This window comes from Archocentrus centrarchus, chromosome 1 (genome assembly GCF_007364275.1).
Source record: "Archocentrus centrarchus isolate MPI-CPG fArcCen1 chromosome 1, fArcCen1, whole genome shotgun sequence".
In the NCBI taxonomy this organism is placed as follows: Eukaryota; Metazoa; Chordata; class Actinopteri; order Cichliformes; family Cichlidae; genus Archocentrus; species Archocentrus centrarchus.
In genome coordinates, this window is record NC_044346.1 from 26,172,538 (window position 1) to 26,233,485 (window position 60,948).

The 60,948-nt window shown below is 40.6% G+C and overlaps 3 protein-coding genes and 1 non-coding gene across 8 annotated transcripts; 3 read left to right on the plus strand and 1 right to left on the minus strand.

The window, feature by feature from the left end:
* Positions 1-1,426: 1,426 nt before the first annotated feature.
* On the plus strand, positions 1,427-12,292 carry LOC115778742 (mitochondrial glycine transporter B-like). 3 transcript variants are annotated; one of them, XM_030727035.1, is made up of 8 exons: positions 1,427-1,815; positions 2,105-2,211; positions 7,879-8,003; positions 8,873-8,957; positions 9,404-9,583; positions 9,961-10,129; positions 11,417-11,580; positions 11,676-12,292. In XM_030727035.1, the coding sequence occupies exons 2-8, from the start codon at positions 2,197-2,199 to the stop codon at positions 11,796-11,798; spliced, it is 861 nt and encodes a 286-aa protein (XP_030582895.1). In that variant the 5' UTR covers positions 1,427-1,815; positions 2,105-2,196; the 3' UTR covers positions 11,799-12,292. The 3 variants fall into 3 exon arrangements, with proteins under 3 accessions (XP_030582895.1, XP_030582907.1, XP_030582885.1); XM_030727047.1 differs by lacking the exon at positions 1,427-1,815 and having other exon boundaries at positions 1,999-2,211; XM_030727025.1 differs by lacking the exons at positions 1,427-1,815; positions 2,105-2,211 and adding an exon at positions 6,837-7,008.
* A 6,068-nt stretch (positions 12,293-18,360) lies between these two features.
* trnar-ccu (transfer RNA arginine (anticodon CCU)) lies at positions 18,361-18,433 on the minus strand. The gene has a single exon. It is a non-coding gene; the product is annotated as a tRNA-Arg (tRNA).
* Positions 18,434-18,703: 270 nt separating this feature from the next.
* On the plus strand, positions 18,704-34,933 carry ift56 (intraflagellar transport 56). 2 transcript variants are annotated; one of them, XM_030726857.1, is made up of 18 exons: positions 18,704-19,225; positions 19,314-19,510; positions 21,016-21,108; positions 21,235-21,349; positions 22,102-22,151; positions 23,606-23,751; positions 25,684-25,855; positions 26,260-26,334; positions 26,431-26,533; positions 28,249-28,304; positions 28,795-28,848; positions 28,937-29,000; positions 29,086-29,174; positions 29,476-29,559; positions 29,647-29,716; positions 32,314-32,420; positions 34,184-34,317; positions 34,463-34,933. In XM_030726857.1, exons 2-18 carry the CDS (start codon positions 19,409-19,411, stop codon positions 34,575-34,577), a joined length of 1,629 nt encoding a protein of 542 aa, XP_030582717.1. In that variant the 5' UTR covers positions 18,704-19,225; positions 19,314-19,408; the 3' UTR covers positions 34,578-34,933. The 2 variants fall into 2 exon arrangements, with proteins under 2 accessions (XP_030582717.1, XP_030582707.1); XM_030726847.1 differs by having other exon boundaries at positions 19,367-19,510.
* Positions 34,934-37,657: 2,724 nt separating this feature from the next.
* On the plus strand, positions 37,658-59,990 carry ubn2a (ubinuclein 2a). Of its 2 annotated transcripts, XM_030726685.1 has the most exons (17): positions 37,658-38,267; positions 39,136-39,252; positions 40,677-40,778; positions 41,621-41,731; positions 44,014-44,117; positions 45,693-46,245; positions 47,785-47,855; positions 48,143-48,272; positions 49,317-49,423; positions 50,193-50,303; positions 50,899-51,042; positions 51,449-51,499; positions 51,595-51,637; positions 52,793-54,283; positions 54,358-54,565; positions 56,742-56,810; positions 59,827-59,990. In XM_030726685.1, the coding sequence occupies exons 1-17, from the start codon at positions 37,965-37,967 to the stop codon at positions 59,871-59,873; spliced, it is 3,762 nt and encodes a 1,253-aa protein (XP_030582545.1). In that variant the 5' UTR covers positions 37,658-37,964; the 3' UTR covers positions 59,874-59,990. The 2 variants fall into 2 exon arrangements, with proteins under 2 accessions (XP_030582545.1, XP_030582555.1); XM_030726695.1 differs by lacking the exon at positions 56,742-56,810.
* The last annotated feature ends 958 nt before the right edge of the window (positions 59,991-60,948 follow it).

The following is a 60,948-nucleotide window of genomic DNA, read 5'->3' on the forward strand; positions in this document are numbered from 1 at the left end:
AGTCACGGTTTTAAAAGTGATTCTACTCCAGAGCGCAGAGTGCAGACACTTTTTGTGTGGTTGCTTCAAACATGTCCAAGAAATGATAGCTGAAATTAAATGTCCTGAAGTCTTTTATCCCATTAATGATTGATGCCTTCCAAGCTTATCATAGTTAACTCAAGTGGGTACTCATGGAAATGAGACTTAGGGGAACAAAAACTGTATAAAACAATTAATAAAATCATCTTTCAGCTGCTCCCTTTAGGAGGTGCCACAGTGGATCATCTGCCTCCATCTCACCCCATCCTTAGCGTCCTATCACACCAACCCTCTGCATGTCCTCCTTCACTACATCCATGAATCTTCTCTGTGGGCTTCCTGCTCCCTGGCAGCTCCATATTCAGCATCCTTTGTCCAATATATCTGCTATCTCTCCTCTGCACATGTCCAACATCTCAGCCTTGCTTCTCTAAATTTGTATCCAAACTGCTCAACCTGAGCTGTCCCTCTGATAATTGTAATCCATCCTGATCACTCCCTATAAAAATCTTTATAGCACCTTCAACTCTCCCCCTTCCAGTTCCACTTTCTTTTTGTCACTGCTACCATCTCCAAACCACACATCATAGCAGGTCTCACTACCATCTACCTACTACCAAATCTTCACTTGCACTCATGCTGCTATCCTTCTGTCATAAATCACCCCTGGCAGTCATCTCCACCCTGCCTCCATTCTCTTCTTCACCTTACATCTAAAAAAACATCTGTATAAAGTAAAGGTTTTAGGTTCTAGTCTACCAGTTTGGTTAAATTTGTCAACACAACCAGCATAAGCAGGCTTTGAGGCACAAATTAATTCAGTACAGTTGTTTACATGAGTGTGAATCAAATACTTTTACAAAGTTTTGTGCTATAATGTTAAATTTTATCAGCTTCTTAAAACTAGTCTTAACTCTACAAAAACAAAACAAAAAGGAACACAAAGTGGTGACTAATGTAAACCTATAATGACTGATGAACACATCCAGTAAACCTTCAAGTTACAAGGTTCATATTCTGTGGGACAACAGCGCTACCTTGAGGCCATTGTCGGAAATGCAGGGACTTACACTGCGTGCATGCGTGTCATGGTTTGTGCTCTTAAAAATTAGCAGGAGAAATTCTCATTATTTATGCGTAAAGTTGGGAAACTCCTGTGTTACAGCAGTCAAATGGGTAAACACCACCTATATCCAAACAGCGTAAATCAGATGTAGGTCAAAGAAACAGAATATGACAAAAACATATGAATATGGTATTATGGTAAAAATTTACTGAAAGGAAATGTGCTCAGTTAAGGAAGAAAAAAGTAAAATAAAGGAGCTCAATAAGTATAAAAAAAAAAAGATGTAGATTTGCCACACTGACTTTATTACCAGTTTGACCACAGAAACCAGTGCGCTGGTTTTGTGCTCCTGTGTGCGTTTTGCCCTGGAGGTGAACTTTATCATCCGCTCACTAACAGCCGCAGCAGGTACAGATGATGATCCGCCTTACGTGAGCGCGAATTTAATGAGAAATTCAGATCTCTGAACTCTGAAGACACTCCGGGTTTATCTGTGGCAGCGTTTATGTTTTATTTCGGGTAACTCACGAAGTTAACCGGCTAACGCTGATGCTGTCTAACTAGCCTTGCCAGAAAGTTCCGTCCACCCGGCAGCTGAAGTGTTAAAAGTAACTGTGGGCTGTGAAGAAATGTTCTTAGACCGTCACAGTAAATATAAAACATGGACTTTCTTAAGCTAACAGCAGTGACAGTCACCTCCATCGATCCCTGACATACTTCAACATCAGGTAAGAGGAGCTAGCATGTTACGCTAGCTGGCTAGCAAGTCGCGTGATGTGTTTGAGTGACTTTTACTGAATTTCTGAAAAAAATCAGCCTATCAGAGCTCACAGCTTTGCTCGCTTTAAAGTAGTTATATGACTTAGAAACGGCTGGCTTGTGAGTGCTGGCAGATGTCCTGATAACTTCACCTTATCGCACCGTGACAGCTAGCTAGCCGGCTAACCTAGCTTACCGCTACCCGGCAACCTTAATGTTTTGAAATTTGACTCATGGCTCCCATCTGATTTCCCCCAGTTTTAATTAATCCATTGTGGCTGAACCTAACCGGCTTTAAAACGGCAGCGGGGGAGAAACTGGACTCGTCCGGCTCAGCATCTGGCTCAAAGATGGAGTTGGCGGCGGTGAGTGCTAACCATGTTTGTCATTGACAGCGTGCAGCCAGTTACTCTGATGTGACACTATCCCTTCGTGTAAATAAAAGAGGTGAGCTTTTTAGAGCAGGTAACCATTAAAATGTTTCATTACTGTGAATATAAGTGTATTCGTGCGGGAAGTCAATTAAAATCACCTTCCCAGATAAAGTAAGCTCACGTGAAGCTTTCATTATTTAAGTTCTCAATGATGAGGCCCTATCATATCTTAAAGACCTTTATAATGTCATATTATCCCAGTAGAGCACTTCTGCTCTCAGGTTTGTGGTTCCTAGAGTTTCTAAAAGTAAAATGGGAGACAGTGTCTTCAGCTTTCAGGCTCCTCTCCAGCTCCCAGTTTGGATCCAGGAGACAGATACTCTCTCTACTTTTAAGATTACGTAAGCTGAAAACTTTACTCTGGTAAAGCTTATAGTTGGGGTTGGGTTAGTTTGTGTTTTGTTCGTCTTTTTGTTTTGTTTTTCTCTTTCTTTTTCTTTCCTGCACACACCCAGCCAGTTTGGGTAGATGGCTGCCCCTCCTTGAGCCTGGAGGTTTCTCTGTAAGAAAGGAGTTCCTTCTCTCCACCATCACCAAATGCTTGCTCACAGGGGATATTCTGATTGTTGGAGTTATCTCTCTGATATTCTAGGGTCTTTACAGGACATCTAGAGGGTTGGTGTGACAGAAGAGGATGCTAGAGATAGGGTGAGATGGAGGCAGATGATCTGCTGTGGCAACCCATAAAGGGAGTGTCCAAAAGAAGATGATGATTTTAGGGTCTTTACCTTTATAATATAAAATGTCTTGAGGTGATTGATGTTGTGCTATATAAATAAAAAGTAAATTAAATTCAGTTACAGTGAATTAAATCAAGAAACTTCTGTCATTCTAAATTCCAGTACATATCAGGCAGTTTGCAATGATTTTGCTTTTGGGGACAAGTTTTTGATTCCTGCCCTTACCCAGACAATTTAAAGTAGTATTTTTTATGTAAAGTAAGTACCATTTCAACAGTATATCACAGTTTTTTCCAGTGGAAATGTACATATTGTATCACAGTATAAACTCACTGGCAACTTCATTAAGTACACCTTTCTAGGACTAAGTTAGCTGCCCTTTTTGCCTTCAGAACCACTTTAATTCTTCATGGCACAGATTCAACAAGGTTCTGGAAACTTTCTTCAGAGTTTGGCCCATATTGACACGATATCTATAGAATTGAGCCCTGGTGACTGGAGGCCATGTGAGTACAGTGGACTCACTGTCATGTTCAAGAAACTAATTTGAGCTTTGTGGCATGGTGCGTTATCCTGCTGGAAGCAGCCTTCGGAAGATGGGTACACTGTAGTCATAAAGGGATGGACATGGTCAGTAACAATACTCCGATAGGCTGTGGTATTTAAACAATGTTCAGTTGATACTAAAGGGCCCAAGGTATGAAAATATCCCCCACACCACTAGACCACCACCAGCCTGAATCATTGAAACAAGGTGTGCTTTCATGTCAATTTTGGACCCTACCATCCAAATTAGGCAGCAGAAATTGAGAATCTTCTTTTGTCCAGGGTTGGTACAAATTGATGCCTGTGCGAACTGTAGCCTCAGTTTCCTGTTTTTAATCTCACAGGAGTGGCACCTGGTGTGGTCTTCTGCTTCTGTAGCTCATCTGCTTCAGGGTTTGTGTTGTGTGTTCAGAGATGCTCTTCTGCATAGGTAGTGTTACCTTAGTACAAGCTCAAAGCAATCTGGCCATTCTCCTCTAACCTCTGGCACCAAGATGGCATTTATGCTGCCGCACACTGGATTAGTTGTTTTTTTTTTTTTTCTTTCTCTTTTTTTGGACCACTCTCTGTGGTTGCACAGGAAAATCCCAGCAGATTAAGAGATTAAGATAGTGTTTATTTGTCACATGCACAGTTATACACAGTACAATGCACAGTGAAATGTATTTTGTACCTGCAACCATATATACACACACATATAAATAAGAAGAATAAAAATAAAAAAAAGTAATTCACACTATACACTATACTCTATATACTATACACTATACACACTTTTATAAATTATAATATTTACATTGTGCAATAATGGTCCAGTTAGGGCTCAGAGTTGAGCAGACAGATGGCTTGTGGGTAAAAACTCTTCTTCAAACTTTCAGTCTTAGTCCTCAGGCAGCGGTAACGCCGGCCTGATGGGAGCAGGGAGAAGAGAGAGTGTCCGGGGTAGCTGGGCTGTTTTAGGATCTTCATGGCCCTCAGCCTGCACTGCTTGGTGTAAATGTCCTGCAGGTTGGGGAGGGTGGTTCTGATGGTCCGTTCAGCTGAACGAACCACCCTTTTTAGGGCCATGAAGTCCTGCTTGGTGCAGATTACCAAGATGGCGCCGGTGAGGTCAGCAGCCGTCGTACCTGCTCCTACGCTTTGTTTGTATATATTAGGTTTAGCTCTAATTCTGGACTTTATAATTCCGCCTGCTCTGTGTCATATCACGTATGACAGACAGACTCTTTTTAATATCAGAATACAGCACTCTGGCTGTATTCTGACACCTTTTTCTCCCGACCCGACTTGGCCCCAGGAGATACTGCGTTTCCAGTGGGCCAGCTCAAACAAAGGACGGCGCGGAGCCCCCAGGTCACGGACAAGGCCCCGAGGGAAAAGAGCCGGCGTAAGAGAGAGGCTGAGGCGCAGAGCGCACCAAACGCCACTGCCGAGCATCCTGTTGGCTAATGTCCAGTCACTGGATAACAAGCTGGACGAACTCAGGATAAAGTTTCAGAGGGACATAAGGCTCTGCAACATCATCTGTCTCACGGAGACATGGCTGACCCCCCTCATACCGGACCACGCCGTACAGCCGTCGGAGTTCTTCAGTGTTCATCGCACGGACAGAACGAGTGAGTCTGGAAAATCAAGAGGAGGAGGTGTGTGCCTAATGATTAATAACAACTGGTGTGACAGTAGGAATGTTGTCCCTCTGAAACAATCATGTTCACCTAACCTGGAGCTCCTAACCCTGAAATGCCGCCCCCACTACCTGCCCCGCCAGTTCACTTCGGTCATCTTCAGCGCGTCTATATTCCACCTCAGGCGGACACAAACACTGCACTATCCGAGCTACATGAGGCTATTTCCACCTATCATGCTAACCAGCGTGATGCGGCTCTCATCGTAGCCGGGGACTTTAACAGTGCAAACTTGAAAAAGTTGATACCGGAATTGATTCAACACATCGACTGCCCCACCAGAGGAGAGAGGACCCTAGACCACTGCTACTCTGCATTCAAAGAAGGCTACAAAGCAAAGCCTCTTCCGCCTTGTGGGAAGTCTGACCACACCGCTGTCCTTCTCATGCCGAAATACAAACAACGGCTCAGGCAGGAACCCCCTGCTGTGAGAGAAGTGACACGGTGGTCTGATCAAACAGAGGCCGCTCTGCAGGGTGCGTTGGATTCAACCGACTGGGACATGTTTCGCAGCAGCGCGGGCGGAGACATCGAGGAGTTTACGGAAACTGTTGTGGGATTTATTGGGAAAGTTGTTGAAGACGCTTCACTTAGGAGGACCATCAGGACTTTTCCCAACCAGAAGCCGTGGGTGGATAAATCTGTCCGCGACGCCCTGAGGTCCCGCACAGTTGCCTACAACTCCGGCCTCGCCTCTGGGAACATGGAGGACTACAAGGTTGCATCATACAACGTCCGCAGAGCGGTGAAAGAGGCTAAACATCGCTACGGCCGCAGACTGGAACAGAAACTACAACAGTCTGACTCCAGGGGACTGTGGCAGGGACTACGCACCATCACGGACTACAAAGCACCACACACACACCCGGTGAGTGCCGACGCTTGGGTTCACAGCTGTGTGAACCCACAGCTTCCTTGGGTTCCTTAGCGGTGTCTGAAATATTCACACCAACCTGTCTGACACCAACAACCATGCCACATTCAAAGTCATTTAAATCACCTTTCTTCCCCAGTCTGACGCGGGTTATCTTGACCATGTCTGCATCCCTAAATGCATTGGGTTGCTGCAATATGATTGACTGATTAGATATTTGCATGAACAAGCACTTGAAAAGATATACCTAATAATGTGGCTGGTGAGTTTATAGCTTCATATTTTCTCTAGTTAAAACTAAAAATTAGCATCCTTTTAATTTACTTGAATAACATTTGGTTTAGGCTTGGTTGTCTGTAGTAGTCAAATGTCCCTTAAGTACACAATGTTTGGATTTCAAAGACTGCCTATCAGGTCTGTGATCAGGAGGAAGTAAAATATGTGGATAAATGTTTTATTTCCATCTTGGAGGCCCACATGTTTCCAAGCTGATTTGCAGAGAGCTGCTTATTAACTTTTGCAAATAGACGTCTATTACATTCATTTTCTGTGACCTGTATATAAAGTCCACGTGCAGCACTCCATGACTCATGCCATTTGAAAAAGATGCAGTTTAGCACTGAGCTATACAGAGGAGGGGGGGCACCAAATACAGATGTGTGAGTATGTCTCTGAAAGATAAAGATAGAAGCCCATAGAAAAACACGGGTTGGATTAAGCTTCTGCTTTGGCTGCGAAATGGGGGGGAGGGAGGACGAGAAGCGGGAGAGAGAGCCATTGTAGGTTGGCAGGAGAGAGAGAGAGGGAAGGTTTGTGAGAGATGGAGGTTTATTTTATAATATGCTTTTTGTAACAGCAGCATCACAGATAGAGGGAGGTGAAAGAGGGCAAAATGCAGGAAAAACAGGATTCTCAGAGCCGAGCCCCGGGCAGCCTGGGGAAGGTAGGAGAGCGTCTTTGTGCTTAATGTGTGCTTTAAAGTGTCACGTGTGTGTGGAAAGGCAATGTATAGTACTGTTGAATTGTTGTTTATAGCAGCCTGATTATGTGTAGTTTGTTATTGGTGCAGAAAAATGTTTTTTGAACCATACATTGAACATTTTTCCCAATTGATATAATTTCTGGATAACAGTTTACCTTCAAGTGCAGCTAATTTTAGGATCTGTCTGCGTGTCATGTTCTGGCTGCCTATTTGTCTACAAGGCATGTACCCACAGATAATGTTGAGTCTCACTTTAATTCTCTGTGTGTGTGTGTGTGTGTGTGTGTGTGTGTGTGTGTGTGTGTGTGTGTGTGTGTGTGTGTGTGTGTGTGTGTGTGTGTGTGTGTGAACTGTCTCTGCACATCTCCATCATCTCCACTGTGTAGGAACCTGGCCTCTGCTCTGTCCTGCAGGGTGTTTTGTTGCACTGGAAATGTCACACAAACATATTTAGAATATTTTAAATCCTAATCTAAGTCCAGTTTATATATATTTGCTTTTTTTGCTTTGGCAAGATGTTTTTATGCATAGATGTTTGAAAATGTGTATATATATATATGGATTTTCCTGGCATTCAACAAGAAGTGACCAGTTTTTCACGTTATCCTCTTGACACTGTGACTAATCCTGTACATTTCTTTCTGCTTTATCTCTTTTCTTTTCTGTTTTCTGTCTCCGTCCTCTCTTTGTGCCTGCCATTTCTTTCCCCTGTCACTTCTCTCACTTGTCCCCTTCTTTTACTGTTCTCCAACCCTTTCTTTTCCTCATTCATCGGTCTGTCTCCATCATCCCTCTTTGTGTCTGTCTGTGTCTGTCTTTTGCTGTCCTCAGGCTCACCCAGCTCTCAAAGCCTTTATGTGTGGCTCCCTCAGCGGTACCTGCTCTACACTGCTCTTCCAGCCCTTGGATCTGGTCAAGACACGGCTGCAGACCCTGCAGAACAATGCCAAACCCGGGTGTGTGTGTGTGTGTGTATTCACACAGAGAAACACAGTGAGAATATTTCACCTGCATGTACATCAGACACGTGTACATCAGCATGCCTGTGGTATTATCTGTCTTTAGCGCTTCTTTTTTTTTTTTTTTCCCCTCCCCCTCTCTCTTTCTGACTTTTAACACACACACACACACACACACACACACACACACACACACACACACACACATACATACACACACACACACACACACACACACACACACAGAGGATAGGAGGACAAAATTTGCTGGCAGTGCCAGCCTGAATCTGTTGGTATGACCCATATGGGGCAATTAGTCACACCAGCAGCATGTAATCATACTGTCAGGCTGCTAGGTTGCAGTTACTTCCACTGAGAACAGGAAATGTAAACATCTAAAAGTGGATTTTTATTTATTTCACATTGGAGGCCTTGCTTTAGCACAGTGCTCCAGAAGGATAATTTCTGTGGTAATTAATTGTTCACAACAGTGATTCACCACAGTTATAATCATTTAGCTTCAGCCTGTCTTTGGGGGTTTACAGTACTGTGCAAAAGTCTTGAGCCACCTCTCATTTATTTATATTTTGCTAGGTAAATGGGGAAAATCAATTTTTTGAAATGTATAAAAATAAATTAAATATAGTAGATAAGCCAAAAACAGTTTGTCCAAAACCTCAGAAAACCTGGAAAACTATTGCTCAAGACCATCTTAAAAAAGGACTAGAAAGTCTGACTCCTTGGAAGCAATATATACACAAGGGGTGACTTAAGACTTTTGCACAGTACTGTGTGTGTGTGTGTGTGTGTTTTAATTTTTGCACGTTTTAATTTGTTTGTATCCATTCCTAAATTTTGTCTTGCAGTGCACCTAAGGTAGGGATGTTTGCTGTTTTCATCAATGTTATTAGGACAGAGAAGTTCTTCAGTCTGTGGAAAGGTGTTTCACCGGTGAGTAACTGACCTTACTGTTTTCACCATTTACAACAAATCCTGTTTGTTGCATGTTTATATGTACACAGTAATACATTAGTCAGTGAGAACATTTGTTCTTCTGCTCCAAACCCCGGACACTCAGTTTTACAGCTCATATTAGCATTTCCTCTCCAAGAAACCGGCAGACTCTTGGCCTGTTGATGCTTGCCTTTTATTTTAAATATCTATTCTCAAACATCAGCAACAAAAAATAAACTGTCTTGCTGCTGGCAGTTACAAAATCACAAAATACTAAGCACTAAAATTAAAAACAGATGATGCTCTAACATATTTCCTTACTGTTTCAGTAAAAATGTTTACAGACTATCATACACTTCGTCCTGTGCTTGCCTTTCTTTTAACCAAGACCACATTAAAAAAAAATGTTTTAACAACAAAAACTGTTAATTCTCCCTCTGCAGTCATTTGTGCGCTGCATTCCCGGGGTCGGTATCTACTTCAGCACCTTCTATTCCCTGAAGCAGCACTTCTTCCTGGACCGAGCACCCAACGCTGGCGAGGCTGTTCTGCTGGGAGCGGGCGCCAGAGCTGTGGCTGGAGTCTGCATGTTACCATTCACGGTTATTAAGACGCGCTTCGAGGTAAATATCTACCAGCTAACAGACCTCAGTCAGAGCCTATCTTATCCCAGATGGTCAGAGGAATGAACACATCTTCTAATCTTCTCATATCTGTTTTTAAGTGAACCTGTTGCTTTTTAAAATTTACAGCCAAAAACAGTTGATGTGGAACTGCTTTTTATGGGAAGTTGTTCAGTATTTTATCATGAGGTACTTTTGTCTGATGAGATATCATCCTAAAATGATAAGCCTTTAGGTTACACAGTTTAAATATATCCAAAATATATTTAAATCTCACCATGCTTCCTGTCTGCATCTACGCTATCATTTATGCCCATTTCCATAAAATCAGCTGCGTGAATAAAGATGTTTCACACAGATTTTTCTGTGTTTTTCAGAGTGGCTGTTACAACTATGCGAGCGTGCCTGGAGCTCTGAGGAGTATGTATGAGATGGAGGGAATCAGGGCTCTGTTTTCTGGGCTGACTGCCACGCTGCTTCGAGACGCTCCTTTCTCCGGCATCTACGTCATGTTTTACAGCCAGGCCAAGAGAGCGCTGCCTCAAGGTGAGAGTCGCGCTGAATCAGCCGATCAAAATGGAGCTTAACTAAAATGTGAAGAGCTACGTTTTATACACAGAAATTTGCATTAGTGTTTTAAACTTTTGGATAGAAACTCAATCAGGTGCATAGTGAATTGTTTTTAGTGCTTGTACAGTACTTTTTTTTTTTTTTTTTGATTTATAAAAGACAGAAGCCACTGTTTTCATACAGTGGCTTGATTGGCTTTCTCGCAGTGGCACTGCAGGTAGTGTGTCCTCAAAAGTAACTATCACATCCCTAGCTACCTTCACCACAGAAGGTAGCTAGGCTTTATGTGAAGCAGGTACGTATTAGAGAAAGTCTTTTATTTAGATTATTTATGTAGTTTGACAAGTATAAACAAGAAGCCTCAACTTGATACATTCCTGTTTTCCCATTTTACATTAACACAAGATGAACACTTACTGTTGTGCACGAAACCCTTTATTTTTATTTTTGTTGGAAAAAAGGCTTTTATTGCAAAACATTTTCAGCAACGTGGAAAACTCACTTTGTGAGCATTGATTTCTTGGTAGTGCTTTATTATAGAGCCCTGACTTAATATCCCAACATTTACCATGTAAACTAATTGGAAATGTTTCAAAAGAGAGAGATTTTCCCTTCTTACATTATAATTAGACAATAATATCAGTTCAGGTTGTATTGTTGCGTTTACTAACCTTCCTGTCTTGTGTGGTAATTACACAGTATTATACAGGGAAGAGGGAGGGTTTGTAATTCCAATCTAAAAATCTTTACATTGAAATTGCAAGTTACCATCAGGAGTGCAGGCAAGTAAATTGTGACATAAATGAGGCATTTGAAAATGCAGATCTTTGATTTTGTTTGTTTGTTTGTTTGGTTTTTTTTTTTGTTTCTCACTGACTGATTCTTTTGACCCTATAACCTCGAAGGCGTCTGCCGTGACACAACATACTTCAAAAGTGCCGCCGTTCGCAGACTTCCAGCAACAAATACCATAATACCCCTTTATGGCTGTGAAGTGCAATTTCTGAGCTTTCAGGAACTGTTAGAATTTTTCCGATAGGACAAACAGTCACGTAGTTACAGTAAAAAGCCAGCTGATTAAAGTTCCTTTGATCAGCCAACTCAGACTACTTTTTAACCAGCTGTTTGCGGCTTGTAAGGGCGGGAAATCGGTGTTTCAGCGGCGATCACCCGGAGTTAAAGGGTTAATTAAGTCATCTCAGTGTCCTCTTATTCTGAATTTGTTAGTGGTGCCTAACTGATACTTTTGTTCTCTTCTCTCAGAGGTGACATCAGCACCCTATGCCCCGCTGGTGAACTTCGGCTGTGGGGTGGTAGCGGGTGTGATGGCATCACTGGCAACGCAGCCCGCAGATGTGGTGAAGACTCACATTCAAGTCAGACCATCCCACTGTAGCACAGCATGTGCTGTTCGCCACATCTACATGGTGTGTACTCACGTTCATGTTGTTTCCCAGTAAGAAGCAGCGCTTTCACTAATGTAACATGTGACTGAGCTTTCTTGCGCTGTCCTTACCTGCAGGAACACGGCATGGCTGGGTTTTTTCGTGGTGCTGTGCCCAGGTCTCTTCGACGCACTCTCATGGCTGCCATGGCTTGGACTGTCTATGAACAGCTGATGGCTCGAATGGGCCTCAAATCCTGAAGAGCAAGAGCGTAGTGCAGCAAAGAAGGAGAAGAAATATAAGGAGATAATGCTGTATTTTTTTTTTTTTTTTTTTTTTTACTGAAAGCCTCATGCAAGAAGAAAAGGGAGCTGAGGAGCTTACAGGGTCAATGAGCCAGCAGTACCAAGATATTAAGCAGAGGAAGCACGTGGATAAATGTCTGAAAATGGAGAGTATGAATGTTGTGTATGTGTGTTTGCTGTGTGTGAAACTGTGTTTGAGATTGTGATGTTACACCTGACGCACTCATATGTCAGTCTTGGACTGTAGTGACACTCCCTGCTGTGAAGTGAACTCATCCCTCTTAATATTTATGTTCCTGAGGTATGGCTAGCACTCCGAAAACAGGGCCAGTAGGTCTTCTGGGTAACAGAGCTGCCTTTAACGAGGTGTTTGAAAATGCCGTCAAGACAAACAGGACACTCAGCAAGCTGGCGTACTGTACATCGGATAAGGTAGCTAAAAAAAAAAACAGAACAGTGCACTCCAGGTTTTGCCATATTTGTGAAACTTTGAGCAATGTTTCCTACTTGTGGACTTTTTTTTTTTTTTAAAGCAGAGAAGTTCGTTTCAGGCTCAGACAATCACAAGTACTCACACAGCTGCATTATGGGAAAATCAAGGCCAACTCTAATAACCATATTAAAGGCTCTGTTGCTGTATTGTTTAAAACTATGCTAGTTACATTTGTATAAAACTGTGGTGCATTTTGGAGTTAGCCTAATGAAACCAGATGTGCATTTCTAAGAAGTCACTATAGCCACATCTGTAGCTAAACCAATGAAGAGCTGTGATGGCATCTCAAAAAAAAAATCTGGATTTTGTGGATTTTTATGAATTTTATAATTGAAATGTTTGATTATTTGGAGGATTTTCATTGAAGTAACCTGTGGAGCTTAACACTGTCGATTTAATGTTTGGATCCTAGTTTTTTGTTTTTTTTAAAAAACACAGGCACACACAGGAGTAACATGCTACACTACACTAATATATATATATATATATATATATATACACATATATATATATACATACAAAATTTGAATTTATTTTATGAGGGATTTGATGATTTTGTAGGAAACACTGAATGTAAACACCAATTTGTGTGTTTAAAAGAAAACACCTTTAACAGCACTCCACTTTGCCCTTTTCCCTGCATTTAAAATGAGCACTTTCATAAGTTTGAATTATTTTCTTAGTATATATTTAAATTACTAGACGAAGTTTAAATCTTTCAAGTATTTCAGGTTTTGCTGAAGCCAGGTACCGCCTATAATCAAACAGTATTTCCAGAATTTTAAGCTTGCAAGTGAAGCATTGCTTAATCATTGAGCTAATATGTTTATAGAGGTTGTACAGAGTCCATACCAGTGATGGAAATATGTGACTTAACAGAGTTTTTGATTTAACAAAAGAGAGGCCACATTTACTGATTCCTGTAGAGTGTTTGCATAGAAGTTATTTATTATTAATATAAAAGACGAGGGGATATAATGAAAAAATGTCTTTGTGTCTGTACATAAAATGCAAACTGGAAACAAACTGAAAGAGTTCTTGGTGTGATCTGTGATAGAACAGCGAATATTGGCACCAAAAAAAAAGATAACTCGTCTGCGTGTTTTAATCTGTGTTTTTATGTTGCCTTCCTGTAAGTCAGCAGATAAGCTTGGCTTAATGACGGTGAGGCATTGCACGTCTCTTCAGACCAAGGAGATGTGAGGCTGAGCAGTAAACAGACCATGTTGTTTAAAGGAAAGATGAAAGTTAGTGGAGTGTGAGTTCATTTAAAAGCCTGTTTGCCGTCTTAACTTAAGCTGTGCCATAATTCACACCTCCAAGTTGCACCTCGTTGATTATCTTTGTTGTCGTGACTGCTCTGCGTTTGGTCATTGTTGGTATTTGGTCTGTGCTTGTGTTTGCTCAGACAGATGCTGTGCCTGCCTGATTTTTAAGTTGAATAAATTTTCCTGTTTTTCCAAAAATGAATTCGAGAGGAGTTCAACGTTCATTTCATTCATTTTACTGACTTATGTTTTGTCTTCAGAACAACTCTTCTAAACCATACCAACTACAATATGAACCATGTTACCGACAGAACACACATTGATATAAGTATGACTCACTGGCCAGTGGTGGCCCTTGGTAACATTTGGTCTGGCCCATGAGATCAACAAGGAATGATGAAGCATCTGCAGTTCATCTTGTGTTGTCATATACAGTGTTTCCCACAAATATACTTGTAACAAGTATATTGTACAATTTATTCTCATTTTAAAATGGTCCAAGACAAGATTATTATTCATTATTGTATGATCCCAAACTCTTATTTTGAAAATTCTGTTACTGCTAACCTCCCGTCTAGTGTTTCCCTTCAGTCAGCCAGGCTGTGACACTCTTCAGCATCAATTAGTACCTCAAGTCTTTCCTCCAATATCAGACTCCAGTCCTCTGCAGCTGGACTGCAGCTGGCATCGGAAGCCATTTTTCTGCTCTGAAGAGCTCCTGTGACCTGGACGAATATAAACCAATTCAGATTATATTAAAGCTTTGAGGTGAGAGGTACACACTTTGTTTTACTGTGCTCATCAGCTGTAATGGACACTAACCTCCATACCTCCATGTTTCACATGAAGTTTAATTGTTGCCATCAACAAAGACCAAATTAAATATCAGAAAATGTTTTTTGCCTTCACAGTTGACCATTTACATGCAGGTAGATTTAGCTGAAACTCATTCTCACTCTGACGACATAAGACAGATATGCTGGTGACGTAATTTTAAGTGTATTGTTAACCCAACTTCAGATGACAGAGGTAAGGTAGCAATGGGTTAATCTAGTCAGGCTTGACAGCCAAAAGTAAAATAGAGTGAGGCACTGGATTCATTTTGTTTGCAAAACATTTATTGAAGTCACTGAAGCCTGCGCACGTTTTCCTGAACAATTCTGTTTAGTAAATTTATTTCCATTTGACACAGAAGCAAAATGGGGAAGTTCTGTTTGAGCTCATGCATCTTTCCCTGCCTTTTCACTGTGAACACCTGATTTAACTCAAATGCTTATGTTTTCTGTCACAAAACCGAATCTTTAGTGTGCATCACAATCTGCCAGCAGTCACCATCTGTATAATTATTAGTTCACCTGTCTCTGAAAAGCGCAGCATCAATAAAAATGGCTTACTTTCTTGCTTGTGATTGACAAGCAGCTTTATGAGCATGAAGTTTCTCACTCAGATCCAGAGTTCAGAAAAAGGGACGTCACCATCCACTGGGAGATGTTATGGTGGCTACATGCGTCTTTTATGGGGTTGTTGACGTTATGTGCATATTTTGGTGTCCAAGTTCATCATTTCTGTTTAAAATCATTTAATCAATCTGTGACTTGTAGGAGTTAATGCTATAAAAACTTTATTAGTTTGAATGCATTTTCAATCTATTCAAGCAGGTAGAAAGGTCCCTTTAAATGAACTGATTGAAAAGATAGTTAAACAAATTTTGAAATATTAATAAATTTATAATTAAACACTTTTTTAAATTATTGAAATTGTTCAAATAAATCACAATTTATAAATACCAACAGTTTTAAAGCTGTTGAAAGAACTTAAACTATTTTGTCCAGCAGTTTGTATGTTCTGAGATGTCAGGTTGGTGCAACCATAGACATGAGACCTTTATTAAGGTTATTATATTATGATCATTATGGAGCTGAAGGTGCCATGGAAGGACTGCTTGGGGGAGGCCCACGAAAGGAAGAAGACAAAGTATGAACAGCTGGTGGCAGACTGTCGAGAGCAGGGCTGGAAGGCGAGGTGCATACCCACTGAAGTAAGCTGCCACTCACTCCACAGAGCACTCGGTGTGCTGGGCATCACAGGAGAAGCAACTTCAAGATGCTCTGGATGAAGAGAGAAGGTCCATGGGACAAGTGAATGCCACCTGAACACACTGAGGACTCCAGGTTACATCACTGATGTGTTCAGATGCACCAGTAGGTGAAGATACAATAGAATAGAATGCTTTTATTGTCATTATACAGGATGTACAATAAGACTGGAGGGCCACTCCTGTTCAGTGCCATGCAATAGAAAGTCAAACTCTCTAAACTAAAAATATAACAATCTAAAAATATACAGAAAATAAAAAACAATGTATAAAATATACAAAAAATAAAATGTATTAAAAATACAGAAAATAAGAGAATGTATAAAAATATATACGTTGTAAAAAAGTAAAATAAGTGTATACATATAATGATGAAGATGGTGAATATTGCACTTGGTGAATGAATATTGCACTAGTGAATGAATACTGGATATTACACAATATAGGAGTGATGTATGTAAGACATAAGAAAGTCATAATAGTGCAAATTATATTTGATCAGAGGACCTCGTTGGGGTCTTTATGGCTGTCTGAAAAGTGTTGTAACTTTTACTTAATGCCTCAGCATAAAAACTTGGAAAGTTTGAGCTCACTGTATATGTAAAACTATAGGATAAATATTTTCTGTCTGGATCTCTACGTGCTGTGATTGCTGCATTCCTATTGAATGTTGAATGCCACTGTGGTCCAGCCACAGTGGCATAATATGTTAGTTCAGAATGCATGATATTTATGAATGAAATGTTGAATTATTTGGTGCCATGATCTGATACAGATACAGCGGGTGTGATTAATCTACAGCCTTAGCAGACTGGTGGTTTGGGTTGTACGTCACATAATGGCATATTTATGGCCTTTATTGTTAAACCTTGAGAATATCAGGAGTGACTATAACAGCTGATGGATGTAAGGGAAGATGAGATAATGCCTGATGAAACATGGTCACAGTGATTTACACCTGCTGGCATATAAATGCAATTTTACCTAACTGATTTACTGCTAATAAAAAAACATAAAAGCTATAACTAACTATAATCATTTACATGAATTTGTCGTTACTGGGGAACCTTTTACATTCTTACTCTCAGACACATCAAATTGAGGCTTTCTTCACATTCCCAGTTCTCCCACAGTCCCTCCTTAGTTAAATCTCCACAGCATCTCCACAACAGTGAACATAGGTGGCCCTGATCTCCCTGGGGCCAGCCGTCACACACCACAGGGTCACTGTTCACCCACAGCCAGCCGTCATCCAGGTAACGCAAGCCAATCCACACCCGATCGACGGTGTGGTTGTACTGGATTTTAGCCTGGGTCAAAGTGGTCATGCAGTTAGACAGCAGGGTGATGAGGTCAGTGTTACTCTGTCTGCAGTGCCTCAGAGCCGCCTCACAGGTCTTTTTCTCCTCCACCACATTCAGGCCCAAGCAGGAGATACTGTCAAGTTGTAAGCTGATACAAGAGATCTGTCCATTTTTTGCAGCGTTCCTGAGCAAGGCCTGTATTGAAGCTAATTTGCAAGCACTGGTAAGAAAGAGTGCTCCAATGGTGATCTTCTCCAGCCCCCTTCTCAACGGAGGAATGACATTGTTGTTTTTTGTCTCTTTCAATTAGACTGAGTCAAAGGAACAAACGCATCTGACACAGATCATTAACGAAGCAGTGTGCCTATAAAACAAATATCAATATGGACATGCAAAGATGTCTTTTGTAGTGTTTTCTATGTCTGTACTACCTTATTTATTGTGGGGAATAAACAAATCCTGTTTACCTGCCTACTTACTTACCTACCTATGTACGCAACCTCCTGAGAATGGTTTAAACAAATAAGTTATTTGCTTTTCAACTTCATGCATCTATAATTGTGTTTTTGCTGCTTTGCAGTCTGCTTTAGATTGTGTTCTGCCAGTGAAACTGTCACCCCAAACTTGTGCACAGGTATAACTGTGAGATTGTTGGCTTGTTGGCTTTCTGTAATGTTATGTCCTTATCTTACAAGATAAACTACTTTCAGATGATCATTTCTTTGATTTATCATTGTATAAACAGCACTGAATTGAAGAATGAATAATGCTGATTGTGTTTCTGTGTGGAGTTTGCATATTCTCCCCGTGTCCGCGTGGGTTTTCTCCGGTTACTTTGGTTTCCTCCTACAATTCAAAGACATGCTGTTACTGGGGTTAGATTAATTGGGGATTCTAAATTGCCCATAGGTGTGAATGTGACTGTGAATGGCTGTCTGACTCTCTGTGTTAGCCCTGTGACAGGTCCGTGACCTGTACAGGGTGTACCCTGCCTCTTGCCCTATGACAGCTGAGATAGGTTCCAGTTTTTAGGAAATCACTTTTATAAAGGACAACCAAATTAAAAAAAAAAATAATGCAAGAATGTGCCAAATAGAAACAGTGACAGTAAAAAAATAAAATAACAAGAAGAAAATTTCATAATACACTCTATAAAGTTTGGTATAAAGGGTATTTCCTTTTTAATCATCCAAGGGCAGAACTTAATTAACTGGAGATTTTATGTGCAAGAAAATACAAGCAGTTATAATGCCTAACACTCATGTGCTTATCTTTATTGTAATGTTTGCCTCAGCTTCACATACTTAAAATAAAAATTTTTGAGAACGAAAAACTACCGAGTTTCAAGAAAATAGCCCACCCCAGATGGGACTCGAACCCACAATCCCTGGCTTAGGAGGCCAGTGCCTTATCCATTAGGCCACTGGGGCGCGCACGTTTCCCGTGCCTGGAAATTCTGTTAACATTATATGTGTAATTCGGCTGAAGGAGGTGGATCTGTGGTAGATGTTTTCTGCTGTTAGAAAATCATATATCTGTTTTTATTTCTGTTTTTAAATGTATATAATAATACAGCTCAATGCAACGGCGCAGCCGATACTCGCATCAGGTTGCTAAGCAACAAAGAACAAACCCCCCTTAGTCAAGTTGAACCCAGAAGATCTGAGCTGTTTCCTGTTCAACGGCCAACTCCGATTGCCCACAAAATAAATGTCACCCAAGGGCAATATTTAAAAAGGCAATTTTTCCTTCGACGACGCTTACAAACTTTGTATTCAGCTCGCTCAGAGGATAAAATAATGCGCCCCATATTAAAAAAATTTTACGCTGAAAAAGTGTTAAACCGTCTCACTAAATTATCAAGTCTGTTGCTCGAAACATTAATTTGAAAATTCCAGAGCGGAAAATCTCAAACACGTTGTCGTTAACTATAAATTAGCTAAAGCTATCGAGCTCTAAGGTAGAAAATTGCGCCACGCAACAGTGTAAAACTTATTTTATCTTTTTTTTTTTTTTTTTTCTCTCACGACACCGTTAGCCGTAAGATAATGTAGTTTACATTGGTCCCGTTGTGGGGTTTTAATGAAAGATAAATCAAACAACGACAGTTAAAGCTAAAATGTTGCGGATGTAATAACATAGCAAGCAACAAACGTTACCTAGGCTCGTGATAACCAAGTCTCGGCTCACCGTTATCTCTAAGGGAAAGACTCGTCGAAATGGTGAGCTGGAAACTTAATGCCAGGGCCATTCTGATGTCTTATAATATTATGCATTTTTGCTTGTTTTGTTTTGTTTTGGTGCCACCAGCCCACTGGAAGCTGTGACATAACTCGGGACAATAAAATTGTGTCCCTCGATAGATCCTCTCTCGGGTGAAGCCAGCCGTGGGAGGAGAGTCACCGATGAGCATCGGTGATAAAAAGAAGAGAAATAAAAGCAAGATCCCCCGTTTGGAGGAATACCTGCAGCAGAGAGACTACCTGGGGGCCTTGACGTTATTAGAGGTACTAAAGGAAAAACTCAGTACACATCTCTGGGTATCAAGTGCATAACACAAGGTAAAACCCCTACACTTATAGAGCGATAAGCCCAAGCATCAGATGATCCTCCATATACAACCACTTAACAATAGTGGGGAGAAAGAACTCCCTTTTAGCCAGAAGAGACCTCAGAAAACAAATAGGATACACAAACAGTCTGTTTCTGGATGAGGCTCTCCTCTTTTTAACCTCCTTCAGTCCTTTGTCTCTTCTCTGGAGTTTGATAAAAGGCGACTGGACTTCTTTTTGTTTCTTTAAGATGTTTCACCTCTCATCTGAAAGGCTTCTTCAGTTCTCAAACCAAATGGCAGCGAGACCCAGGTATTTAACCATTGTGGGCGTAGTCCCCTGGGTCTGAGTGGGAATTCTTCTTTGTGGATCTTTGGGAGTCCATAAATGCATGGAGTAGTTTCTCCAGGGTACAGATGGTAGTAAGTGGGGTGGCCAATGGCTTTTTCCTTTTCAAGTTGTTGTAGGCAGCAGATGACCTTTTTCTTGTAGGTGCTTGTGGGGTCTCATCTGAAGACCTCATAAGTATTGTTGTCATTGAGGAGTGTAGTGTAGTTTAGGGGTTAAATACCTGGGTCTCTCCACCATTTGGTTTGAGAACTGAAGAAGATCTGACGACTGTGGAGGCCATTTGAGTACAGTGTTCAAGAAACCAGTTTGGCTTGATTTGAGGTCTGACATGGCAAGTTATCCTGCTGGAAGCAGCCATCAGAAGATGGGTACATTTTGGGCCCAAAGTGTGCCAAGAAAATACCTCCCACACCAATATACCACCAGCAGCAGCCTGAACCCATGGGAACTGTAACCTCAGTTTCCCGTTCTTAGCTGACAAGAGTGACACATGGTGTGGTCTTTTGCTGCTGTACCCCATCTTTTCCAAAGTTCAACATGTTGTGCATTCAGAAATGCATACCTTGTTTGTTATGAGTGGTTATTTGAGTTACTGTTACCTTCCTGTCCACTGGAAGTAGAATGTCCATTCTCTTCTGACCTTTGACATCAACAAGATGTTTTCATCCAGAGAACTGCCACTCATTGAATATTTTCTCTTTTTTGGATCATACTCTGTAAACCCTAGATATACCTGTGATGGGAAAATACCCTTAGATCAGCAGTTTCTGAAATACTCAGAGCAGCCTGTCTGGCACCACCAACCATGCTGTGCCACTTAAATCACTTTTCTCCCCCATTTTGATGCTCAGTTTGAAATTGATTGTCACTGCTGTGTGAGCTGATCAAACTAGAACAGCATACAGTAGATTTCTGTTTTCTCTTCTAAGACACGTAAAGTAAAAGCTCTTTTTGATTGATTTTTTTTTTCCCTGTATCTTGCAGATTATCCCTGTCATACCCAGGAATTAGAGTTTCAGAATAGAATCACACCCTTCTCTATACTGCAGGCAACTGTGTGTTACTGAGGTGTTGCTGCAGCTGCTGATGAGTTGCTGTGTCATGTCTAGTTTCAGAAAAATACTGGAGAGAAAGAGGAGTATGCAGACCTCTGGATTGGGTACTGTGCCTTTCACTTGGGGGATTACAAGAGAGCTATGGAGGTAATTTTTGTTGTATGTGTGAATCAGTGTGTTTACCTTGATACACCCCCCCAAATACTTTTATTTACACAACATAATACTTTTGTAGGGTTATGTCTGTAATATTGCCTTTCCATTTTCTGATAGGAATACAAGTCTATGACCATGAAATCTGAATGTCCAGCTGAGGTTTGGGTCTACTTGGCCTGTGCCCTGTTTTTTCTGGGACTCTATAAAGAAGCAGAGGAGGCTGCATCCAAGGGTAGGCAGAGATTTGTGATGTTTTTTTTTTTTTTTTGCCTAAATTGTGTACAGTGTTGTTGAGGGGCAAAGGTGTGCCAGCGTTCTTTGGGATTATTAAACCTTTTTTACCAAATAAAAAGGCTGAGTCCCAGACTGGGACCTGTTTGGTTAAGTCAGAGCAGAAAAAATGTTTGATGTTTTGATATATAAATGGTGTAATTACTTGGTTCACCAGTTGACATGAGGCAATTTTTTTTTTTAAAGCAAAGTTGATTGATTGGTCATACTTCAAATGTTCATCACATGCAGATTGCATGTGGTATGTTAACCAGATGACTTCCAACATTAAGGCTAATTTGACCATATGTGCTGTCATTTAACATTTTTAAACTTTTATTTATTTATTTTTACAATAATTGGTCCAATAGACACTGCAATAGTTTGCTCTCAAAAGAGGCTCCTCGTCTTGTGTACCATTTGCTATTTATGTGGTTTAGCATTTATTTTAAGCCTTTCATTGCAACAAAAGCTTACAAGATTAAACAAAGTGCTTTTATTTTTAAATTTAAAAAACCCTCAATATAAACAGAGAGATTCAGGAGATTTAACGTGTTATTCTGTATGATTGAAGAACCACCTCCCATTAAAACCACTGCAGATTCTTTGTGTAGTGTGCAATGATGCTGTTCTATAACCACTAAGAGCGAGGCAATGTTGTAATAAATTGTGGTTTGCTGTCTAACTAAATTTGGTGTCTCATGTACTCTGTAGCACCAGTATCCCCCCTCCAAAACCGGCTGCTGTTCCACTTGGCTCATAAGGTTTGAAAATAATCTTACTATTATCACACTCATATATTTTCTGTACTTTGTCTGACTGCCGTGTTATTGCTTGTTTGCTGATTCTGAAGTTGTTTTCATCTACTTTTTGTTTGTTCCCTAAGTGTGATTTGTGTTTTCTTGCCCTCTCTCCCTTATCTTTATAATTCCAATCACCAGTGCCGCCGGCAGCACTTAATTTCATTAACCCACGTAGACATTCCCACCTCCTCCACTCTACAATTCATAGTGATTAATTCATGTTTTTTTTCTGAAACTTGCACTAACCTGATACAACATCACCATAAAACGCTGATTAGCCTAGCAGCTAACAGACCAAGAGTTAGCTAAGGAGTCACAACATTGTAACAGTTATATGTTGGATATAGCCCAGAGGAATGTGTAGTTAAGCAGGATTCCCTAATTTAGCAGCAACAGGTCAGCACATGTACAGTATCTATTATCCAAAAAAGTATCCAAATGAAGCCATTACAACAGCACAATCACAAAGCCAGGTAATGGGATAAAATGAAATTGTTTTCCTTTCAGTTCATTCTGTGTTGTTTGATTATCAGACTTTAGCATCAGCATCGGTTCCAATGTCATGACCTCCATCAGTCCAAGTCCACTCAGTTCTTTCTCAGTTATCAAGATACCTTTGATATATATTTGAGCTTTAAAGCCAGCTGGAAGAGTGCATAGCACTGGCAGTACACATGGACAGATGCCACTTAGAGCAGCTTCTGTGGATCAAGTCTGACATCATGTTGCCAGCAGTGCTGACTTTTACAGATTCTCAGCAAAATGTATGGTTGTTTTTGTGTTTGCAGAGTAGCGCAAACTGAACTGGTTAGTTTTCAGTATTATGGTGTAGTGTAGATTAAGGGACTGCATTGAACTCATACAATGCAGACAGTGTGTCCATCTTCACTGCTTGGTTTGATCAAGCGTAGTCATATTTAATTTAAACTGAGGGTACTGTTTAGTTTCACTCCCCACATTCTGCCTTATACACTAACTTCATAGCATCTAACAGTTGGAAAGCAGCCATGATGTAACAACTGCTTATATCTTGTTGAATTCAGTTGGCTAAGAGCGTTAAACCTCAGAGCAGTAGCAGCATATGTCAGCTGATCACAGCCTGAACACAAAGAAAACTCTACTAGCATTAACAATACAAATTATTACACGTGTTATTTCTAAGCGATTCTTTCCCTAATGATGCGCTGCTACTCCAGATCTGTCAAATCCCACTTTAAACATTGTTTATTAACATAAGGAGAGGAAATGTCTCACAACACAACAATAATCAACTAAAAAAATATTCAAAATAGAAAAGAAAAAAAGCATGTCTGAAAATTATAGGCACAGCACATGCAGGATTACAGCTCCCGTGGCCAATCACAGCTCTGATTGCTGTTTCCTTCTTGTCCTCTGTCTTCATATCATGTCCTCAGTTCAACGATGAGAAGAGGCTGATGAGTTTCCACCAGAACCTGGAGGATGTGACAGAGGACCAGCTGAGCCTGGCATCCATCCACTACATGCGCTCGCACTATCAGGAGGCTATAGACATCTATAAACGCCTTCTGCTGCAAAACAGGTCTGTGGCTTCCCTTCCCTTTTAGGCTTTGAAATTTGTTTCACACTTCTGCTGTACTTCAGCTGATCTCAAGACCCCTTTAAAAGGTGAGAGCTTTTAATGAAGAAGTATTAGATTTTATGAGCTTCGTGCCTCATGCAGACACATAGATAATGCCGTTGTCAGTGCAGGAGACCTGGTGAGTTGGCTTTCCTCGAACCTGTGTACTGTATTTGTAGTATCCAGGTTATAAAAATGAAAATACTCTGATTTCACCAGACATCTCCTGCCACTTCTTGCAGAGTTATTGTAAATTTGTGGATTTATATCATGTGTGAATCAACAGTTTTTTTTTTTAAACTGTGTTCACAGTACTAGATCTGCCACCTGCCAGCAGCTCTGAGCACAGCTACTTCTTCTCACGGCTAACAGAGAAATGCAAAGATTTTGAAGCAGTATTAAGATCATTCCTGAAAAACTCAGCTGACTTTTCCGAAACCTTGATGCACCTCATTTGCCTTAGCTGGACTGCCATTACTCAATCCTCCCCCTTGTTTGTGTCTGTTTGTTCCTGTAATGACTTTTTAATCTCCATCTAACTTCATTAAAATATATATATTATTGAAAAATAGACTTCTATAAAAACATTTGCTGTCCAGGGTTTCTCTTTCTTACATGTGGAAGATAGAAGGAGATTTTTCGTGCCAGACATGTTCTCACTACTGGAAATAGTGTGTGGTTTTTGGCGAGTGGTGGCGTCTGGGTACAGGCTACAGGAGATGGGCCGCATGACGCCTGCTCACTATGAATTCTTCAAACAGTTACCTGCTCTATCCTCACATCAGCTCAGCTGAATGTTATACAATGTTACTTTGTACTGGGGAGCTGGCGGAGTAAAGTCCATTTAATGCCTGATCTGACTGATTTGAACATTTCTAGGTGTTACCGTTAGATAATGTCCACAAAGTTTGTGGCTGCAGTGCACGTGTGAAGTAGCTAAAGCGTGGAGAGTAACCCATTAGTTACAGACTTTATTCCACAGATTATATTTAGAGTCTAGGCCTTCAAATCTCGGTGTTTTCAGAGTCACCATCAAATTAAAAAAATCTTTTTCAACTCCTATCATATTTAAGAATCAGAATGTATATTAACACATGAAAAAGCACCAGAAAATGTGTCGATTTGAAGTGCATGACTGTCTCTCAGTTTAGATTTATATATGTAATGTTTACAGTGTGTTCTCTTGCACACAGCCTTCTCATGTCAGATAAAGTGATAGAGCGATAACTGCCAACCCAAATGAGCTGTATTGTGGCCATGTGCCGATGGACAGATGTGTTTTTTTTTTTTTGTGAGAGTTTTTCAGCTAAAATTGACACAGTTAGTTACTCTGTACGCTCTTTCGAGAAACTCCATCTATCCATTTTCTTAAACAGTTTATCCAACTTGGGGGTCATGAGGGTGCTGCAGCCTGTCCCAGCTCCCAGTGGGTGAAAGGCTGGGTACACCCTGAACAGATTGGCAGTTTAACACAGAAAGAGAAAACCAACCACACTCACCTACAGCAAATTTAGAATCACTGTTAACCTAACAAGCACGTCTTTGGAAACCTACACAGAGATAACATGCAAACTCCAACTGGCCGGCAGGTTTGAACCCAGAACCTTCTTGCTGTGAGGTGACAGTGCAAACCACTGCACCACCAACACAGAAAAATATGCTTTTAATAACTTTTCTCATTTAGATGCTAGAACATTTACACAAATAGTTTGAGGAATATCTGGGAACTGAGGGCTTAATTAAGTGTTATATGGCTATAAGGTGTGTATTTTAGGGATGAATAATTATATAATAAGAATTTTATATATTGATATATTTGTTATTTATTAAAACAAGAAGAGAAAATTGGCCTGAAAGTCAGTTGTATAACCTTATTAAATCTTGTCTTTTCAGAGATTTTCTGGCTCTGAAAGTGTACGTGGCTCTGTGTTACTACAAGTTGGACTACTATGATGTCTCCCAAGAGGTGCTCGCTGTGTACCTGCAGAGTATCCCTGATTCCACTATTGCTCTCAACCTCAAGGCCTGCAACCACTTCAGACTTTACAACGGCAAAGCAGCAGAGGTACTGAGTGTTGGATGGCTACATGTCCTGGTCGATATTTTGGTGGTTCTTGGTTTTTTTTTTTTTTTTTACCTGTTTTCACTTATTTTGTGTTCAGACTGTTGTAAACAGAACTGTGTAATATGGTGTTATTTAGAATGTTTAGGGGTAAACATAAAAAAAGTTGATATTAATGTAACAGTAATATAGAATCATTCTCTTTTTCAGCTTTTCCCATACTGCATATCACCATTTAATGTTAGAGCAGCATGAAAAGTCCAACAAATAGTAGGGTTTCTAACATTTGTGTGGGGCTGATGTGCTCGTCCTCACGCTCCGTTACAGCTGAGCTGTTGCCCTTTTATATTTCTTAGATGAAAGTGACTGCTGGTAGGTTTGACTCGTGTGTGCACTCTCCCCCTTAGGCTGAGTTGAAGAACCTAATCGACATCTCCTCTTGCTCCTTTGAGTTTGCTAAGGAGCTTATCCGACACAACCTGGTAAGCTCTCCACAAGCTCCAGCTGTAAGTGAGTAGGTGTGAGATTCATGTGTGCATGCATTAGTGACTGACACTCTGAATCCCTGTGTACTGCAGGTGGTGTTTCGTGGCGGGGAGGGCGCATTGCAGGTACTGCCTCCTCTGATCGATGTGATCCCTGAAGCCAGACTCAACCTGGTCATCTACTATCTCAGGCAAGGTGTGTAGCCACAGCACTGCAGGTTTTTTAATGGGAGCAAAACAGGATTAGACAGGGTGTGCTAGTATAGAGTGCGGCAGGAATGAGTCCTCATGTCCTTCTTGTTCCCTTGTCTGGAAGTAAGTTACATGAGGTCTATGGTTTGTAAAAATATTAGAAGTTTTCATGTTTTGTTCTTTAACAGGAAATAGAGAGGTAAATACTTCATTCTTATTTTCTAACAAGTTGCTAAATGAGACTACAAACATCATCAGCAACATTTAGCATCATCACACCAGACAGAGATGCGTAGTGGGGGTGATACTAAATTGTTAACCATCCATCCAGCCATCCCTCCCATTCATCTGCACCATTTATCCGGGTCTGCGTTATTGGAGCAGCAGTCTAAGCAGAGATGCTCCTCCAGGGTTACACTGAGGTGTTCCCACGTCAGCTGAGAGATGTAATTTAGACAGTTTGTCCCTGCTCTGCCCCGGGTCTCCTTCTAGTTAGACATACCTGAAAAACTTTTCCAAGAAGGTGTGCAGAAGGTGTCCTAGTGAGATCCCTGGCTCCTTTCAGTGTGGTGGAGTAGTGTCTTTACTCTTAGCTCCTCATGAACGAGCTCCTCACTGTATCTCTAAGGCTAACCAAGTCACCCTTCTGGAAATTTTTTTTTTTTTTTTGCCACTTTTATCCAAAGTCTCATTCTTTTGGTCGTTACCTGGCGCTCATGGCCAAGTGAGGGTATGAATATAGATCGACCGGTAAATCAACAGCTTTGCCTTGTACTCTGCAAGGATAATAGTAAAATAAGCTTGAGATGATTATTGTTGTGAACTGGTGCATTATGAATAAAAAAATTCAATTGAACTAATCCAAAACATATGGAAACTCCTCTTGACTGTTGGCCTACAAAGGAACATTAGCCCTTTGGTATGCTGTAGTTTAGGGGCAAAAACTTTACAAAATAAAGCAACAAATCTGACCTTGAGCACTACTTGGGTGAAGACCCATTAGCTGATTATTGTGTGCAAGTTTCACTGAATTCTGACCAGTATTGTAGAAGAAGTAGCAATTCTTGTGAACTGGGGGGGCACTAGTCTAAAACTAAGAAAACACTTGGATATGAAGTTAAATTTTAGGCCTGTTTAATGGACAATGTCAGAAACTCATGTTATGAACGTGCTTTATGAACACTGCACATTATACTCACAACAAACAACGAAGAAAAAAAACTTGATGTTAAATATATGAAAACGTGTTACTGCAAATTATGTTTATGCATCATTAAAATATGAGAAAATAACATAAAAAAAATGAATACATTGCGACGGAAAAGTGTGGCACATTGTGCCGCACTTTATGAACAATGCTCGTTCTACAATTTATGACACACATCTCAATAAAAGTTCAAATCTAAAATGATAAAACAATACAACACAAACATCCATCTATCCACACTGGGCATCAATTAAAATCTTAACAATTAGGCTAACCAACTAGTACATCTGGTACAGACAAGTGACAATAGCAATGATTAGTCGTCTAGTTGACTAGTGGTGCACATCCCTAGATCAAATGTAACATGATGCACCCTTTCTTTATTTAATACTCACAGCATCACATTTATCTTGCAGTATCACTGTTTAATTATAATAGATGTTCATTTCGTGTAAAACTGAATTAATTACCAGAGTGTTCAGGAATTCACCTACTCACATTTCTGCTCACAGATGATGTCCAAGAGGCTTACAACCTCATCCAGGATTTGGTACCCACCACGCCTCAGGTGAGGTTAAGTTTTAATGTTGTCCTTTTAAATGTTTTTTTCCTAATGTTTAACTCAGTCTGCCCAGTTTCATTTTAATATATTTGTTACTTTTTTTGTAAAGTTTAACTAGAGTTAGTGCTGTTATTTTAAAAGTTACTGTATGTTCTGTTACAGGAAAGATGTCCAATAAAAAAAAACAAAACAAACAACAACACAATCCTGGCAGATAAAATGAACCCTGTTAACAAAAACAGTTTTTATCGTCCACTTACGAGTTCCCAAGGAGATTTTTCTTTCCTCTGATCAGCTTTTTTCATCTTCAAAAGCACTTTAATGTCTCCTGGATCTGAAACCATGTGAAACTCATGAAGTGTTTGGCTTTTGTATTCCTTTTATGTATTTTTTTTTCTTACTAGTTGGAATGGATTTTGATGGGCTTTGAAGCTGTGATGAAACAATAGATCAAATGATTCACTCTGATCTTTTTTTTTGTTTTTTATTTTCACAGGAGTATATTTTGAAAGGAGTGGTAAATGCTGCGTTAGGACAAAAAATCGGATCAGTGAGTATTTCTGTAAGAGTTATATGCAAACAAAAGTGAAAGCTCTGAGTGCGAGACAAATGTATGTGATTATGCTTTTATGTTTCAGAGGGACCACTTAAAAATTGCTCAGCAGTTCTTTCAGCTGGTCGGAGGCTCGGCGAGCGAGTGCGGTACGCCACACAGAAATTTGATCCCAGTTATTATTTAAAAAATGTATTTGTTAGCATGTGTGCACAACATTTTATGTCTTTTCAGATACTATTCCTGGCAGACAGTGCATGGCCTCCTGCTTCTTTCTCTTGAAACAGTTTGAAGACGTTCTCATTTATCTCAACTCAGTCAAGGTTAGCGTTGCTCACCTCGCACATTGAATCGTTTGCTCCACTGGAGAGTGTTATTTTTTTATTCTGGTAAAATAAGAGTTGAAAAAAAGACTCCCACACGCTGGGTGAGAAGTGCCACTTCAGTGACAAGTGGTGCTTTACATTTGCGTTACATTTAGTTTTGTGTGTGTGTGTGTGTGTGTGTGTGTGTGTTTTCTTTTTTCCTTTCCCCTCCATGATTCGTTCTACCAACAAAAGGCTGACACTTGTTTTATTTCTGGACATGTGGGCACTCATCGTTTTTGTGCTTTTCTTCTTTCAGGGTTACTTCTACAATGATGATACATTCAATTTCAACTATGCTCAGGCTAAAGCAGCAATTGGCAACTACAAAGAAGCAGAAGAGGTACCCTAACTGAGCAGACATCTGTACAAGCCTGTGAATAATTAGTTTCATTTTTTCTTTTTACTGATTTAAATTTTCTGTTCACAGGTTTTTCTGCTTATTCAGAGTGAAAAGATCAAGAGCGACTATGTTTACCTCAGCTGGTTGGCACGATGCTGTATGTATAGTCAATGTTATACCAATAGTAATATATGCCACTTTATTAGGTACACCTTGCTAATACAGAGTTGGCTCCCCTTTTGCCGTTTCAATTCAGTTCAGTTTTATTTTTATAGCATTGAATCATAACAGCAGTTGCCTCAAGGCACTTTATGTTGTAAAGTAAAGAATAGAAAGAAAACCCCAATAGTCAGACAGCCAACTATGAGCAAGCATTTGGCAACAGTGGGAAGGAAAAACTCCCTTTTAACAGGAAGAAACCTCCAGCAGAACCAGGCTCAGGGAGGGGCAGTCATCTGCTGCGACCGGTTGGGGCTGAGGGGAGAGAGACAGAACAAAAGACATGCTGTGGAAATGAGCCAGAGATTAATAATAACTAATGATTAAATGCAGAGTGAAGTATAAACAGAGTAAAAAGAGGTGAATGAAAAGAAATACTCAGTGTATCATGGGAACCTCTCAGCAGCCTAGACTTATAGCAGCATAACTAAGGGATAGTTCAGAGTCAGCCCTAACTATAAATTTTATCAAAAAGGAAAGTTTTAAGCCTAATCTTAAAAATAGAGAGGGTGTCTGTCTCCCAAATCCAAGCTGGGAGCTCGTTCCACAGAAGAGGGGCCTGAAAGCTGAAGGCTTTGCCTCCCATTCTACTCTTAAGTATCCTAGGAACCACAAGTAAGCCAGCAGTCTGAGAGCGAAGTGCTCTATTGGGGTGATATGGATTTAACAGGGAGCCAATAAAGAGAAGCTGATATGGGAGAAATATGCTCTTTCTTTCTAGTCCCTGTCAGCATTTTGGATCAGCTGAAGGCTTTTCAGGGAGCTTTTAGGACATCCTGATAATAATGAATTACAACAGTCCAGCCTAGAAGTAATAAATGCATGAACTAGCTTTTTAGCATCACTCTGAGACAGGATGTTTCTAATTTTAGAGAAATTGTGCAACATATTTGTTTAATATTATGGTCAACAGTATCAAAAGCTGCGCTGAGGTCTAACAGGACAAGCACAGAGTTGAGTCCTCTATCAGAGGCCATGAAAAGATAATTGGTAACCTTCACTAATACTGTTTCTGTACTGTGATGAATTCTGAAACCTGACTGAAACTCTTCAAATAAACCGTTCCTCTGCAGATGATCAGTTAGCTGTTTTACAACTACTCTTTCAAGAATTTTTGACCTAAAAGGAAAGTTGGAGATTGGCCTTTCATTAGCTAAGACAGCTAGATCAATTGATCGCTTTTTAAGTAATGGGTTAATTACTGCCATCTTGAAGGCCTTTGGTACGTTGCCCACTAGTAGAGATAGACTGATCACATTTAAGATTGACGCATTAATTAAATAGTAGGACTTCTTTGAGCGCCAGCAACCATGCCATATTCAAAGTCACTTTAATCATTTTACATCCCAATTCTGACACTCAGTTTCAAATTCAGCAAGTTGTCTTGATTGTGTCTATATGCGTAAATACGTTGAGTTTTTGCCATGTGATTAGCTGATTAGATATTGTGTTAATGAGCAGGTGAACAGGTGTACCTAATAAAATGAGTGTAGTTCTGTTGTATTTTAGTTTTCAAATAGCATAATTCATACAGGAAACAGTCTTAGAAAAATAATTAAAGGCAAAAATAAAAGACAATAATTAAGAAGTGCAGTGATTTATCACTGTCTGGGGTTTTTTCCTGCTTAAGGAATTTGTGGTGTCCCACAAAGAGATTTCAGCCAGAGCTAGATTAAATTTCCCAATTTTAATCACACAGTTTCTGCAGTTTTGTCATCAGCATAAACTCATCACCATGCTATACGCAGACTTACCATGCATGTATATGTGTAGTCAGCCCATATACAGTTAATTAAAAAGTTAAGCAATAAAAACAGTGCATCGATCACAACAGGGTTTCCAAAAAAAAACAAAACAAAAAAAACCAGAAAAAAATCTGTCCTGAGCACCTCTGAACAGATCACAGGCTAACTTTGGCACAAAGATTAAAAGGTGCTAAACAAGTTTGGCTGATACTGTCAAAAATAAAACTGTAAGAGTAATCCTCACTCCAGCAGGCCGCCATCATGAGAACACTGTCTGTTAATTTCACTCTGCTGATAAGACGTTTGTTCAGTATGAAGATGAGTTTTGAATATATTATAAATAAATGTGTAACAACCAAACAAGGAGCATAAATGATGGTGTTTCCTAGTTGCTGCTGCCAGCTACACAAACATCTGCAAAGCCTTTTTAGGCAGCCATGAAAAAACAGTCATCTCCATCTGATCACATGAAAGCTCTTAGATACCTTTACCCGGTGAAAACAGAACTGAGAAGACTTTTTTACTCGTTCGCCGAGGCTGGGGCTTCAATCAAACATTTCCAGCCTCAGGCCTGTAAAGAATTTAAGGTCTCTCCATCACTCAGCTGGAGTTTCACTCAGCAGCTCTGAGAAATGGAAATTTCTGGTAGAAGATATTTCTTCCTTTCTTGGCTTTAATCTACATCAATAAAACCTCCCCACAGACTTTAAAATGTTCCGTATTTGAATGTATAAGAGCTGAAACTGCCTGTGAGCGATGGGCTATTGAACACTGATCTTGTTCTTGTCAGACATAATGAACCAGAAGGGTCAGCTTGCCTGGGAGCTCTACCTGAAGATGGGAACTTCCTCAGATTCCTTCCATCTGCTGCAGCTCATTGCCAACGACTGCTACAAGGTGACATCATCCTCCCTCATCTTATTTATTTTTTAATAGTTCTTCCGAGCCTCGGCAATCGGGATAAAACAAGTCTGTGACAGTGTCAAAAAGCTATCTACATTGTTCCAAAATACATTTGTGCTTTTCTTCAGAATAGACATGTCATAATTGAGACCTCACAGGGTTCATTTTTACTTACAGTCTAAATATTTTAGCAAAAACTAATTGATCAGCCGGGATACGCCCGCTGGTGACTCTAAATAAGCGAAAAATGATCGCAACATAATTATGATGGTTAATTCATTCATTTATCCTGCAAAGATGAAAATTCACAACTTTTTAGTTAGACAAAAGAAACAATCTGAAGACATCATTGTGGTTTCATTTTTAGAATTTTTTTCAGACTGACTGATAAACTGGTTTATGAAGGAAGGATTGACCTCATTTTTAATTGCACCTTTGGTTTAAATATTTTTGGGCCTTTTGGAGAATTTAAATAAAGTGTAGCAGCTGATTATTTGATACATTATTGATGATGGTTCAGGAGGTAGAGGAGATTGTCCACTAATCGGAAGGTCAGTGGTTCAATCTCTGGCTGCTCCAGTCTGCTTGCCAGTGTATCCTTGGGCAAGATACTGAACCCTGAGATGCTCCCGATGCGTTCATCGGAGTGTGAATGTGTATGAATGTTAGATAGAAACAGCTTAGATGTAGGAAAAGGTGCTTGTGTGAATGGGTGTGTAAATGAGGCATGTTGTATAAAGTGCTTTGATTGCTCAAAAAGAAAAGCACTGTTTAAGAACCAGCCCATTTACTTGCTGATTATTTTCACGACTGACTGATCTTCCATTGTCTGTGAGACAAAAATCTGTCATGGTATCAAACTGAGAAAAGCGGAAAATTCTCAGCCAGATAACCACAACAGTATTTAAATTTGTGTTGTGTGAGAGGCAAATACTGAATCTTGCTGCTGCATGTCTTTATGTGGCTGCTTGCTTGTTAAAACACCTTAATTTATTTCTGAAGGCAGGAGTCCTTCAGTTCACTTGTGTAACATTTCTAAAGCATACCTGTGTCCTGAATTCTGAAATGTCAAATGTATTTAGAAGCCCCAAATGTCACCTTAAATGCAGAAATAGCACATTTTACTCTCCGCCTGCTGGATTTTGTGATGTTTTTCACAGGCTGTGTAGCTGCAATCATGTAGCAGTGTCCACCTTCAAAATTTACTCACCAAAAATATTTGGATATATTTTAAAGTAGATTTAATATGTTCTTCCTTATTTTCTGTCATATATATATATATATATATATATATATATATATATATATATATATATATATATATATATATACTGTTAGAGGGGTGGATGCTCATATTTAAGTAAGGTAAGCATATCAACTAGTTATCACTAAGCCAAAGGCTCAGACTTCAGACTGCTCCATTTTGATATCAGAGCAGATATCCCTAATATTGTCATCTCAGGCACACAGCTCTGACTGTGAGCACTGGAGTCCACTTGCTGTTTGCAGCCAGTCAGAAGACATGTGGCCTTAAGGAAACAAAAACTGCTTGTTTTAGAGAGTGGATTAACTGAGAAGCAGCACGAAGGGCCAGCATGTGATAATTTTATTTTGAACTGTGAATCATGCAGAACTACTTAAGAGTCCACAAACAAAAATATGGAGCTGGGAGTGAGCATAATTGTCCACCTTAAAGTGAAGGAGTTAGTTAAGAGGTTCTGGGTCCTGATGTTCATGACTGCAGTCTGTTGTTTCAGATGGGTCAGTTCTACTATGCAGCAAAGGCATTTGATGCACTGGAGAAGCTGGACCCAGCCTCCAACTACTGGGACGGAAAAAGAGGGGCGTGTGTCGGCATCTTCCAGCTTGTACTGGCAAACAAGGAGTCCAAGTATGTTTGTCTCTCTTTCCTGTGTGCTAGTTTTGGTTTTGATCATTGTGCTGTCTGCAGGAATGGGTGTGAGGTTTAAGGAAAGGAAACATGAGTTCATTCTTTATCTAATCTTGTTTCCTCACATATCCGGTTTGCTCTCTAGGGAGACCCTTAAAGAGGTGCTGACCCTCCTGCGAAATTCAGGAAACCCCCAGGTTGAGTATATCATCCGAACTATGAGGAAGTGGGCCAAAGACAACAGAGTCCTCCTCTCGTGAGAGCCTTCAGTGCTGAGCTTCTGCTCCCTCCAAGCCTGCAATAAGAGCAGTTCCCGTCATTCAAGCAGCAGCAGTCATAATCTATGCCACATGAAGAAAGATTTATATTTCTTTACTATACTGTAGTTCTCTGTATTAAATGTGTTGATTTTCAATTTGCAATTTTGTATGTAGCTGTATTTAGATTAAACACATAATTTAACCTGACTAAACTTTTTGTTTTCTATCTGATACAGTACCTGTATCAGATCTGTACTAGTAACTGAGGGTTTTGAGTTTTAGTGTTGACTCTGGAAAAATACTTTACTTTGTAAAAACCCATAAACGTTGAATAAAAGTACATCCTTTGAAGTACATTTCACTTGCTCCTGTGGTATATCCAAGTTGCATTTTGTTGTGTATGGGCTCATATTATTTCTGGTTAGAATAAACAGTTAAAAGAGCACTCAGGTCATGCAGCATTGCACTTCTATACAGCTGTGATGGCCTTTATCTGGGATCTGTTAATAGAAAGAAATCAGTAAAAGAAGAGCCTCCTTGCTGCTGACATGTTTTTCAGGTACTGTTAATGAAGCTGCAGGTAAGGGCCTGATAGGTCTCTCTATCTCAAACTAGAGACTCTGACTTAGCTTCCTTCACTCACCATTATAATACAGAGTAGTACGAGTAGTACACAGTTTTTTTGGCCAGTTTTTTCATGTAGAATATGCTTCATTTCTGGGATCAGTCTGACCCACTTATCACAAACCGCTCAGTTCAGCTGCTCCTTTAATCAGTTTACATCTGTGATAACATAACTTCAAGTAACTAACATTTTAACATGATAAACTTTTAATAGATAGTACTGGAACAGAAGAGACCTCTTACATAGATTTTTATTAAAAATTAAGAATTCTGTTTGTCATTGTTATTTAAAACATGGCTTTGTGACGTTTTTTTTTTTCATGTTTTGCTTTAAAAAGGGCACAGCACAGTTGCACGGTGGTTACCATTGTTGCCTCACAGCAAGAAGGTTTAGGTTTGAATCCACCAGAAGCTATCTGTGTGGTGTTTGCATATACTTCATGTGTCTGTGTGGGTTTTCTCCGGGTACTCCGGTTTCCTCCCACAGTCCAAAGACATGCAGTTAGTGGGGTTAGGTTAGGTAGATTGCCCATAGGTGTGAATGTGATTGTCTCTGTGTTAGCCCTGCAACAGGCTGCCCCCCCACCCCCACCCCCACATCCACGACACTGAAAAGGATAAGCGGAAGAAAATGGATGGATGGAGGTTGCTGTTATAAGGTTGATAAGATACTTTCAGTAGGTTAAACATCATCATCTCATTCTAATGTGTGCCTGCTATTTCTGATGATTCCTGCTTCCCTCTAAACAGCACAAAATGAAACCAGTGACCACTGAACTGGTCTGTGTGTGAAACAGTGAAGCGCTGTGATGTGTGGACCAATAACTAATCTGCAGATGCATCCCTGTGGAAAACCAGGGACGATTATCAGGCAGAAAAGCAGCTGAATTAATAGCTTTAACAGTTATTGGAGATTACAGGAGAATACAGAGACTACTACATAAAAATAAAAATTTCCGTTAATTTTTTTTACTGTATTAGAGATAGTTGGAAAGACTGCATTCAAATAAAACAACGTTTGCCCTTTCTATAACCAATGCCACACTTCTAACCTGCAGAGGTTGAGTGTATTTACTTGAAAGCCAATTCAAGTCTATTTGTAAAGCACTGTTCAGACAAAAATCATTTCAGAGTGCTTTACAGAGGGCTAGAAAGACATAAAAAAATGACATATATATATATATATATATATATATATAGATAGATAGATAGATAGATAGATATAGATATATATAGATATATATAGGCACAACTTGAAATATAACCTAGTCCAAGTCTATTTGGTGCTTTGTAAACTACTAGAAAAATTTAGCATTTATATTTCGCATGAATATGCTCTTGGCACTGTATTTATTGTATTTGTATTTATTGCTCTTGTTAAACTTTGAATATTGTTCAGAGTTTAATTTTATCTCACAGTGACCCCTTATGAGGAGGCTGGCTGAAGCTTTGGCAAAGAAGAAAATAAATATGTAAGTTATTTAACTTTTTTCTATGCTTCTGGATTCTTTAGGCCTGAAACATTTCTCCCATCCCGATTTCTTTCTTTTTTGCTTTTTTTTTTTTTGTGCATATTTGTCACACCTAAAAGTTTCAGATCATCAAACACATTTTCACATTACACAAAGATAACCTGTGTAAATACAAAATACAGTGATTTCATTTATCAAGGGGGGGAAAAGCTATTCAAACCTACCTGACCGTGTTAGAAAAGTAATTGCCCCTAAACCTAAAAGTTGGTTGTGTCATCCGTGGCAGCAAGAACTGCAATCAAGCATTTGTGATAGCTCGCAAAACCTCTTTCACATCATTCAGATACTTCACTTTGTCAGGCCTGGTTGTGACTTGTGAAACTAAACTCAGCTTTCCAAAAAAAAAAAAGTAGTTAATCAGTTCATTCATGATTTAAAAAGGAGGTTTAATTACTTTTTCACACACCAGCATTGTATATGTGAAAGGTATCCACGCATCTTATTGCAAAATGAGGAGGAATTCAGTTTAAAGTGTGCATCAACAGGTGGGCACTGTAAGTAAATCAGCTGGTTTAGGATGGGTAGCTGAAGCAGCCAATCATCTGGCTCCTTTTAGGACTTGATGTTTGAGTGTGAGTTCGTGCAAGAATGCACAATTCAGCGTTTTTGTTTTTTTTGTTTGTTTTTTTTTTTCTCCCCCTGAATAGACTGAATGAAAGGCACCAGGTGAGAGCTGTGGGTTCAAACACCGAGGTGAGGCTGTTAATGGGTGTCTGCACACACACAGCATGCAGCCAGAGTCCCCCCCCCCCAGCCTGTCCTTCGCTCACACACTTTATAAAGGTCATTATAGTACTGATGGTGTTGTGATTATAGCCTGTTGTGACAGAGGCGGGTTTAGGATCGGGGCACGCGCTGATTGGACGTGATGACCCCCCCGTGGCACGGTGCTTCCGTTTAGTGCGTACGCGCAGGCGCAGCGACCCCTCTCTCTTCTGATTTTTATTTACTCCCGAACACCAAGATGGCTCCTGTGAATGTCTCAGTCCCATAGCAAATCGAGGATGCGAGTAGCTGCCGAAAAAACAACTTTTCCCCGAGCGTCGCATCCCCTGGAGTTCAATCCGTATGCTGCGGAGGAGGCTCTAACGTCCGCGTAGGCACCGAGCAGCCGTCGGAGCTCCGCGAAACCTTCTTCAATCCACCAATTTGGAGTAGTTTTCGCGAAGTAGCTCTTCTCCTCGCTGTCGCTGTCTGTCCGGAGCGAGGTTCAGGCAGGCAGCTCATCCAAATGGCCGAACCGAGAAAAGTGCAGTTTGTCACCCTCTCGGCCTTCGCAGCTGGAGCCGCCGCGGAGTCCAGGAAACGCCGGCTGGAGGATGAGGCCGACTTCAACTTCGACAGAGCCGGGGAGGTCGAGGCAGCGACCGGGGCAGGAGGTGCTGCCAGCAACGGTCGCCTCGTTAAAACCGGCGACAGGGACAAGGCTGCAGCCGAGAAGAGGGCGACCGTGCGGCTAAACCTGTCCCTATCCGAGCCTGACGACCGCTACTCCGCCGAGTTTAATTACGGCGAACTCATCCAAAACCTCCAGGTAGGATCCCCGAGTTTAACCAGCCTTACGGGGCCGGGGAGCGCGGAGCCGGAGTTAATTTATCGCTCTTGGAAGTGTTTGTGTGGACTTGTATTTGCTAAGTAAGCTGGGGGGAAGTGCACCTTGTGTTTCAGAGGCATAGCGTGGTTGAAAGTGACCAGCACAAAAGACAGCAGCGGGGTTTTTTTTTTTTGGCCACTCATTCAGCACTCTGCGCTTTTCCAACTTCGGCTGCGCTCTCGCAGACTGTAGCTTTTTAAATCAGGGGGATGCCTCCTCCGTTTTCCACATGTAGCGAGAGAGATGAAGCCCGTCTTGTGCTACTCTGCTACCTGTGTCCTTTCCACTCAGGCTTGCCCAGCAACAGCCCAGTCACACAGCCATTACAGCACTTGGAAATGCCACATGCAGTTTGGCCCTCTGGCAGCGGGTGATAGATAGATGAGAGAGCATCGGTGATGGAAGTACCAGGATGTAACATGGGAGTGAGGCAAATGTCAGCAGTGAGATCAAAGACGAGCTCGCCACATTGTCACTCTGTGCACATCTGGATCATGTGGTTTCTGCCATAAACCAAAAGTTAATTAAATATTTCTGACTCGGGGCCAAACAGTAGTCCTGCCAGCAACCATGTTGGGAATATTTTGAGCCTTTGTACCATCACTCGCTTGCTGTTCACTTATTTAAGGCTGCTGGTACTGCTGTGATAAAATGTTGATATTTTTCTGATTGAACAGAGGGTCGAGCTCAGGTTTTAGCAGCAGGATAAAACAGCAGAGCAGGGGCTCTGCAACTGTGACTCTGCCCTCAGTGTCTGACATTACTCTTTACTTTTTTTTGTGTGTGTGTTATTCAATTTTCATTCCAGGCAAAGAATAATGTTTCACGTATGACTTCAGCCCACAATCCTGATGGCCCCTTCAATGATGAGGAGCGAGAGCGGCTCCAGGTCGAAGCCCTGGCTAAGAAGTTTGAAAATAAATATGTAAGTTTTTTTTTTTTTTTTTTTTTTTTTCTTTTTCCCATTTGTAGCAGGGCTTTTCAATAAGGATCAAACTTCACAGCTGAAAAGTAAACATTTATTAAGCATACAAAGGTTTCTAAATGATCTTAAAGGGCACCCATTATATTTTTAACTAATTTTGCTGTTACAGTGAGATATATATATATATATATATATATATATATTATATATAGTTGCAAATAAATAAAATGAGGTGCATGTAATCCCTAATTTGGGCACCTCAGAGACACAGATCTGAGCACAGAAGCTCCACCCACTTGAGGTTCAGCCAATCAGAGGAAAGCTGCCTTAAAGCAGTGGTTCTCAAACTGTGGGGTGGTGAGCTGACAATCAAATGACAAACATGAATAAATGAATATGATTTTTATTTATTAAGAATAAAAGAGTTTGCTGATACTGCTGCACTGACCTTTCATTTAAGTACAATTCAGGTTGGATTCTTTTTGATTATTACTGTTTAATAATGGTGTGGAGCACAAATTCTTCCCAACTTCTGAATGTCAGAAGATGTTTGAGAGCCAGTGGCTTAAGAGGAGTGGGCGCTGGAAATGAGACTCATAGGTATGGAAACTTGTTCTGGCCACTGAGAGAGGGTTAAAGTTTTTTCATTTGGGTAAAAAAGCTTCCATACATGGGTCCACTTTCAATATAATTGATATTTTTGTGTTTCCTCCTCTGGAGCTCAACAGCTGGCACACACAGATATTAGTAATAAGCTGATAACAAGTTTTATTGGTTAAACATATTAGTGCTAGTTTCAGTAATTTGCTGCTATTGCTTTTAAATTTATACAGGGCCAGATTTATCTCTAAATCTTTATGGGACGCTTGGAGTTCCCAGACTCTTAATTTGTAATGAAAAAACTGAAACTTCAGATGGAGCAACCAAACCTTAAGTGAATTATTGGTTCTTTCTAAGGTTTAAAAACTACAGCATCTTTTTTTGGCAGATATTTCATATTTAAGATATAAAATGTACAGTATTTATTCATTGCCATTACTGTTTTTTGACTTCATAGCTTTTAAACTTTTACATTTATAGCACAGACAATTTATCCCTTTTTATTAGTTTGTTTTCAGTAGTAGTAACTAAAATACAAACTCTGTGATATAATAAAAGTAATCTGATTGACAAATTATATAAAAATGAAATTTTTAAACTTATGTGAGTAACACATATCTGGAAGCTTATAATCATGCTGCGGGATTTATCCAAGTTGTTTCTGTAAGGTCATCAGAACACCAAACATTCCGAAAACAAAAGTTGACGAAGAATATTTTCTCAGCTCTCACTCTGAGATAATGTTTTATGGTTTGGAGTAATGTGAGGATTGCAAAGAGAACTGCTTGTGAAGTAAAATTAAAAACATTTGAAACATGTTTTAGGGGAATGCGGGGAAGAAGAAGAGGAAGGACCGAATGCAAGATCTGATTGATATTGGGTTTGGCTACGATGAGACGGACCCCTTTATAGACAACTCTGAGGCTGTGAGTACCCCTTACTTCATTAATAATGAGGTGTTTTTTTCACTTGGGTCTGTTTTCTAAGACTTTTGTGTCGGGGAGTGTCTGAGCTTACCTCTATAATAATGTGGCACACCGTTCTCCTTGCTCCCTTATTATTTGCTGATTTATTTGATGTCCTTGTTAACGTTCCTGAACTGCTGTTGTCTCGGAGTGTGGAGGTAGACATTATCCCTCCGTGGTTAAATATTTATTTCCTGCCTTGATGTTTCCAAACCGTACGTTCAGTGGCTCTTCTAAAGATAGACAGTTGTCCTTTATTACACCAACCTGAGACTGCAGTCTAAATTGGTCCTCATGACTCACGAAGACATCCGTGCTCCTTGTGTCCAAACAGGAATACGTTGTTGTTTTTGTCTCAGTGTTTGTTGCTCAGTATTCAGAAGATGTCACACTCTGTCTGGCAGTAATAGGTAGAATTATGCTCTTATGGATTCCCTGCCATTATATGATATTTGTCTTGGTGTTCTTAAATAGCTGTCCTATCTGGTTGCAAATTGGCTGCGCATTATTTAACTCTTTATTTATTTATTTTTCCTTGTTTTGATATGTGCCATGATGGGAAAAATGTTTTCCTCTGTGGCCTGGAGGGATTGGGGTTTTTTGTACTGATTTATTTACTTTGGCTCACAACAGTACCTTCAGTTTCACTGACCAGCAGCTGCTTGGTGACACATTCAGTTACTCAAATTTAAATCTGCAGACAGCGTTTGCATTTTTCTGTGTAAGTTGAGTTATTCTTTATCAGGGTTGTGTAAATTTACACAACAATCTGTCTTTCTTTGTTAATGTTTTTTCCCCCTCAGTATGATGAGCTGGTGCCTGCTTCGCTGACCACGAAGCTGGGGGGATTTTACATCAACACTGGCACGCTGCAGTTCAGGGCGGCCTCTGACTCCGAGGGAGAGGAGGACAAGGTGAGACTACCTGAACATAAATTAATATTTCACAGTGTTTCAAGAAGCTTTCAGGCCTGCAGAGAATAAGGAAACATACATATTTTTTAAGTGTAAGTAATCTGCTAATTTGAGTCCATGAAATTAAATTCTGCTCCAGAAGATGATAAATTAATGTAAAGATGGTCCTTAATGTAAAGATAAGAAAACCAGCACAGTAAATACATCGGCACCATTCTACAGTAAACTGGTAAATAAATGCCAAAGAATAAAACTGAATGGTGAGCTTTACACCTCCAAGTCTTCTATATCACTCGATCAGTTATTCTTTATGTATATAGCATCTTTGGTGCAGATTAGTATAGTTCAGTGCTTCACACATGACTGATGAGCTGATGATAAAACAAAAAGTAATAAATGTGCTGAAAATTTAAAATAAATTAAACACATGAATAAAATAAAATTAAAGCCTAGAGTTAGGCCCATAATTTGCTGGACAAAGATACAGTTTTTGTAGTTTTGCCTCTGTGTACCACAGTAAACAATCAGGGTGTGATTGAAGTATAGACTGTCAACCTCAATTCAAGAGGTTTAACAACAATTTAACATTTACAGTTTAGGAGATACAGCCTTATTTATGAAGGTGTCTCTTGATTGTAGACCTTAACAATGATTCACCTTCCTCCTCAAGTGTTCTTGACTTGGTTACATGTTGTGAAGTTGTTTTTCTTAACTATGGAAATAAATCTGTCATCATGCACTTTAGTTGCCTTTTGTGGTCTTTCAGGCCTTTTTGTGTTGCTAAGCTGGCCAGTGTATTCATTCTTTGTAAGAATGTACCAAATTGTGGATTTTGCCACTCCTGTTTTGTTTTTTCAGTCTAATGATGGCCTCCCTCACTTGCACTCACATCTCTTTGGGGCTCATATTTAAAGTGAAAAGCTATAAAATGCAAATTCAACACTTTGAATCAACTTTAAATATGATGTCTGCTTCATTTGTCATGAAATAACAAAGGAACAGGTCGCACCTGGCCATGAAACTGCTTGTCTTATTTATTTATTTTTTAAGCCTTTGAAAATGGGGGACTGTTTATAAAAATGGCTGTAATTTTTAAATAGTAAAATATTTTGTAAAAAAACCCAAACAAACCCACCCCCTTAAATTAAAGCTGAAAACCTCCAGTTCAGTCACATTCTGATTGGTTGATTTTAAACTCCACTGTGATGGGCATTGGTTTAGCTCAAAGGGTAAGCAGATGACCATCCACTGTGGTGGTATAAAGAGGTAAAATTATAAAAATTGTCTAACAAATGACTAAAAGTACAATAAGATACAATCCAGTAGTGTGGTGTTTACTTACTAATTTAATACAGAGTAACTAACTCCCAATTATTTGCACCACAGAAACCAAAGGATCAAGTATCTGTGTTAGTAATTTTCTCTTCAAAGCACGACCTGCTCATTAGTTTTAAGCCATGTTGGAAGCTGAGCTCTGGAGGTGGAAATGTCAGATGTGTGCAGGTCTACTGTTTTCATCCAGAGTGAAATAATTGGCCAAAGAGAAACAGTTTTTCCACAACAGTCACATTTCCCCAGTGATTTTTATTTATTTTTTCTCTACCGTAGCCGATTAATCCGCAAAGACACGAGTCTGAAAGCTCTCGCTGTTGTTATCAGAACACCAGCGAAATGTGTGACGTAGTTCAGAGTGACGGAAAAATGCAAACCAACTGCAGCACACAGAGATGCCAGTCACCATAACAAACGCGGGGGGGCACAGGAAAGGAAACGTCAGCTTGTGGATTTGTCTGGTTCCCAGGTTGTTCCTGCCACGAAATTAAGAGGGTAAACAAACATACCTGCTTCGCATCAGCATGTTGGTGTGCTGATGTTGGCATGTAGCACAAACATGGCTGTCAACTTCTAATCTTTTGGGTTTTTAAAAAAAAAATAATTTTTTTTTAACTTTCCAAATAAAAAAATCAGCTTGTTTCAAGTTTAATGACTCAGAGCGACTGCAAGGATACTCAGATTTTGATAAATAACATGTTAGCTAACTCTGCTTGTCAGACCATGTGACACTGCAGTCCTAACGAGGCGTGTGAACATCCAACAAGAGCCCGATTTTCATCTGGGTTAGCAAGATTTGATGTAAACAGCATCACTCAACTTATCAATAAGAGCACACTGATGCGCACACACTCGCGCAGAGCGCTGCGTGTGCTTCTCACACAGAATTCATTATCAGTCATTGTCTGCTGTTTGCCTGAATTAATGAGCGTATGTTGTTGTTTTTTTAGAAGCTGAATGACAACAGCGAGCAGGTGATTAAGAAGAGGAAGAAGAAGGAAGGAAACAATCTGGAAGAGAAGAGCCCGAAGAAGAATAAAGTACCCAAACAGGGGTGAGAACCGTGGCTGTATAATAATACTGTCTTATGTGTTTGTGTCAGGGATTGTGTGGTGTTTTTTAATATTAAGCTTAGTGAAAGGCTTATGAGTAGCTGAGCAAGCTAAAACTCCTGGCTTGGAGGACATCACTTTGCATGCACCTTTCAGAAAATCTTCCTCCTAATCAGGTGATTTATTACCGTTCAAGCCTTCAAGCCAGCTTCTAAAGACGTGTCACTTCCTGTGTATATGGACAGGTTGTTTCTCCTGACCTTTTAGACACCCAGTGATTTGTGGGCCACTCTAGATATGCGATGAGGCATCTGTGTGCTCTTTACCCCCCACTAACAAACCACCACCTTGTGTGACATTATACTCCTCTGCTTTTCTGTGGACCCTCTTGTACGTCTATTACGAGGCAGGGATGCTGACTTAGATTTGCTCGCAGCTGCTATGACAAGCCAGCCACCTTCTAGAAAATGCTCCATTATCTACGCTCGTATGTGCCGAATACTCCAACACCCCTCCATCCTGAATACTACTTCTAAAAATAGCCGCAGCTATTGCCATTGTGCCATTACAAAACGGATGATGTTATATATGGGAGTGTATGTGTGTCAGACCTTTGAGAGCAGACTCCAGGTTAATCCCACCGAATCCCCACACTTTTTCCACATATCTGTCTTTGTTAGCGCGTGTTGACGCCTTGGTTTTCTGTGAAAAGACCTTCATTGCTGCCTTTTCTTATGTCGGCCAGAGAGTTTGTTGTCAAAATGGAATGAAGTCGCCTGGTTTCAGAACCCACAATAGCTGCCCACGTTTCAGATTTGCTGAAGGATTCAGATTGGTTTACTGCAGCCCCTTTATGGTTGTTTGCAGCAGCTGGAGAAGCAGTTGGCTAATCAGAGCTTAGAAGGTGGGATTAAGAGCGTGAACATCATCTTCCTACATAGCTACATTAATGAAAAGTAGTGACAGGAAAATGGCAGCAATTTAGTAAATAAAGTTAAAGTGACTTTTTTGCAACTTTCATGGCCTTTTATTAAAGCTGTGTAAAGGTGAGGAAGAATGTAGTATACACAAAAAAACTCTTGAATTAAAATGTTATTGATAAACTGGAAAAAAGGGCTAGGCAAACTATTCATAATGATTCCTAATGCAGTTATTGCACACTATATTGCCAAAAGTATTCACTCACAAATCCAAATCACTGAGTTCAGGTGTTCCAATGACTTCCATAGCCATAGGTGTGTAAAAACAAGCACCTATGCATTCAGACTGCTTCTACAGACACTTGTGAAAGAATGGAGCTCAGTGAATTCCAGTGTGATACCGTGATAAGATGCCACCTGTGCAACAAATCCAGTCATTAAATTTCCTTGCTGCTAAATATTCCACAGTCAACTGTTAGTGATATTATAATAATGTGGAAGCGTGCTGACCTTCACTTCAATAAATTCAACTTGTATCCATGTTTATTGTTAATGATTGAAAACTGCAGGGTAGGTCAGGCATAAACATTTTAGCTTCTGAATGAAAGAAAAGTTAAAGAAGCACTACAGCAATCATGTTTTTATTTCCTCCAACAGAGTAACAGCCCTCAACCTCCATCGGCCGGAGAAGAAGAAGAGAAAGAAGCTGATGAAGGACTCGCTGTACCTAGCGACCATGCTCCGCCGCTTCACCCGTGAGAAGGAAGAGATGAGGAAAAGAAACCCCAATATGGCTCACTCCGGCCTAGCAGGAAGTGTGGCTAACAGGCCCCACTCTGGCAATACAACGAACCACCTGTTACCTTCTAACTCCACTCACCTGCAGGACAACACAGCCACCAACGACCTCTCGCTGGCAGAACTCACCTCGGACCCCGCAGTGATGTCACTGCTGGGCTCAGCCAATGAGAAGGAGCTACAGGACCTCCTGGGCGACCTGGACTTCAGCTTGTTGGACACCGACCAGCAGCACGCCATGGCGACAGCCAGAGAGAATGGCATACTGGGAGTCGGCGTGCCAACTCATAAAGCAGTAGGAGGAGGTGGCCAAGGGCGAGGCCAGGGGTCTTCCAGCAGACTGTTTTCGCCGCCTCCGCTTCCCGATGGACTGCCTGCTCCTCTTATTAAACGCATCGAGGACCTGCGGGTGGTGAGTCAGCTGTAGGCTGTTAGTGGGCGACTGCAATTACCTGTGAAGCCTCTTCACTGAAGTTAAACACAAATGCCATTCAGCCAAGGAAGTGGTAGAGGATGTTTATTGTTTCTGTTTAGTCCGGAGAGAGAAGTTGGTAAAGCGTTGGAGAAATGTGGCTCAATGCAGAGCCCTGAGGGGGTTTTATGTAACTAAAACAGCAGCAAGCTTCTCACCACTACCTTTCCAACATATACTTATGTTCTTGTTGCTCTTGTACCTCAGAGCCTCCAATCTTTTTTTTTTTTTTTTATTTTATTTTAAAAGATGTTGGTAAACATGTAAGGAGAGGTAGGAAAACAATGGAGAAGGCTCATGGGTGCAGAGGTGGAGAAGAGCAGACTGAGCCAGAGGGAGGGAGAAAAATACAAATGCGGATTATTTATTTTTTTGTTGATTCAAAGATAGGAAGTGGGAAAAGCCTGGGAGATACAGCAAGAATATTTTCTTCAAAAGCAAATCTATTATGCTTTTCTCTTTTCTGTCATATAAAATATGTGTGTGTTACCACAGAGGGCGCTTATATTAAACAGAGATTAAAATAATGAGGTCAGAGTGTGTGTAAGTAATCACATTCAGACTGCTCTGAATGCTCAGTTTCCAAGTTTTTTTCTACTCTTTGCTCTTAATGATGTCAGAGTGGATATCCCTAATATGGCACACAGCTCTTTCTGTGAGCACAGAAGCTCCACTTGCCTGCTGTTCAAACCTTCTGTTTGCGAGGGGCAGCCAATCAGAAGAAAGTTGGCTTAAAGGGAGACGCACCACTGTAAAGTATATGCGGATTTTTTGAACTCTGACTCATGCTACTAAAGCTACTTTAGTAGATTCCAAGAATTAAAAATATGGTGCTGGAAAATGGCACAATAGGTCCAATTTAATTCAGTAAGACAGTTGTTTAGTTTATTTGTTCTGGATTAAAAAAAATACAGTCTTATGCTTTAGTTCTTTTTCATTTAAGGTTCAAATTGACTTCAAGGCATGGACGGGTTTGTTGTTTCGAGCTGTAAGAACCCACGTTTTATTTTTCTTTGCTGGTGACCACGCAGGCTTTCAGAGAAACAACAGACCATGAGCATTATTAATCTAGACTGCAACTGGATCTTGTGTCATAACTAATAACAGAAAGTTAGAAACAGGGCTGTGAAGAGGGGTAACATCACAGCAGGAGAGTTGAAGCGTGTTGAAAATGCATGTTGTTTATTGATTTATCTCTAAACACAAAGACTACGGACTAAAAATGAACCCTAATCTTATTGTTTGGAAATGGAAATCTCCTTTTTTTATGTTTTCTTGTTTGAGCACCAAAGTTACGCCGACACCTTTCACCTGAGCTTGAACTGCATTTTAACAGTAAATGCTCACAGGTTTATAGTTTAAATTTAAAGTCCGGTATAGCTCTGTGTAGGTAGAGGAGTGTTTGCACACTGCAGCGTTGTATATGTATTTACACCGTATGGTACAGTGCTCTGTGCTGACTCAACCTTTCTCCCACAGGCTTCGCGGCAGTTTGATCAGGAGGGCAGGAAGAAATTTTTCACCCTGGACATGAATAACATTCTCCTGGAGTGAGTAGGACAGCTTTTAAATCACCGTCAGCCAAATCCCAGTGCACTCTCCTCTATTTCTCACTTTTTTTTTTTTTTTTGGTAGCAGATTTCCCTCGTCACCTCTGCTGCTCTCTTTAAGTGTTTTGTTTTCTCTGCATCTCTCATTTTCTGCAGTAATGACATGCTTCTCATTTCAATCACCCTGCTTTCATTCCTCTGGCACTTCCCTCTTTCCTTGCGTCTCATCTCTTTTGTTTCTTTTTATGGCGTTTCTAACAATCTGGACTTTCTCTCCCTCCTCTCAGTATTGAGCTGCAGGTCCAGGAGCAGCCTCATGAGGTGCGTTCAGACATCTACTCCCACATGGAGGCGTTTGTGCCATGCAATAAAGAGGCGCTCCTCAAACGCATGAAGAAGCTCAGCCTCAACATCCAGGTGAGTGAAGCTTTACTGTGGAGGAAGTTGTGAATCCTCACACATTACACTCATCTAGAAGGTGATTGGGAGGGGGAAAAAAAAATCATATGCAGCCTTTATTATTGCTGTGTGGGTACTAAAGATTCTCTTCATGGAGCATGGTTCAAATCCGGCCTACTTTAACACACCCTGCCTGTGTGGTTTGGGTAGGTGTCTGTTTTCTTTTCCTGAAAGTCACAAAAATTGCCCCTAAAACAGATGACCCATTTAACAGTGCAATAATCAAAAAAATGCTGTGAAATATTTAGTGCAGGGCAAAATGCTTAAAAAAAAAAAAAAAAAGACTGTAGAGGTCAAATATGATGCTGAGATTGAGGTTTTGACCACATTAGTGCCTCTTCTTTCTTGACTCATCTGTAATAAATAAATACCTGTGATCCCTTAACAGTTTCGTGCTCATCTGTCATCATAAAATATGAGCTCTTAGCTATTTCTTTCATAACAGACACATCAGGGATTCGCTGAAATTTAATTCCATTTGTTTCTTTTGAGCACTCCTTTGTCTGATTTGCAGTGATGTTTCTGAGCCTCCCATCCACTGCCAAAACTCATCCTCTTGTTCCTCCCCGTCATCTCTGCCTTTTCATGCCGCGTTTAATCCCCAGCCGTCTTCGCTCCTTTCTGTTAATAATGTGCAGAGATCTCAGTGTGGGCAGACTAGTGCAGAGAGGTTTGCTGCTGAAAAACAGGCTTCCAAAGGTCTTCTTTGTTGTGCACCATTAATGTTGGATTATTGACAAAATAAATGTACATAGCCCCATAATTTGTTGCTTTTTGACTCTCCATCTTTACTTTGTTTTTATCCCCCATTTTTTTTTTTTTTTTTGTGAAGTTTTCTTCCTTCCTTTTTTTCCCTTTTCTCATTATTGGTTCCCTTCTGCCGCCTCTGTCTTTCCCCACTCTTCTCACTCTGACTTTAATTTCCTCCCTCCTCTTACTTTCTTTGTTTTCTCTACCTCTCATTCCCTTTTCCGTTCCATCTATTTCTGCCTTTTCTTTCAGGATGATCGACTACGGACGCCACTCTTGAAGCTGAAACTGGCAGTGTGCAGTGTGATGCCTGAGCAGATAGCGAGATATAACATGGACTGCATGGCCAAAGTTGCAAAGTAAGTCAGTCCTGTTTGTTCCTGAAGGTGAGCAGCCATCTAAAAGTAGTTTGAGGACAGCTGCTTTAACTTTTTGCCAAAACATTTTTATTTTTAGACAAGCATGATTCAAACTTTCTGAATTTATTGAAAAGAAAATTAAAAAATATAAAAAAAAGCAGCTCATATCATGTGTGATGTGAAAGTTTTACATCTAAATTCTTAAACTGCTCTGTGCACCATTTTGACAAAAAACAAAACACTTTATAGGCTGTTAAAACCTACCAGGCATGGGTACTTTTAAGAGAAGTAAGGTCTAAATGCTGCTGATAAAAAGTGTTCCCATCCAGTCGTTTCATAATAGGAGTTAGCACAGCAGTTTTTGGACTGGCAGCACCTGTCTTCTATGCAAATCACATGAAGATCAGAGTTAAAAGTGCTCAAAGTCCACAGTGCAAAAACTCCCTCAATGCACAGCACTTTTTTTTTTTCTTGTGCTCTTAGTTGAAAACTGTTCCTCTTTAGGAACATTGCTATGCTCAGCAATGGCACTAACCAATCAAAATTAAGATTTGTAAGACTTACAATATCAAATATATTTACACTGACTTAAAAGAAATTCAGAAACTGAGGCCTGTGGGTACATAACCTTATAGGACTGGCAGTAATGCTGCTACAGTACAGCATTCAATAGCATATCACATAAAATCTTGGATAGACAGTTTATTCAAGCTGTTTATGAATATATCCAGTTACCTTTATATCTTTGTGTGTGTCTGTTTTATTGCAGGCAGCAGTCAGAGGAGGGCGATAAGAACGGCTCAGAAGAGGACGATGAGGAGAAACCTGGGAAGAGAGTCATGGGACCTCGGAAGAAGTTTGTCTGGGATGACAAGCTCAGGTAATGATTCGAGATGGTCCTGCTGGAAGAGCTGGCCGGATGCTGTTCAGTGTGTTTGTGCTGCCGTATCAAGTGATTTGTTTTCTCATTGCATCTCTTTTCATCTTCATCTTCCCCGTTGTTCTCTACTGCTGGTGTTTAATCTAGTAAACAGAGCTCATGCAGGCTGTAAAGATATCTTTTGAAATGAAAAATTTATAGCTATTTCTCTGCCATTCAGAGCTCATTGGATTAACACTTCACATGTCAGAGAAAGGGCTTTCACACTTCACTTTGTCGCGCAGAAAAATGCCACATAATTTTCCAGTTTTTATCAATTACACTTCACCAAATCCAAAGTTAAAGGTGCAGGAAAAAGCACTTCATTTTATTCTTGTATGAATGAGAAACATCCAAGGTCAGAATAGGTGTCTGAATGAAACGGCTTACAAATGCTCATTAATTTTCTCCACATTTTTTGGAAAGTTAAAAAAAAAAAAAAAAGCAAAAGGATTTCTACCTCTGCCTCTCTGAAGAATGTCAGTGTCTACTGTTATGTGTTCTGAGACTGCAGCCTACTTTTTACATTAATATTGAGTGATTTGTGTTTATGCAGGAACCTGCTGTGCAGCCTAGTGCGAGTGAAGCTGAGCTGCTATGAGATGGAGAACCAGTGCTCTCTGTCTGTGGAGGACTACCTCAAGGCTTTCTTAGAGAATGAGGTCAAACCACTATGGCCCAAGGGCTGGATGCAGACCAGGTCTCTCTGTCTTCTGTCTGTCTCTCTGTGCTTCTTTAGTGTGTTTAGCTCATTACAAAAAGGAGGGACTTAATCCACAGAAAAGTGCAAAATATGTAAATGAGGTTTTAATTGCTGTCAAAGTAATGTATATTTTCTGCTGCGTTGGTGTGGTTAAGTCAGTTTGACATAAGTAAATGTAATTTTGCTGTCTTGCCAACCTTCAGTAGTATTTACTGAGCCATTACAAGCCTTTTGGAATTGACTGTATTTGGCTTTTACGTGTCCATGTTTGTTTTCTTTTTTTTTTTTTTTTTTCTTCCCTGGTGGATTTGTTCTTTAACAACCATGACCCTGATTTTTTTTTTTTTTTTTTTTTTTTGCTGACCCTGTTGTTAATCCTATGTGTTTATTGCCTGTTTCTCAGGATTCTGTTCAAGGAGAGCCTTGTCGTTCACAATCACCTCACTGGAAACCTGTAAGTGTGTCCTTTGTCTGAACATACTAGGACTGAGCGTCAGTGTAAAATGTCAGCAGAAGATGGTGAGTAATTGCTGGTATTTTTCCACACAGAGTCAAGAGGAGAGTGGTGCCTGGACCCAAGGCTAAACCCAAGGTGAGTGATGACTCGAACTATTTACTGCATATTATCTAAAAGAAAGTGTTTATTTTTTTTGTGTTTGTTTTTAAACACAGTTTTATTACATTTGAGCCTATTTGCTGAAGTTCTTTGATGAATTAATACAACTGTAGCTGATTGCTAGTGTCATATTTGTATATTTCTCAAAACATAACTGATTTTTACGATCTATATCCATCTGTATATACACATTTGATTTCTCAGTTCTATTTTATTTTCACACTGAAAGGGTTGGGTTTTTTTTTTTATTATTATTAGTGATTTGTATAAATTAGTATTCAAATTCAATTCAATTCAATTTTATTTATATAGCGCCAAATCACAACAAACTGTCGCCTCAAGGCGCTTTGTATTGTGGGTAAAGACCCTACAATAATACATGATCACTAAGCCTGCATGACCAAATAAAAGCTGCTCTTTAAAAGGAGGATTTAGTTGAATCACTTTCCCAGTTGATCTCGATCTGAATGCAGGAATTATTGCAAGCATTTACAATTCTGAGAGCAAAATTTGACTTCAATCATAATTTCATAATCAAAATGTATACTTTTAAATTATTCTCGTGCTGGTCTCTAGAAAATATGAGAACATTATCCAAATTCAGGTTTGCATCTCATGTATGGTGTGGAGGGAATTTTCTGCCTGAATGGAGGTATGCAGTATTGGACTTTGCTATGACTATGCAGGCTGCATCAACAGCTACATGTAGTTACATTTCTAGGGAGGTGCATGCCAGGTTACAGCGTAGGGTTTCAGAAGGGTCAGCAGTTATGAGCTATGGACGGTGTAGATTTTTAACACAGAAGTATAAATTCACTTTTGAGCCACAATCAACAAAACTCAACCCTTCCTGACATTTTTCACGATAAAAGCTCAGCTGTTATTTTTTTGGAGGAACCTTTAATTTCATTCAGGGTTTAAAAACCTTTTCTACAGGTAAAGTGTTAATACTTGATGTAATTCTTGCTGCACTGATGGAATTAGTGCCGTTGTCATCAAGATTTTTAATTAATTTTTTACTGAATTTATGAAGACAGATGACAAGCCTTTAGAAATAAAGGCCTCATCCATATAAACTCTGGGTTCTCTGTGGCACTGAGGTGATACTGACCATGTTCTTCTGTTCTTTAGGAGGGTCTTTGGATCCACAAACCATCTCTCGCCATGACCTCCACCCCATCTCAGCCCACCTCCACATCTGCGCTGACCTCCAACCGCCAGCCCCTCTCCTCCTCAGAGCCCATCTGTTTGTCAGACTCTCTGGATGAAGATTTGACTGCTCCCTCTCTGGACTCCATCTCACATGCTCTGGCTCTCCTCAGCAATGCATCCAAGGGTCCTACAGACAGCCCCTTGTCACCCCCACCACTGCAAATACCGACCTCTTCTCCTCCACCTGTCACCCCTCACTACCCCTCAGGCTCTCAGCTTTCTGCCTCGGTAGCATCCACAACACAGCAGCATTCCCTGTCTAAGGTGGAGAGCACTCCGCTGACAGCTGCATCTGTTGGGAACTTGCCAACAACAACGCTACCAACCTCTTCTTCTACCTCCTCTTCTTCATCTCCGGCTGTCTCCTCCATGGCTCACGTGCAGGCAGCAGGCCTGTCGTTGGCCTCCAGGACAGCAGATGGTCACTATGGTCCGATCAAAGGATCTGGCGCTATGGGCCAAACCCAAACTCAGAGACATGTTACCATGGCGTCACCCAATCACCGGCCAAGCATAGTGGTGGGGAAGATGCATCCACACCCCTCACCCTCGCCTCCAAAGCAGCGGCCTCCTCCCACAGCTTCCCCTCTGCTGCCTCCCCATCAGAAAGGCTTTGCTAGTCCAGTGGGGATACTGGGAACAATGGGAGCCAGTCATGGACTGGCAAAGAGCAGTGCCAAATCCAGTGGCATCAGCAGCAACGGCAGCACAGCCAACAGCAACGTCGCACCTTCTTCTTCTCCTTCCTCTCAGTCCCGCTCTAACTCTACCTCCCATCATGGCTTGCAGTCCTTTTGCCCTCCATCATCGGCCACCTCCTCACCATCTCCCACTTCCCATACCTCACATCCCACTCAAGGTAAATCCCACACACACCACCACCACCAACCCAACTTCATCACACCCATGCAGGCCACTCTCACCAAGTCCTCGCACAGCAGCAACTCATCACCCATCATTAAACTCACCCCTCGGCCTCCTGCGCCAACCCCACCGCCCTCCTCCCCATCACCATCATCCTCACCCTCACACCCGTTCTCCCATCAGATGATCCCCACCCAACAGCAACAACACCAGTTCTCTCCCAAAACCCCCAAAACCTTTCGGCCCCCCTTCAGTGTATCAGGTGGCGGGCAAGTGAAACAAACGCAGGGCAGCTTTGCTGGAAGCCAGAAACCTCAGTCCACCACTAGCAACAGTAGCATCAACAATAACTCTAACAACAAGGGATTGGTCTCAGTCTGCAGTCATCCGGATAAAACCCCTCAATCTTCTGCACCTTCAGTCTCAGCCAGTCACGGGCAGAGGCAAAGGGTGGTGGGGGGGGCCAGCCAGGGCTCAAAGGCTGGAAATGGTTGGGTGGCTTCAGGAACTTTGGCCACATCCTCCACAACGTCACACCTCTCACAGGTTAGTTTTCCACTAACTGGAACTGACAGAGTAAAATTTTTTTGAATATATTTAAAAATGTGTTTCTTCTGCAGGTATCGACCACAGGCACTCCCCTTCTGGGCAGCCCTTCTGCTCTGCCCCTGGGCTTCGGGATGTTGGGAGGTCTGGTGCCCGTCTCGCTACCCTTCCAGTTCCCGTCGTTGCTCAATTTCAGCCCTCCTGGAACTTCAGGGGCGGCTGGAATAGGTACAGCCCCCAACTCCAACTCAGGATACCCGTTAGCACAGAGCGACCTAATGGGTGAGTGGGCACACAGGCTCTTAATTAAAGGATTGTTCATTACTTAAAGACCTTTTGAAAATTAGGATTTTAGTGGCCTTTTGAAAAGCCAGTGGAAACTAAATGCATGGGACTGGCATCTTTTTAACAGCAGACAGAATATACTGTGTGGTAGCACTTTCTGGTATCCCATCCTGTCAGCGGCTCTCAGCTCTGAGCCCTCTGAATGCTACTGAATTTTACAAACAGAATAGTTGTAATAAAAGGGAAAAAAATTCCTAAAACACTGTAGAACTGGAAGTCCAGTTAAAGCACAAATAATAAAGTACTGGATTTAGGCCAGTTTACGTAAGATCGTCTCAAAATATACAAGGGGGCCCGTGATCATTGTACTGAAGAAAAGATGTAAAGGTGTGGCTTATTTTTAATTTATTTATTTTTTAATATTTGGAAAACAGTAGAGCTGCTTGGACAAGACTGAAAGTCCAGAAATGGTCCTGTGGTGGTAGTCCGCAGGTGCTATGCAGAACTTTGCAGACATACATCGACATGTTGCAGCAATGTACTGTCCCCAGGATCAAGCATAAAAACATTTATTTTAAGCATCACCAACTAAATGCAGGTAAATTCCTGTGAATATTGAGCTGCTGTAGCTCTTACTATACAACTTCCCTCTGGTGTTGGTGACACATGGACATGCTTTATATTCCATGTAACAGAGCTTGTATTGCATACTATCATTAAAAGAATTAAACCAAAAACCTGTTCTACACTATATTACCAAAAGTATTTGCCCATCTACCTTTGCTTGAACTTGAGTGACCTCACGTTCTTAATCTATAGGGTTCAATATGATGTCGGCTCACCCTTTGCAGCTATATTAGCTTTAACTCTCCTGGGATGACTTTCCACAAGGTTTAGAATTTGTTTCTGGGAATTTTTGCCCCATTCTTCCAGTAGTGCATTTGTGAGGTCAAACACTGATGTGGGACAAGATGGCCTGGCTCACAGTCTCCGCTCTAATTCATCCCAAAGATGTTCTATCGGGTTGAGGTCAGAACTCTGTGCAGACCAGTCAAGTTGTTCCACATCAAGCTCATTCATCCATGTCTTTATGGATCTGCTTTGTGCACTGGTGTGCAGTCATGTTGGAACAGGAAGGTGCCATTCCCAAACTTTTCCCACAAAGTTGGGAGCATGAAATTGTCAGAAATATCTTGGTATGCTGAAGCATTAAGAGTTCCTTTCACTGGAATTAAGGGGTCAAACTCAGGTCCTGAAAAACAACCCTGCACCATAATGCCCCCCCCCCCCCCCCCCCCCCCCCCCCCCCCACCAAACTTTACACTTGGCACCATGCAGACAGACAAGTACTGTTTTCCTGGCAACTGCCAAACCCAGACTCATCCATCGGATTGGCAGATGAAGAAACGCCTCCACGGGCCTAGAGTCCTGTGGTGGTGTGCTTTACACTACTGCATCCGATGCTTTGCATTGCGCCTTTGGGACTTTTAATACATTAATCTTGCTTCACAGCACACCCCTCTGATCAACAATGTAAGAATGCATGTGTGTTGTTTGTCTAAATGTCACTTTACTATTTTATCTTAACTAGTGGCATATTAAAAGTGTTTTATTAAATATTTTGTAGTCCATATGACTGCTGGGATGAGGTTCAACTACCCTGTGACCTTATGCTGGAAAAGCATTTAAAAACTGCAGAATGTAGACTGCCAGTTCAGGGGTGTAGTTATGTATAAAGGATGATGAACTGCAAATGAAGTGTTATGGTTTTAACTAGGGTCAGATTAGTTAGAATTAATTGAGAAATTAGACTAAAAGGGATAAAATAGCAACTCCTTAAATATTTGATCCTTGCCAGTTCACTGATTGCGTGAGCGCTCGTACTGTAAACCAGCAGTGCTTCCACATCTCTGCCATGACCTTCTCTTTTTCCAAACCACTGTCTCCCTCCTCTGTTCTCAACATCGTCTCTACCAGTCTGTCATTTCAGCCCTTTTTACTTGTTCACCTTGCTGACACTTTGCTTTGATCCTCAACTTTCTTTTATTGCTGGTCTCACATTTTAACGTGCCCCCCCCCCCGGCGTCATCTTCTCCCAGTTGCCCCTGATTGTGGTGGTTGTTGTTGCTATCTTTCCTCTCATCTGTCCATCCTTCCCTCCATCTCTCCTCAGATCTGTATAAGAGTCTCCAGTCAGGGTCGCAGGCTGCCCTACCTCCTCACTTGCAGCTTGCTTTCTCAGGTAATCTGCCCCCCCCCCCCCCCCCCCCCCCAAAAAAAAACAAAAAAAAAACAAACCCCATCCTCCTCCCTCTCCATCTGTCTGCGTCAAGCCGGCTTGTCGTAGTCTGCTCAGCTGCTTTGTTGTTCTCCAACTTTCTGTTTGCTGCAGTGTATTTGGTGTTCAGCATGCCTCTGGTTTGGTCGTAGCGCAGCAGAAACATGAAGATGCATTGTTTTTTAAGAGGATCCTGTGTAAACACATCCTGAAGATTAATTTGTTTTTATGGGATGTGCAGATGGTTCTTTGATTTGTGCCAAGTCTGATTAACAAACTGGAATGTACTGGCTGAATTATTAAAAATGACCTTTCTCATGCTCATACTTGCTGACGTCTGGCTACATATTAAAAAGTTTGATCCTCGTTAATCAGTAGATTCACCCATGCTTTACCTGTTCCAGCTGCTTTGCATAGGGATGCAGCAATAAAGGGGTCAAACACTGATAAATTAAGAGTGCTGAGGCCCCCTTAAAAACCAGACCCCACCAAAAAAACAAAACAAAACTGAATTTGTGTTACTACTGCGGCTCCCCTGCAGTGGGCCGCATCCCAGATTTTGGGAACCACTGTCTAGAAGATGTTCCTGATGGCAAAAATTTTTCTTTTTAAAATTATTTAAATTTAACTGTAGATTTTTTTTTTTTTTAAATCAGTACTGAGAGAGTTAACTTTCTAAATACTGTGCGACATTACACAGAAGAACCAAAGTGCAATAATGAGCCTTTAAAATCACGTGCATGCATGATTTTGAATATATTGCAATAACTACCAACATATTATTAGTTAAGGTGATTTTTCTCTTTGGCAGATGGTCAAAACACATTGTGTTTGCAGGCAAAAAACAGGTGTTAGGCTACCTGCTTTTTTTTTTTTTTAAAAAAAAAAATTTCTGATGAGCTGAGTTTGAGGGTGATGAAGGAAAAGTGAATGTTGTCCTCTACCCTCTCAAACTGAATCCATACTTTGGACTTTCTGTAATTCCTGTTAATTAACCACAAGGACCTGATGTGTACTGTTCATCTGTCACCACTTCCTGTGGACTTTTAGGGGTCAGCTCTGGTTGTATTTCCCATCAATTTTGTGGTAAAATCAAAAGACTTTAAAGTTATTTATTTATTTTTAATTTAGTTTTTTTTGTGTGTATCCTCAACAAAAAAAAGTAATGACAAAACATTATCAGCGTTCAGGCAGATTTTTATTTTAAATGTCATATTGACCCAAAATTTCAGAATTGCTGCATCCCTGGCTTTGCCAGGCTTCCCTGTACTTACTGTAATCTTTTGTATGTATAGCTGTAAGCAGTGACTCAGAGCAGCAACTTAAAGCTGCTTAATAGTTTACATTTTCCAGTCAAAGAACCATCCACACACCCAGCCCTTCATGTTTCATAAATCAGTTGCCTGTCGTCATTCTGCAGCCTGTTGCACCAGCTCAATCTCAGACTTTTACACCGAATATTTTAATGATGTTAGGTTGACTCTAAGGACGTGTCCTTCCTGAGATCATAGTAATACTTTTTTCCCAGAAAGATTAAATAAGTTAAACATTGCAAACAGATGTTTTGCTTGTGCATAACCAGTAACGGTAGGGCCTGACTGATTTATTGACAAGCTAATATTATTAGCTATTTGCTCGGATTACCTGGTGGTTGTTTGTTGCTCTCTCTGCAACAGGGAAGTTGCAGAGTGCCCTCTGGTGGACAGAGTTGGCTAGAGCTTGAAGAAGTAAATAAGTGCTCATAAATGTTAGGGAAATCTGTTGATGATTTGTGTGTCTGAAAAGGAAAAAAATCAGCCTATATACTGGGCTACTGGATTTTCAAATGACTAAATATTGGTATCAATATCTGTCTTAAAAATCCTGTATGTCGTGCTCTAGTAATCAATACTTCATGCTGTTTGAAATCATAAGCTCAGATATTGGTTTAAGAGAGTGGTTCTCAGACTTTCTCTGGCATGGCAATAGACCGTATAAAAGATTGATGTAGCCACAGTGACATCACCCACTGGTGAGTGACATCCTGTTATAAAGTTTCCAGGTGAGCATTTTTCACTGTTGCCATCCTGGTGATTTGATACCAGATGTAAGGATTGAGGCAATGAGGCAGTCACAGGCAATGAGATTATCCTGAATAACCCTCCTTTTAAGTGGAAGAAAATGGATGGTTGGATGGATTTCATGTTACTTCAAGACCCAAAATTTTGAACCAATAAAGATGATCAGGAAAATGTTTCCAGAGGTCACAGTGGGAGGGATTTGAAGGTTGTTTTCTCATAGATGTGCATATAGCTGAAAGTTTTTTTGTCTTTTTTTCTTCTTCTTTCTTTGTAACCAGGAGTCTCCCCCTGCTGGCAGTTAATGTAATGGTTTAAGGCATTTAAACTTCACTTTTCAGACCTGGAAACGACATCTGACTTTTATACTACTTCCCATAGTTAATATCAGTCAGAAATATCAGTCAGAAAATGATCCACATGGAATTTATTTATAAAAACATTTATCAGTGATTTACTTTGTATTTATCACCTGGTTGTCTGTGCACTTTCTGTTGATTGGCTTATAGACATTATGGAAAAAAATAAAATCAAAGCTTATGGGTCCTAAAAGTGAAGCAAACGAAAGTGCCTGAAACCTGTGGATTTTTTAATAACCAGCAGGAGGGGGACTCCAGGTTGTAGGAGGACTTGCACAGTCAGATCCACCCTTAGCTCCTCACAGGTGATTTCAAAAGTTCCCGGCTCACAGAGCCAGTAGTAGAAAAACCATCAGAAATGGAGCATTTTTAGAGCCAACTGAGCCTGAACCTTACTTGCAGACACAGTTTAAGAGTATATGTATGCCAGAAAATAAGCAATAGCACATCAGGCCCCCTTCAGTAAGAAAACAGTGATTAGTGAGGCTGAGGTTAACTGGTGCTGCAGGCTGATGGATTTGTATTTCATCATCCAGCTGTTAAAAATGTGTCCTCTCCACTCAGATGCGAACCAAAGCCAGAGTGGAGACATGAAGAGGAAATCCCACTGAATGATAACAGCACAGGAGACGGACGGCAGCCGGACGAAATCACAGCCTCCCGGCCACATCCACCGACAGGACTCTTTGGTTTGATTCACTGACAAAGTGATGCGGTATGAAGGGGGGGTGGGGTGCAGTGCTCCGCCACCTCCTAAAAAAACAAAACGGACCTAAAGGAGTTTATCTTCACTACGAGTGGCAATGATTTAATTTAACTGTATTTTCCTAACAAACCGGGTATGAGAACAAGACGGCGTGAATGACGAGGACACTTGTTTTTGGGTTTTTTTGGCCTTCTTTTTGTTTTGTTTTTCTTTGTCAACATGTTTACATATGACTGACCTTGATCACTGTGGAATGAGTATGAGCGAGGTGGTGGTACAGATGAGAGTAGTAGTACGCTACATAATATAATTTGTATTTAAGCCTATGTGGAATAACAGGACTCTTGTTGCAGTACAAAAAGGAAAAAGAAAAACAGACTGACTAATGAACCTTTGTTTTTCTGTCTTTCGTGGGAATCGTTGTCTGTAGAAGTTTGTCGGTCACCTCTGCTCCCACAAATGACTGTTAAGTAGTAGCTTAAATTAATATTGATAAATTATTTGTAATTTACACAGGGACAAAAGTGTGTGTGTGTGTGTGTGTGTGTGTGTGTGTGTGTGTGTGTGTGTGTGTGTGTGTGTGTGTGTGTGTGTGTGTGTGTGTGTGCGCGCGCGAGAAAGAGAGTGGTGTGGTTGATTTTAAGTGTGTGTATGTACATAAGAAACACAATATAGTGTTAATTTCTTTCCAGATCATTCTGTATGACTGGGTAAGAACGCGTATCCCCCTCTCACAATAACGAGCAAGTGTAAGTCTGATGCCCCTCTCTTGCTCGGTGTGCTTTTGGTGCTGTTAACGATCACACTGGACCTTTCCTGAAAAAAAAAAAAAAAACAAAATCTTCAAAGTTTCGGGCTCCTCTTCTGGACAGAGAGCCACCTGTGAGAGAGGGGGAGAAACAAGATTGTAGCCTACTTGAATTTATTCTTTTTTTTTTTTTTTTTTTAAACGTGTTAAGATTTTTTTTTTTTAATTTACT

Bases quoted from the DNA above. Each gene is read 5' to 3' on its own strand.
- LOC115778742 (XM_030727025.1), top strand. From the start codon at position 6,958: ATGCAGGAAAAACAGGATTCTCAGAGCCGAGCCCCGGGCAGCCTGGGG. The intron at 8,958-9,403 runs GTGAGTAACTGA...CTCCCTCTGCAG, and splicing joins TGTGGAAAGGTGTTTCACCG to TCATTTGTGCGCTGCATTCC. The intron at 11,581-11,675 runs GTGTGTACTCAC...CCTTACCTGCAG, and splicing joins CTGTTCGCCACATCTACATG to GAACACGGCATGGCTGGGTT.
- ift56 (XM_030726847.1), top strand. The intron at 29,717-32,313 runs GTATGTATAGTC...TGTTCTTGTCAG, and splicing joins CAGCTGGTTGGCACGATGCT to ACATAATGAACCAGAAGGGT. The intron at 32,421-34,183 runs GTGACATCATCC...CTGTTGTTTCAG, and splicing joins TTGCCAACGACTGCTACAAG to ATGGGTCAGTTCTACTATGC.
- ubn2a (XM_030726685.1), top strand. From the start codon at position 37,965: ATGGCCGAACCGAGAAAAGTGCAGTTTGTCACCCTCTCGGCCTTCGCA. The intron at 44,118-45,692 runs GTGAGAACCGTG...TTCCTCCAACAG, and splicing joins AATAAAGTACCCAAACAGGG to AGTAACAGCCCTCAACCTCC. The intron at 47,856-48,142 runs GTGAGTAGGACA...CCCTCCTCTCAG, and splicing joins ATGAATAACATTCTCCTGGA to TATTGAGCTGCAGGTCCAGG.